We start from the raw sequence: 72,089 nt of genomic DNA, 5'->3' as shown, positions 1-72,089 counted from the left end.
GAGGACAGGCCTTAAATGAACCATATTTTTGTTAGCACACTTGACCAGCTAGTGGAATGCACTAAAGGGAATTTGCATGCTAATGAGGTTATAAGAGACAGAGAAGGCAGAAACAACAGGAACAAAGTGGTAGAGCAGATGGCATCTGAAACACTAAGAGAGGCTAGGGTGATTTTTCTAGTTGAACCAAGAAGGAAAAGACATAAAGAGAAAAAAATGAAATCAGATGATAATATTCTGAAAATATTATTAGCAAACTACTTTCCCTTCTTTCTTTCAAACCAGAGAAGAGTCAGTTTAAGTCATCATGGGGGCCAAAGGATAGTGCCCTTAGCTGCCAGGTTTTCATGTGGGAGCGTTGGAAGTGGACTTGACTCTAGAATGCTCTGTTCTGAGCATTCTACTTGTGCTGTCTTCCCCACCCCTTATTACACAGTTGAAGCTCATATATTTAAACTTATCAATGATAGAATAACACTCAGCAAATATAAACTAAAATCCCTCTCTTTTGTCATGATTATATTAATATACATTTTATGGTTCAAACAACTTAATTATACCTAGAAATGCAGCAGGCAGCCTTTCCATTTATTTACACTGAAACTTTTTCCAGTCTTTTGTGAATTAAAGCAAGTTTTCAATGGTTGCTACTAAAAGCAATAATCAAGCCAACAAACAATAAGTACATCTACAGAAATGATTACTTTTATATATTTTAAATCATATCTTTTCCAATGCATGACAGTATAATACATATAGTAACAAAGTCAAACGTGTTATAGTGTCAGTCTAAAGTCCATTTTACCTCAAACATTTCTATCTGCAAATATTATTGAAAAATATGTACCTAGTATATACAAGATATTTTTTTATGTGTTTACCATCTCTCTATCTTACTTTGCTTTCATACCACAATCACATTTTTTAACTCACTCCATTGATGTCTGGTAATTTCAATTGTTCAAGTTACCTACAGCGATCTTATAAATTTAAGATGTGAGTAATCAAAGATGTGAGTACACAAGCTATCCCAGTGCCGTTCTCTGTCTCCATCCTTCCATTGTGTTCACTACCTAGTTAAATAAGATAATGGAATCATAGAGAATTCATTCATTCACTCCTTCATTAATTCAAAAATTAAATTTCAATTGCACATAATTTGGATTTGACAGACAAAATAACTGAGAGACTCTCTATGCTTGTGGAATTCATGGGGAAATACTGTGGGGAAATACTATCAGGTCATGACAGTTCTTAGAAAATAAGGTAGTGAAGAAGGGAAGCTGAGTGAGAATTTAGCTTTTAATGTTTGCCAAGGAAGTCTTCATTATTAATGGGTGATTATTAATGCAAGGTTTGCTGAAGCATTTATCCAAATATTAGAGAAAGGAATGGAAATTATCAAAAGATTTGCCTGCCTTGTTTGTTCTTGGGATTAAGGTGATTAGTGGCCATTTGTCTTCTATGATAAATAGAACGTAGGGAATGATAAATGATCAACAGTTTGCTTTAAGACTTTTAAGTTGGAGATATCTTTTAGATAAACTGTTAGAATTACAAAGGTCCATATTGTGTGGTTGAGAATAAGCTTACTTAAAACTATATATATAATATAGAATATAGCAGGATGAGAAGCCAAGGCCTATACTGACACCCATGGGAGGCCTGCCCCTTTCTGAACTGAGACAGAAAAGTGTACGGGGGAGGTAGATGGGAGGTGGAGAAAAGGAAAAAGAGGAGAGGAGGGGGTGGGGAAATTGTGGTCAGTATGTAAAATAAATTTAAAAAAATAAAAAGAATACAGCAGGATGATTGTCTTCCTGTAAAATGGAAGAAACATGCTGTCTTTTTTTTTTTTTTTTTAAACAAGCAGAAGGTAATTCAATACAAGGATGTTGATGGAAATTTATTAAATGCAGACTTGCAATCATGGTAGAATATTAAATGTAGTCACCCTTACAGTCATGTACAATTGACCAATACAGTGTGCTGCTTGCTAGGTCATTCAATTTAAAAGGGTTATAACAGCTAATCTTTTAGCAGTCGAAAGGACCCTTCAGCAAAGTGGTCAAAGCAAGTAGGGTTATTATTGTCTCAGGTTTGAAATAAGACTGACCTTTTATACATGAATATTTTATTTTATTTTATTATTATTATTTTGGGGGGCGGGGTTGAGACAGGGTTTCTCTGTGTGGCTTTGCGTCTTTCCTGGAACTCACTTTGTAGACCAGGCTGGCCTCGAACTCATAGAGATCTGCCTGGCTCTGCCTCCTGAGTGCTGGGATTAAAGGTGTGTGCCACCACTGCCTGGCACATGAATATTTTAAAATATGGACTTTCATTGCGATGTTAAATTTATTCTTTCTGTCTATCTCTATCTGTGTCTCTGTTTCTGTCTCTGACCTCTCTCTCTCCTCTTCAATTTAGTTCAAAGAAACCATCTTATCCTTTTTTCTTATGTTAAAAATAACTTGTGTTTCTGAAAAACAGATAATCCCTGCTTTCCTCCTTGACTCGGGAAATAGTTCATCATTCACTGGCTCTTCACTTCCTGAGTTTTTCCCTTCCCCTTTTCCCCTGACATTTTCATTGTCAAACAAGGCAGGTTTCTATTCTCTGCAAAGCCGAGGCAACACAAACTGTCCAGTTAGGTAATAATCACTTTGTTTTCGTTTTCACTGTGAATTAATTTTGAAAAACCAAAATTCTAAAGGAGAGTCTTTACATCCCCAAAGATTTTTTTCAGTCACACTTTTTTTTTTCCCTGAAACTGCTTTCTAGAATATTACCACTGACATGCCAGATTAAAGTGAATGTCCTTCATTTTGGTATTGCTTGAAGCATTTTAACATTGAACCTTCTTTTACAGTCATTTTGCCTGTGCATATCCCATGGGTTTGAATATTGTGATGAGTAGATTTAAAATATTGATTCTCCTTTAACTACCGTACTCAGTTTCTTGATTTTTTTCTTATCAGTCTTCTAAAGGTTGATATTCCTCCAAAAGATTATTTGATATTCTCTCCTTACTGTCACTTCTTGGTACCACTTTACCTTCCACATTTACCTTCTGTGCCTCTCCCTCTTCCAGCTCCTCTGCCATCAGTTCTTATAAAAATGATTATCCATAGCTATAGTGATAATGCATGCTGCTCACCATCATGTCTTCTAATGCAGAAGCTCAAATTATCTTGAAGGAGCTTGAACTTCACTGTATGCTTAGATTACTATTTGTTATAGAATAAACACTGATAAGTATCTATTAATCTGTATTTGTTCTATATAATTGTCCTTTAAAATGACATATGAAAAGATATGGGGTTGGTCACTGTAACTAGATACCTTAAAATAACTCTTGTGTACAAGCAAAAGCTAATATTTCCCTTAATATCTACCATTATGTACCCAATAGTCACAATTCTCTCTTAGGCATATATATTAAATAGATACTTTTCTGTTAGAATCAAACACAATCCTAAGGTCTATCTGCATACAAATTTCAACTAACTCATGTATTTTTATAACTCTGCAGAAGATTATTTAATCATCCTCTCTCACCAAGTCTTGGGGTATAGCTGATTTGGCTTAGAATATCACCCCATCCTTCAAGCCATACTCTATATTACAGACTAATGACTATGTCAGAAATGTACACTTAACAACATTTTGTAGTGAATGAAAAACATTTGGAGATCTGTTGTGCAACACAGATATGGTAGTTAACAATGATATATTACATATGTGAAAAAATGTGAATATATTTAAGTGTTCTTACAAAACAATTATTTTTTTTAAATGGCTGTGTTATTTAGCCTAATTGAGTCACACCACATGATCTGAAAGCCTCCTCACTGAGGATGAGCTTCCATGGTGCCACGAACACTTCCAGAGGAGGGACATAACAAAGAGTTCCACTGAGCTTTGGTCTGTGAACTATGATGATAACTAGCATGGAACAATAACTGTAAATGTGCATTATTAGGGTGCATGGTGATATTGGATTTAAGATCTACTCAACAAGGGTGATATAATGCCTACCTACCATTGGAAACATAGCTAACTACCCAGGGCTAACTACTAACTACATTCTAAGTATGTACCCTTATAACCATAAATAAGTGCAGTCCTCCCTCATACCTCATCAAATAAATTTCTGCTTGCAACATATGGAGACCAATACAGAAGACCATAACCAATCAAAATGCAGAGTTGTGGACCCCAGTCCCCAGTGCTTCATCTACAATGTGACTCTGGCACCTAATGCTCAAAATCATTGGGGCAGAGGAGGGGGAAAGATCGTAAGAACCAGAGGATCAGGGGTTCTCTGTGAGATTTTACTCCTAAAGATAATTTTTTCAAAACATCAAGTTGTTCACATGATAAGGAAACCAATTACAAAATGGAAAAATATCTTTACTTTTTATGGAAAAATAGCACCAATATTAGCTCCTCATTATTTTTTAGTATTTTCAGTACTGAATTTATATAAAGATCGCACAGCACAGTTATTAATAATATATGAAAATATGAATTAAATTCTAAATAGACATATAAATTAAACAAAGTAAAAATCAACTTTAATATTTATAGTGATATTATATTTGTATTGAAATGGGATTTTATTTATATGTTAATAAAGTTGCCTTGAGGTCAGAGCAAGCCAGAGCAGAAGCTGGGTGGTAGTGGTGCACGCCTTTAATCCCAGCACTTAGGAGGCAGAGCTAGGTAGATCTCTGTGTGTTCAAGGACACAGCCAGCATGGCAGACACATGCCTTTAATCTCAATACCAACCATAGAAGACCTGGAGGTCTGTACAAACAGGCAGTGATGAGGAGGTCATGTGGCTGGGTTTGCAACCAATGAGAAAACAGAACAGAAAGCCTATAAAAAAGATATGACACACAGAGGTAGCTCCCTTGTGGGGAGGAAGAACAGCAGAAGCAGTGAAGGGTAAGGTTTTCCACTCTTGCTCTGACCTCGTGGTTTTTAACTCTGCAATTGGTTCTGTGTTTCTTATTTAACTAGACGGTTACATCTTCAAATATTCTTTTTGCATTAGTATTTATATTCACTTTGTGCATGTTGTTTATTTAACAAAACTGGACTCCAATCAAATGTATGATTACCATAATAAGCATTATCAAGTAAAACAACTGGCACAAGTGGTAGGTGAGTGTATGAATGGACATAGTGAGGAAAATGATGGCAGAAGACTGAAGCCCTGGACATTGTCCTTTTGTTAACCAAAAGCAAATACTCAGTAGTACCATGATGGGAATACTTAAAAGAAACATCAAAGGTAGAATATTTGACTGCTATCAGGTTAGTCTGCTAGGAAAGTCATTAGGAAGTTAATAGTATAGGCAGTATTTCAGCTAACCACTGTTTGTGTCAGCTGAGCATCCCCCATAAATGTAAGCAAAGGGAAATAAAAGCCATACACAGTGTGTTAATTACTGAACTAGGAAATGAAGGTTTTAAAAGTCATTATTATTTAGACTTATCTGTCTAAAATCAGGTTCCCATTGGTGTGTGTGGATTAAAGTCTGAGTCTTCAATTCAACTCCATTGATCCTCCAGTTTTTATGCCAATACCACGGCATTTTTATTATTATACCTCTGTAGTATAGTTTGAAGTCAGGGATGGTGATACCTCTGGAGCTTCTTTTACTGTACAAGATTGTTTTAGCTATCTTTTTTCCCCCATATGAAGTTGAGTGTTATTCTTTCAAAGTCTGTAAAGAATTGCGTTGCAATTACGATGGGGATTGCATTGAATCTGTAGATTGCTTTTGATAAGATCGCCATAAGATAGGATGAAAGAACAGAGGATGAAGATGAGATTGAAAGTGTAAGAGCTTAGTTACTGTTAGGCTATGAGAGGGCAGAAAAAGAAGGGACAAAGAGGAGCTGAGTGTCAGGACAGAACTGATAGAACTGACACTGTGCTGATAGAATTTTGTCTTGGAGAAATAAAGCAAATGAATAAAAGAGCATGGTGTTCGTAGACTTTTTTCTTTCAGGTAATCCCCTACTGGATGTAGTGTCTTCCCCAGGACTCTGGGAAGGATTTTCTCAGTGCAAGGCCCTGGGAAATTTCCCATAAAAAGCAAATCAAAACGAGTCTGAGATTCCACCTTATATCTGTCAGAATAGCTAATATAAAACATAAGCAACAGCACATGCTAGAGAGGAAAGGAACACTCCTGCACTGTTGGTGGGAGTGCAAACTCGTACAGCCACTTTGGAAGTCAGTGTGACCATTTTTCAGAAAACTGTAAATCAGTTTAGCACAAGACCCAGCTATACCACTCTTGGGCATGTACTCAAAGGATGTTCACTCATACCAAAAGGATAATTGCTCATCTATGTTTATAGCAACTTTATTTTCAAAATCTGCAAAGAACCTAGATGTCCTTAAACTGAGAAATGGATAAAGAAAATGTGGTACATTTATACAATGGAGTATCAATCAACTGTTAAAAACAAGGACACTGGGAAATTTGAAAGCAAATGGATGGCACTAGGAAAAAAAAAATCATCCTGAATGAGGTAACCCAGAACAAGAAAGACAAACACGGTATTTACTCACCCACAAGTGAATTATTAGGTGTAAAATAAAGGATAACTAGGTTACAATTCACAGACCCAGAGAAACTAGGTAACAAGGAGGGTTCATGGGGGCATGATAGGATCTCCCTGGGAAGGGGAAATAGAGAGATTCTGTGAGTGGACTGAGAGCTGGTGGGGATGGGAACATGAGAGATCAGGTTGTGGGGTCGGAGGGGGAGAGTACTGAAAGAGACTGCTGGAAACGGAGGGCAATCTCCCAGGTGTACTAGGCAGCTGTTCAAGCTTTGCCCTGGAAGTACTATCCCATTGAGGCTTCCTGTAACTGTCATGCCTACAAGGTGGGGCCAAGAGAGGATCACTAAAGCCCCAAGATCTGGATGTGCTAGCGCTCTTGGTTCCTGGATCCTGGATGCTGGAGGTAGACCAAGCAGAGTTCTCCAGAGAATATCACTGGTCTGTGCTACACCTTTCCTGGACCTTGTAACCTATCCCTTTGCTTGTAAGTTACCCCACAAAATAAACCTCCCTTTTAACTACGGGGAGTTGCCTTAATACTTCAACCAATACCCAGGAATCTTCAAGGATGACTCAATCTAGGATTCCTAGCAATAGTGAAATGGCCATCTCCTGTGACCAGAGTTAGGGGTATCCTGCAGAAGAGTAGGAGAAAGGATTGCAGGAGCCAGAGTGGTCAAGGACACCACAAGAAAGCTCACAGAATCAGCTAACACTGGATCATAGGGATTCACAGAGACTGAACCAACAACCAAGGAAGCCTGCATGAAATTGACATAGGCACTCTGTACAACTCTACAAACTACAGTTGTGTAGTTTGGTCCTCTTGTGGGACTCCTAACAATGGAACAGGGGCTGTTTCTGATTCTTTGACTGGCTTTTGGGACCTCAGTCCTCATACTGGGTCACCTTAATACATGGGAAGGTGCTTTGTCTTATAGCAAATTAAATGCCATCTTTTGTTGCCATTCATGAGAGACCTGCCCTTTCATAAACAGAAACAGAGAAGGAGTGGATTGCAGGGTGGGAACAAAAGTGGGTGAGAAGGAGGAATTTCAAGGAGGGGAGTGCGGTTGATATATTGTGCACCCTAATAAACTTATCTAGGGGTCAGAGAACAAAACAGCCACTATATTAAACTTAGAGTTAGGCAGTGGTAGCATACACCATTAATTCTAGCATTCTGGAGGCAGAGATCCATCCAGATCTCTGTGAGTTCAAGGCCACACTGGAAACAGAGCCAGGCATGGTAGCACATACCTTTAAGCCCAGGACTTGAGATCTCATGTCTTGCTTGGGAAAGACACATGCCTTTAATCCCAGGAAGTGATGGCAGGAAGTAGAAAGGTATATAAGGTGTGAGGACCAGGAACTAGAAGCTTTTTAGGCTTTTAAGCTTTTAGGCTTTTAGCAGCATTTCAGCTGAGATCCATTTGGATGAGGACTCAGAGGCTTCCAGTTTGAGGAAATAGGATTGGCTGAGAAGTTGGTGACCTGAGGTTAGCTATGGCTTGTTCTGCTTCTCTGATGTTTCAGAATTCAGCCCAATACCTGGCTCCTGCATTTTTTTATTAATAAGACCATTTAAGATTAGTGTTACAGGGGAGGGAGAGGAAACTGTGGTTGGGATATAAAATACATAAATACTTTTATTTAAAAATGCATTATTATGAGAATAAAAAGTCAATAAAAAGGCATGTTTTGTCATGTGCTTGTCACAAAACATCCTTTAAAATACATACCCATGTATTTAGATAGAAAATTTGCTTAATTTATAATCATACAGTAAAAATGCTGTTCTACGGCATTCTTAAGGGAAATTGAGGGCTAGAGATAAGTGGTTAGTGACATTTTATTGGAACCACTAAGGAATGACATTTAAAAGAACTTGGCAGGTTACTCAGTATATAATTCTCCTTCTAATAGTCCTCTTCATAGCTGAGCTTTAATTTCATTTATTATTCATATTCAATGTAGACACAAAGTTTTATGCAGCCCATTGGTAACCATTTGGATACTTAGACACTTGAGGAAGATGGTGGCAGTTTTTCTACATCATTGAAGTAGAAATACTTGGTCCTACCACATATCTCTTGTATTCTTGATGTCATTTTAGAAGAAAAATGTAAAACTAGATAACTACTAGAAATAAATAAATTTTAATATTCTTAATGTTATTAATAGTATATTAATTGCAGTATGAAAGATGTTAGAGTTAGGTTTCAGGGGCTTGGGAATAATTAAGTAGCTATATTTAGGAAATTAGACAGTGTTGTTTGTCCTGATCCTATGTCAATGTATGAAGGGTATATACAGATGCTGGCTTGGGAAAATGCAAACTTTGCACATAATATAAAAATTAACATTCTGCATGACTAAAACACAAATAAATTAAAAAGATGAATACAGCATTTGATGAAATCTTCTATGCAGGATATAACATTCCAAGTTCATTTTTATCATCTACAGGACTCACCAGGATCTGTCTCCTGTTAGAGCTTACTACTTAGGTGCTCTCCATTCTTTCTTCTTCTTGTTCTTTCACAGCATACATTTCAGACATTGCTAAATCTCTTCAATAAAAATCAGACCCTCTTATGACCCAAAATCAAGCTTGAAGACATCTATTCCAGTTTTCATGTTCTTCTTCCTGCTGTCAGTCTTGCCAATCCTGATGACCCATTCTTAATTTTCATGGCACATTTCCAATGTCATCTTTGAGAAGAGTGTGAGATTCTGTTCCACAGACAAATTAAACACTTCTACCTTGGCTAAGTCAGTTTTATTTGATTATAACCCCATTTTTCTCCATTATTCTCAGTGAACTCCTTCAGAGTGCTATTACACTGTGGGTAGCTGTTTCAAAAAAAAAGGAACTTGATATAGACCATGAATTTTAGCACATTTCAAATGTAGCATTGTTCTGAATGTCCATCTTAGCATTTTCAGTCTAAGAAAGAAATTGAGGAGGAAAAAAATCCCTGTGGTCCATCAACAAGGAGAAGGAGAAGGGGGAGGAAGAGAAGGGGAGGGGGAGAGAAAGGGAGAGGGAGAGGAAAAGGGAACTTATTTTAAGCACAGACTCAAGCTGGGGTTAGATGCAAGGTGACATTTTCCCTCAAGTTTATGATATGCTGTATCTTTTAGGACATTTTAAGAGATGGCTTTTATCTTGATCAAACTCCCAGCCTCTGCAATGTTTTGTGATTTGTCTTTGTTTACAGTGTGTAGCAAGCAAGATTCATATTGCAAATGAACAAGAATTAAGGGAAATGAAGAATAAGAGAGAACCATTGCATGTTGAGAATAAAGGGAAAGTTAAGAAACATGCTTAGTTTTGGGGCCTTAGCCAGGTTTGGAAGGGCTTTGTTTAAAAGAAAATTCAGGAGAGTAAAAGGATAAAACCCTTCACATGTTTGCACACACAGAAACACACAGTAAGCTCATTGAGAGTTTGAGCAAACCAAAGCAGTTTACATAGAACTTTTACAAGAATGCTCATACAAAATCAAGATAATTAGCTTATCTAATAAACTAAGAGAAAACATTATTTTCTAAGATCACTTGTATTATATATTGAAAGCTTGCATGGTATTTTAGAGCTAATTTCAGATAGTTAAACACTGGGCAATTTTTAAAAAATGCTCTTGTTAGAACAGCTTTTGAAATTATCATCTATGACTTACCTACAGTCCCAAGGCTAGAGAATGACAGCTCTTTTGCAGATTAATTCAAAACCAATAATCTACCTGCAAAAATGCAACTGCATTTATAACTTGTCACACTGTCATAGTCGTGAAGATAAATTCTTTTCTTAGTAGTATAACTCTGCATCATGAGTAGAATATATTCTTAGAGTGTTTTTATACTGATAGATACTAATGAAAGATCTTTTGAAGGGCTGGAGACACAGTAAACCAGTTATAGAATATGCAGAGGGTTTATCAACTACCAAATATAATAATGCTAATATTATAAAAATAGACCAGCTATAGGTAATCATTGGGAATATGGGGATTAAAAATGTACCTGCTGGTAAAATTAGTGTACAAATCGAATCAGAAGACAATTTATTTCAATCTATGTATAATGCACAGTTCTATGTCATTTACTATTATTTCAGTGTATTTATAATACACAGTTTTATATTCTTCTTCAGAGTGTTAATTCAACACAAAGAACAACATAACATCAAAGAAACAGCAGATTCATGGTATCCCTAATGGCATAAAGCAGAAAACTATTTTTCTTGGTTTCTCACATCACGCACTTTGTATATATATATATATATCTTTGTCATTGAGAGATTTTTAATTAGCATGTTTTTCTTAATTTCAGATGTTCTGTCACCCCTGTGATACCTACTTACTCTATTGTCAAAGGCAAAGGAAACAAATTCAGAATCCACATTGAATTCTGATTTCCATTGTTCCTTTTGTCAAGGTTCTGTGCCTCCTACCTTCCCTTTAGGCTGCTTTTGATGACTCTTTTTTCTCCTTCCTCCTGATCTTCTTCCTTTCCAGAATCCAAGCATGAATTTTCCCCACCACTGATTCTGTCTGTGAAAGACCCCAAGGGACATGTTTCTTCAGATCTGAAAATTTATGGAGCCATTTCTCTGTTGTCATATTTTCAGCTTTCAGTTACAGATCAATACCTTCTTTCTACTGGTTTTCTCATATGGACTCTAAAGTTTTTTGGTTTTTTTTAACAGATAAATCTAATTTGGCACCAGTGTGTTCTCCCATCTACTGTATTTCTTCCTGCAAGGAGGAGTTGTGAGTGTGAGCCCCGAGCACAGTGGTCCCTTTGCAGCATTAGACTGGATGCTGTCTCCTCCCTCTGAGGAAGTCGATCCCACACAACAGAAGTCATTAGTGTTTCTGTTCTTGGTTTTTCTATGGGGTCAGTGCTTCACAGCTTCACATCTGCATTCATGGTATTATTTTTGTGTCTTTTGTTTGTTTGCTTGTTTTTGTTTTCCTCATACATTGAAGTATTAAAACAACACAATACTAATGTGGGTCTCTAATATACATATGTAGGCTTGGGTTATCCAAGAAAACAGCTATGTGAAAAACACTTCTTGATTTAAAACTACAATTGATTAGCATTTGCCAGCTTTTCACTTCATTAAGAGATGAACAAGAATCACTTGAAAAATTAAGTTCATGTGAGTGATATTTATAGAATTTCAGGCTCTACAAATGGCATCTTGTAAAAATAATTTTTGATAAGATAAGCCTCTAAATGTTGCTAGTAATGCCTGTAATTTGAAGCAGAAAGAGCATCAATATGCTTTTAGCAACTGTATGAAAATGTGAAGACAAATTAATCACCAAGATTCAAAAAAAATCACAGGAGAGAGGGAGGGAATGCCTTACAGATCAGTGTCCTAGCAGTGAAAAACAAGAGCATAAAAAAGATGTAAGTTTTCTTAAGACTCTCTCACAGATACATAGAGCAGAAGCATTTGGGTTTAAGACAGAGGTCTTCTAGACACCTACGTCCTAATATTTCAGAGTGGTCATAAATTACATTTATTTATGTGTATATTGAGACAGGGTATCACTGTAACCCAAAATATGTTTTGCATTAAAATTGTTTATATTCCCATAGCTCACTGGTACATGGCTTGTCTTATACTCCCCAAAGCAATATGTAACATATTGATATCTTGTGTGCATAAAGCAATCCTAGGGCTGGAGAGATGATGGGTCAGTGGTTAAGAGTACTTGTTGTGCTTCAGGGGACCAGGGCTTGATTCCCAGCTGTGGAGAGGCAAACAGCCATCTGCAAATCCAGTTCCAGGAGATTTGACTTCCTCTGCTGGTCTCTGCTGGCAACAGATCTGCATGCAAAGCATCCATACATATGAAATAAAATAAATAATTACAAAGAAAGTAATAATAAAAGCTACCTTGTGTGTGTTCCTAGATCATGCTATTACTAGCAATTCAGCAGAACACAGTGTCATCAGATTTTAAATTGGTGTATTGGTCCCTGTGTTTCCTTACACATCTGAAACGATTGTGTAGGAACACAGACTGGTGACAGGCTTCAGAGTCTGTGGCACCACTGCCAACCTCAGCTCCTGGGTCATACTGCTTCGGGTCTAGGGCACTTGAATAAACACTTGCTATTCTTTTATAATTTTGGAAAGCGCCATTTTGGCAGTTGTGGTATAACATCTCATTTTAGATTTAATTTGCATCTGACTAGTTAGCAATAGTGAACATGTTTTCACATGTCTTCTGGCCATTTGTGTGCCATCTTTTAAGACTATTTTTTAAACTTTTTTTTTTTTTAATTTTGATTCTTTGTGGATTTCACATCAGGCATCCCAATCCCACTCATCTCCCCATCCCTTTGCTTCTGCCCTGTGCCCTGCAAGCCCCCTCAAAGTTTTTAAAAGTAAAACCAAACAACAACAACAACAACAACAAAAATCCAACCAAAGCCCAAACAAGAAAACCTGGTAAGAAAACCTCAGTATGAAAGTTGTGGTGTGGCCCAGTGAGGCACACGGTATATACTTTAGTCCATACAACTTTACTTATAAGTGTTCATTCCAATGAGTCACTGGTCTGGTTCAAGGCTTCCAGTTTCTACTACACTATCAATACTGAGCCCTCACTGGAACTCCTCTTGGATCCTGTTGTTGCCCTGTGTCATAGAGATTCTGTAGCTTTGGATTTGCAGGTCAGGCCCCTTCAGATGCTCCAGCACAACATCCATCATAGATGAGATAAATGTTAATGTTGGGGTGGGCTACTGATAGCTGGGTCGGCTTTCCCAGCTTTCCCTCTTTGTGACCACCTGGGCGAGCACTGCACCCCTGGCTGCCCCAGCTAGCTCACCCAGTGAAGCAAGCAGACAGCAAGGATCAGGGCAGGTTTTCCTTCTCACCTTTACTCCTTCCACCCGCACCAGCTCTATTGTTTTGACCAGGCAAGGTTCACCGCCCAGTCTCTGGACTGCTTCATTTGGTGAAAGGCAAGGCCAGCTCTTTTGTTCTCATGACCCCTGAGGCTGGCTCTCTGGCCTGTCTCTGGTCTGTCACAGGTTGAGGAGGTCATATTTCCCTTATCCTTGCTACCTCATGACATACATAAGAGGGAAATACGACCTAGCTGTGCTGTTCCTCTCTAAATGGCGGCAGGGAAGCCAACAATCATTTGCTCGCTGAACATTTTCTAGTTGTGATTTCCTGTAATGGCTTCTGCTGTGAAAAGAAGCATCCCTAATGAGGGCTGTGAATGACTTCTTTGCATTGTTTTATGTTTTATTTTGTATACAGTGTTTTGTCTGCAGGCCAGCAGAGGGCACCGGATCTCATCACAGATGTTTTTGTTTTGTTTTTGTTTTTGTTTTTGTTTTTGTTTTGCCACCATGTGGTTGCTGGGAATTGAACTCAGGACCTCTGGAAGAACAGTCTGTGTTCTTAACCCCTGAGCCATCTTTCCAGCCCCCATTATTTTATATTTTAGAACACAGGTATATTTAATAACTTAGTAGTATATAGACATATAGACATTAGTTCAACATTGATACTTTCTGGTGAATTCCTAAATGTTTTACTGTTTGCTCAGTTTTAATTTCTAATATAATAAACACTAATGTTTATGTCTCATGTCTAAAATTAATTTTTGAGGTATTTTTCATACATTTTAAGAGGATAAAGGTACAAAATTCTGTAAGACAAATTGCTGAACAGTCTTATTGAGAAAAACCTGAAGCCTGATATTGGGGTGAAACCTGAGAGATCAGAAGAACAGAACAAGCCACAGCCACAAATTCTTACCCTAAGAAACCCTCAGCCCAAGAGAGAGCCACTTCCTGTATACTTAAGCCTATATGACTTTTGGTCCCTGCCCTCTTACTTCCTCTTTCTGCCCAGCTACATCACTTCCATCTTTCTACCCACCTCTATCACTTCCTGTCTACAGACCTCCAGACCTCTATGGCTAACTAGTGCTAGGAATTAAAGGTATGCTGTGTTCCCAGTGTGGCCTCGAACTCACAGAGATCCAGATGAATCTCTGCCTCCCAAATGCTAGGATTAAAGACCATGTGCTACCACTGCCTTGCCTCTATGTTTAATATAGGCTTTTTTTCCTCTGTTCTCCATGCAACCTTTATTTTTTTAGAGCACAAATAAGGTATCACCACAAAATTCCCTCTTTTTGTATTCCTTCTTCTTTGTTCACCATTATGTGCAATAAAAGGAAATTGGATATAAAGGGAAAAAAAGAGTCTCAGAGAGGAGAAAAAAATGAACAAGACAGTGCTACAGAATATTTTTATTTGGAATGTAAGCTTAGAGCTAGCTGAGGTAGAAGAACAGCACATTAAGGGTTAGGGATGCTACTATTACATGCACATCACTATAATTACATGAAATATTAAAAAATCAATTTAACTTATACTAAACTTATTCCTGCATTTATTAAATATCATATACCATGTCCCTATGTATATTACAAAGGAGAACTAAATAATTTCCAAGGGGCTGAGGAGATAAAACACATGACACATAAGAGTATGGACTGGAGTTTGGAGTAGGATATCCATTTGTAATCCCCAAGTGCCTCCTGTGAGATAGAAGGAGAAAGCAGGGGAAGGTGCAGAAGCCCTTAGGCACTGTGGCACACACACATACACACACACACACATTCATATGTTCACACATACATGCACACACACATGCATACATACACACATTAAAACATAGGGATTGGGGATTTAGCTCAGTGGTAGAGCGCTTGCCTAGCAATCACAAGACCCTGGGTTCGGTCCTCAGCTCTGACAAAAAACAAAACAAAACAAAACAAAACAAAACAAAAAAACAAAGTTAATTTACATTTAAAAACCAACCAACCAAACAAACAAAAAAACTATTCTTTGCTGGGCAGTGGTGGTGCACACCTTTAATCCCAGCACTTAGGAGGCAGAGCCAGGAGGATCTCTATGAGTTTGAGGCCAGCCTGGGCTACCAAGTGAGTTCCAGAAAAGGTGCAAAGCAACACAGAGACACCCTGTCTCGAAAAACCAAAATAAATAAATAAATAAATAAATAAATAAATAAAAAATACATATACACACACATTAAATGCTTCATTAAAAGTAGAAAATTTCAGTTCTTACAGTTGCACAATAACTAGGGACCGAAAGAGATTTTCCAAATTCTGAAAATTTGACTAGAAAGGAATGTCAATCTACTTAGTAATCTGACAAATAAAGCAGCTAGCTCATGCTGAGGAAACAAGAAATGGTTGTGAATGAATTGGCTCAATTTTAAACATATCTTTATTCTTTTCTTCTTTTAGTGATTTGTCTGTGTATTCATTATGTGCAGATGTGTGTGTGCCCAAGTCTCCGTATGTACACCGCTTGAGAGAGGGTGAGAAGAGTAGAGACCTCTACATCCTACAATTGCACCGTGACTGAGAAACTGAAGATTTTAATTGGGAAACGAGCTTTAGTCTATTGATTAGTAAGACAAAGAAGCTGACTTTCAGTTGGTTGTGGGCTGCCTCCTATAGATGCTAGGAACAGAACCCAGGTCCTCTGGAAGAACCCATAAGTGCTCCTAACAATTGAGCCATTTCTCCGCCCCCGGACATTGCCCCTTTCTTTTGAAATTTATATTCTCTGAGGAAAGAAAGGAACATGAAACTTGTGTCATAAAGACGCCCTCTAGCTGAACCAAATAACAAAGAGTACTTAGGAAAAGTTAGGCAGACGTTTTGCATAGGAATTACATGGTAGAAACACATGATATGAAAAAGTGTTTTGTATACGGAATTCAGAACAGTCAGTAAATGACATGGATTTGTTTAAATGGATTTATTTATTTTTTTACTAAGAATATAATCTCTAAGAGCGATCAATATACAGCTATAGGATTTACTACTGAATCCTTAGGTGTGCTATATATTTGTTGCTGTTACAGACACCAGAGAAAACAATTTAAGAGAGGGAAAATTTATTTTGGATCGTACTGTCAGGTTTTTCTGTGCTGTTAGATGGCTGTATTGTTTCTGGACCTGTAGTGAAGAGGATCATCGTGGCAGCAGGGCATAAGAGTGTAGAACAGTTCTTACTCCATTCAAGAAAAACGAAAACAGAATAGAGCAGGCCAAGAAAAGAAACCCATAGGAGTCTACTTCCTCTAAGCAGCCCCCCTTCTGGTTTACTACCTAACAATAGTTCATTCAAATCTTTAACCCATCATTGGATATAATTCTTTAGATCAGAACACATGGAGTGTAATCATCTCTGGATGTTCCTTCTAGGAATTCCCACTCCAATCAAAATTAATTTTCTCACTAGCTCTGGGTGGGGGGTAACATTTGGCATGCAATAGCTGCTAATTACCATGGATTAACAGAAGAATGGATGGCTGCGGAAACAAATAAATTTAATGGTTTTCCAACCCTGCATTCTCAGTAGAATCATTTTTATTTCAAATGGCTCTGTGGAAAGGTAGCTTATGCAGGTATAGAATGAGGATAAAGCAATAGTACTATCTTACTCTTGTGTTACCTTCTTTCATCTTTTAAAGGTCCCATGACAGGCATCTTCTTGTAGGAAATTTCCAGTCATCCCAGCTCCTGGGGCCATATTCCATATAACAGTAGTTACCACTCAACTCCTCTTAGCAAGTCATTTCTATGTCTACCCAGAGATGCCCTATCACCCAGCACTTCCATCTGCCAAACTCCTTTGTGCATATCTCCAAATTCGATGATGTTTTCATTTTCTTACATGATCCATTCAAGAATAGAGAGATAATCTACTGAGTTTTGAATCCAAGACCTTGGAATTACACTGGAGAAATAAGTGTTGAATAGATATTTGATGAGAGAAATATTGATGGAGAATTGTTTTGGAAGCCATTTTTTTTTTTTTTTTTTTTTTTTTTTTGGTCTTTACTTGACCAAACTCAAGAGGTTTAAGGAGGGAGAAAGCCATTCTCATTCTAATTATTACAACATCTTGCTGCTGTGTTAAATTCTAACCCACTTTCCTAAATTTCCTTTTTTGATTTTAAAAAATAAATTCAATTTTTAATAATATTGTTTGTGTCTTTATGTAACCAATTTTACCACAACCAAATTAAAGAAAGTAAGTGCTGATCTTCTACCATGGTTATGTTTTCAAGTGCAGTAAGACCTTAGCAGCACCAATAACAAACATGATGACTGACCTGAGAGGGCACTATTTCATTGCATCTCATTCAATAATTTTCTCAATGAAAGGGCTTGCTCTCTTTTCTTACATCTCACTTCTTTCTTCAATGACCTTTTGTTGCATCACTACATTTATCCTTTATTGGGTCACATGTTTCTAGTTTATGAAACAACTTCTGTGTATTGGGAGGTGAAATACTATCTCCTTCAGTATTTCTCTTACACTTCATTAGTAAGAAATAATAGTTATCCAATACAAAGAGTTTGGCCCTGAAAACACCACACAAGCAACACTAAGTGTACTCAGAAGGTCATATTTATATTTTATTTTATGCACACACATATATACACATATACACAAATATGTATACGTGTGTGTGTGTGTGTGTGTGTGTGTGTGTGTGTGAGAGAGAGAGAGAGAGAGAGAGAGAGAGAGAGAGAGAGAGAGAGTGAGTGTGTGTGTGGTGTATAAAACAATAATAACCAAAGAACAAAAAGCCCTTAAATTTAAAAGGGAGCAAAGTTGGATATAGGAAGTGTCTGAGGAAAGGGACATGGGCAGGCTTTGAGAGAAGAAAGGGAAGGGAAGAAATGATGTAGTTATATTATAATTAAATTTTAAAAAGAACTAAAAAAGGTAATAATAAACTTTTGATTAAACTTCAAAGATATGTAACACTTTTTTTTCCATTCCAGAATAAAAAAATATAAAGAGAGTAGTTATTGTTATTAAATGGATCTATACATTGGTAATGATAGTGGTTATTGACAGTTGACTCAATCTCCTGCTCTCTTGATGTTAAAAATTGAAGTATAACTTTCTGAGATAATAGCTAGCATTCTATAGCAATCCAGTGAGATTTATGAGCTGTAGTCTATGATTAGCCATGTGCAATGGCAAAGCATTAAAACCACCAACTTCCATTAATGAATATTTTAATACTAAATTCTCAGTGTTGCTCAATGGCATTAAAAGTTCAGATTTACAAGTATTTGGCATTGAAAACCACAAATACAAACTTTCAGAGGCTTGCAGATGATCAGTGGGTAAAGGCACTTATTACCAGAGCTGAGAACCCCTGTTTGGCCTCCCAGGACACATATGGTGTGAAGAGAGAATTGACCTCCTCAAATTATCCTCTGACCTTCACATGTGTACCATGGCATGTGGATGGCACCCACACATACTCAAGTAAATAAATGTAAGTTAAAAATTTGGAATGACTTTTGATTTTTATATAAGTACTTTAAAATGTATTTCTCAGGGCTGCAAAAATGACTCAGCAGTTATGAGCATGATCTGTTCTTTCAGAGGACATAAGTTCAGTTTTTAGCACCCATGCTGGTAAGCTCACTACTGCCTATAATTTCTGCTGCAAGGGATCCATGCCAGTGCCAGGTCTCCTAGGCATCTGTGCTCATTGTGAAAGCCCCCACACAATACAGATAATTAAAATAAAATAAATCATATATATATATATATATATATATATATATATATATATATATTCTAGTTCAAAGTTTTAACAGACATGTTTCATTGCAAATGATATAATACATTATGGCAAAGGAAACAAAAGGGCCCAAAGATACTGCAGACCATCTATCTGGGAAGACTAAAGCATTAGGAAAGGTCTTGAAATGTGCAGCTGTACTCTACATTTATTTTAGGAAATTTCTTGAAGAGCATGCTGAGTTGCTGCTGATTGATACTTTACCATAGTAGCTAAATACTCTTCAGCTTGAACAGTCAATAGGCTATTGCTGTCATTCATATGTTAGTCGCAGGCAGCTTATTGATGGCTCTCTGTAGGGATGATTGCATATGTTGTTACACTCATTACATCTGGAGAGCCTCACTTGTAGTATATTATAGTTTTGGCAGGTATGTGTGTAGTGGATAGCCATCCCAGCATTGGCCTAGAAGTTCCAACCCCCATTGAGGCTTCGGTAATGGTCACGCCCACAAGGCAGGGAGGAGGAGGAAGCAGAAGACCAAGGATTGGGAGGAGGTCTCTCTCTTGGTTCTGGGACCCTGGATGCTGGAGGTAGACTGAGCAGAGTTCTCCAGAGAACACCGCCGGACTGCATTATACCTTTGCAAGACCCTGCAACCTACCCCTTCATTTGTAAGTTACCCCACAAAATAAACCTCCCCTTTAATTACGTGGAGTGGCCTTAATAATTTCACCATTATATATGTACGTGTGTGTGTGTGTGTGTGTGTGTGTGTGTGTGTGTGTGTATGTGTGTGTGTGTAAACATGATAGATCATGAAATTGTTTCTGTTGTCAACAAATAGAAAACACAGCATAAAAACTGATAAAAGAAAACCAGATTTTTCAGAAATGTATACTTTCATCTTCTAAGTGGAGCCACAATTTAGCTTTCTAACATTATCCATTTAAGACTCAATTGTCAAGTAATATTGAATCAAGTGTTAGTAACCACAGGGCATGCAGAAGAGGCAAAGCTTGACTACTGCTTGACTGCAGTTATCTGCTGAGCCCAGAGATTAAGTTTTGTAAGACATATTAACAAAAAAATGTATAACATATCCCTCAAAACAAGAGGGAGATCAAATAACTAGAACATTCTAAGTACTTCCATCCTAGGTTAAGAAAGCAGAGATAATTTGTGAAGCATAAACTCTAAAGGACTTCAAATGAAGATAACTATTTTATCAGGGCATCTTTTGTACAGAACTTTCCTTGCTATATTTTCTTATTAAAGTACGATTCGTTCACTCTTTTTCTGATTCAGGGATAGCACATGAATATTTTTATTTTCTACTTGTATAAAGAAAAAAAGGAATCAGAATGTTCCTCTTATATCTTCAGTTTTTCAAGCACATTTGGCTTAAAACTGTATCCGTACCAAGTGCAACACATTCTGTGAGCTTTTAGCAGTTAACTTCTAAAACGTAAGCATATTTACTGCTGCCTGTAATTAAAACATGAGGCAGTATCTAAGTAATGCTCTAACTAGGTCTAAATCTGTGTTTAGCTCACAAAAATTCCATCTTTGTATCCATAATCTACGAATTATATACAAATTCACCATCACTGCCTCACTCTACATGAAATAGAACATGGAAGGACAAAAAAAAAAAAATGAAATTTGCATGAAATACAAAATTCAAATTCTTTTGTATCAATAGAACAACCAGCATGTCTTTTGAGAATACACTCTAGTTTCCTTTTATATAACCTGTTGTAAAGCCATACATAGATTTTGTATATTCATTGACCATTCAGTGTTCCTTTTGCCCTCATCTTTTGTATTGGTTGCTCAGGGTGATGTATGTGATGTGAAGACTGAATTTTTGTTGCAAAGACATCTGAACCCTGCTGTTCTTTCCTGAATGAAATATTTAAACATAGTGAAACAAGACTCATTCATTTCCACACCTCAGATATTACAATTAAGGTCTTTTAACTAGGTAGAAGAACTTTATTAGGAACTAGCTTCTAAGTTACAATGCATATAGATGTTTTTCGTGGTCTCTCAGATTCACAAGAAGGTCATCAGCTGGTTGACCTTCAGTATATCTGAATATATTTGTAGGGATGGTTAGTCTTTCATGATGGGACATTGTAGGGGATAAGCGAATCTCATTAAAATCATTCACTAGCTTATACTTTATATGTAAATGATTTTCTTAGTCAGACACAAGAATGGTGAATATGGCAGCTTGAGTATATGGTTTGAGTATAAAATGCTCTGCCCCCAGAGGTTCTTGTGTTTGAATACTTTGTCCTCAGCTGATTGCACTGATTGAGAATGTAATAGAACATTTAGAAGATAGGATCCTGCTGAAGGAAGTCACTTGGAGGCAGGATGTGAGGTCTCGTAGCCTGACTCTTCCTTCTGGTTACTATTTCTGCTTCTTGTGTGAGAACGAGATAAAGTCTGCTGGTCTCCTGATCTTCCTGCCACGCCTTCACTGTTGTGATGGACAGTGTCCTCTGAAACTATAAGCCCAGATAAACCATTTCTCCTCAAAGATGCTATTTCACGAGGGATTCCATTATAGCAGCAGAAAAGTAACTAAAAGTGTCCCCACGTGATAGAAAACAATATCTCGCATAGTACAGATATGGTGGGATTGCAAAAGATCCAATGAATAAACTGATACCCTGGAATAGACTGAGTTGAATACTGGAGAACCTGCCAGCCCCAAGTTATGAAATCCAATAACAAAACTACCAGTTATTGGACAATTAGTTCTTACCCATTATTTATAACAGAGACAATTTCTTTTTGGTTTTCTCAGTTACAAGGCTAGAATATAAAATGCTGTGATTTACCATTGAGTTTTGCATTCTTGGACACAAAAGCTCTCCATCTTAATGCTATGAATTTTATGTGTGTCTGATGTGTAACTGACAGACATATATCTGATATACATATACATGTGTATATATATTTACCTATACACTGTATAGTAGTGTATATCACACATAGCTATAATAATTTTGTTGTATTATATTTAAACTTAGAGTTTAATATATCAACTCATATAAACCAAATCTTTTCATAGATTCAAGAGTATGAGTAATGATAATATTGATGACTTATAGAAGATAGTTTATGGAACTGTAGGTGTAAAAGTAAAGGCTTTGACTCGGCTCAGAAACTGACATTGTTGTTATTCATCTATGTGAGGTGGGCTCCTGTGCCTCACTCCCTCTCTGTTCAGTAGACCAGACAATGCTCTTCTCTCTTACAGGGTTAAGGGTTAAATGAATTTCTACAGTTACAATACATTACTAGCACTTGAAATATGTTTGTTCTGATTATGAACCACCTAATTTTTTCACTTCAGAAGATTTCAATTCTTCCATGGTACATTATTTTATTTTAAATTATAAATAATTCACAAAAAAATCAACATGTATATTTGTGGTGATATATTGTGTACCCCAATAAAGCTTACTTGCATATCAGAGGACAGAGCCAGCCACTAAATTAGACATAGAGGTCAGGCTGTGGTGGAACACACCTTTAATCATATCACTTGAGAGGCAGAAATCCATCTGGATCTCTATGAGTTCAAGGCCATACTGGGTTCCATGAGAGAAACAGAACCAGGCAGTGGTGACACATGCCCTTAATTCCAGGAAGTAATGTGGCAGGACACAGAAAGGTATATACAGTGTGAGGAAACAGGAACTCGCTCTCTTGTGGCTGAGGATTCCATAGAGGTAAGCTAGTGGCTGGCTCTGTCCTCTGATCTCCAGGCAAGCTTTATTGGGGTACACAATATATCACCACATTTCCCATTCTTTGTGGGAGGAAGATGAAGATCCACTTCAATATAGAATAGAAAAAATGAACAGTGAAGACTATAATTGAAGAAATGAAAGGTAAAAATTTGGATTGTGACTGATAAATGATGAACAATTAATGGAGGAGAGCATGAGAAATCCTCTCTGCAGCTCCATGTTATGCTGATATTCATTCTGTGAGCCTCAAGCTCTTTGCCAATGTCACCCAACCTCTAAATCATTCTATTGCTATGGTTTTAGTCACACAGGATCTCTTGTGGACTTACGAGTTTATGACAGCTTATCTCTGCCCTGTACAGCACAGTTAATGGGGTCAATTCCTTGTGCCAGGGAACACTTTTAGATCTTTTTAAAAGGATGTCAGTCTGTCCATGTTTTATACTCATGGAGGTTTACAAAAATTTATAACTCTTTCTTCTCATCTCCACAGCTTCATGCCAACTATGTAGAAATTAAACAGAGAAACAGACAGCTGGATTGCTGGATTATAGGAAAACTAAGATGTTAAGGTTTAACCTTTGTGAAAAATTACTGTCAATGTGTAGATTAAGTTATAACATTTTAATATAAAATGATACCAGATCATTGTTTTATCACTGAAAATTTCAAATACATTTTCAGCTAAACTTATTCTAAAGAACAAGTACATACTATAAAATGCAAGATGACACAGAGAATATGTTCATCTACTTTGAAGATCACCATTGACTTCTCTGTGGTTTTAGTCTTTATTTGCTAAGTGGCAAAAAGTTAAGTACATAAACTGTTCATTATTCATATCTCTTTCATTAATACTGATTTCAATGTAATGTTTTCATAAAAGGCTCTCTAGGTGAAGAAATACATATTGAAAAAAGTTAAGGAACTTTACAGTAAAACTCTTGGAGAAAGAAAATGACTATAATTATGCCAATAAAATGGTTATCTTTTAATAACTCATCTATAATGATAATGAATTGCTAACTTTTATATACTACTCACTATCTAACAATATTGTTTTCCTTGGTTTAGTTTGAAATATCACCCTTCTTTGGACATTCTTATGTTTTTCAAGCTGGCTTTGAACTTGCTATGTAGCCAAGGATGACTTTAATCTCCAAATTCTACTGTCCCTGCTTCTTGAGTGTTTGGGTTGCAGGTGTGTGATATAATATCTCAGTTGTGCAGGGATAGAAATAAAACCTAGAGCTTCATTCAGACTAGGAAAGCACTCCAACAACTGAACTCTAATCTCAACCCACCAATGTAGTTTGAAGGATTATGTCTGAAACTTATTTAATCATTGTAATAGTTAAGGAGTTAGTATTGTTATGATTTTCATTCCTCACATGACAAAACCACATAGAGGTAAAATAATTCTCCTGGGGAGTAGTAGCTATTTAGTAGTACAGTTAAGGTTCAAACCTAATGTATCCAGTCCTTAAACCTTTGTTTTAAGCCAACTGAGTCTAGGAAAGCTGAGACTTAAAAAAAATCACAAGGTCTGTCTCAAATGTCACAGAAACTGAAACAGTTGTTGAGTAGAGAATCTCCAATCCACTGAGCTTCCAGCAAATCACAGAGAGCGATTATGAATTGTCATCCATGAGAGGATGGAGTTTCAGTAACGTACCTATCTTTGAGTCACCCTATGCTTCTTTAAGTAACCACTCAGCATCACATTGTACATAACTCCAATAAAGTCATTAGTTTGCCAAGGTGAGATTTTATGAATATAAACTTTTATCTGTTTGCAGTGCCTTCTGTGGGTTGGGTAGATGTTTGTTCACATCATCCCAGAAAAAGTCATACAATACTATTGATGTCTGAATAAAGACCCACAGAAACAAAGGTTAACTATAAAGGAGTGATTACACGGTCCTGGGTGTCAGTGTCAACCATACAACTGAGGCTGAATACTCTGATTGTAGATTATCTACTGGGAAAATTCCAACTTGGCTGTCTTCCATATGACGTATTGTTGTATGAGAGCACTATGTGAAATTGAATTAAGTAAGTGGCTGTGATAACTACACATCTAGTAAAAACATGGACAAAGAATAATGATTAATTTTAGGAAGGAAATATGGATAGATTTAAGGCATTAACTATATTTATTTTTAAAATTTTTCATATTGTCAGGAGTTACTAAATGTGAATATGGGCATTAATTATTTCAAGTGGAATTAAAACTATTAAAATGTATCTATGGTTTAAATTCAAGCTTTTGTGGCATTTATGTAGCACAACTCTATAGGTGTATAGTACCATCTATTCATAACACAGTCACTTACATGCTTTCTAATCTTACATCAAAAATTCTACTCACAATCAGGTACATAGGTTCAACAATCACGATTCATGCACATTTATTGAATAAGATTTACAATAGAGATTGTCAGGCATGGCATACTACTAGACTGGCAAAAGGAATTGCCTCCATTTGCCTCTTTTAAATTATAATCAGAAAACATTTTTAAATGTTGAGCTATGAAATGGAAACAACCTAAATACCCTTCCTCTGAGGAATGGATAATGAAGATGTGTTACATCTGCACCATTGAATACCATTCACCAGTAAAGAAAAATGAAATATGAAATTTGTAGATAAATAGATGATTGTATTAACTGGGTTAACCCAGACCCAAAAAGACATTGTATATTCCTTCTTAGTGTAGTTCTTAGCTCCAAATTTCCTTATGTAAGTCTGTAATGTGGGGTAATTACACAAAATAGGAAATAAAAACGTACCCTAGAACAGGAGGTGAGGGTGCTAGAGAAGGGAATGGCAGGATACAAGTGAAATGAAAGCGAAATGGAGGAAATGAGGGGGGTTTAAATGAGTAAGAAGAAGAGAAATCAACACAAACGAGAGGGGGATAAATAACAACGTGATGTCCAAAAAATCCAGAGGAATCACTGTTTTTATTTACCCCAAGTTATATATAATACTTAGAAGTACTGGATAAATACACACACACACACACACACACACACACACACACACACACACACATACACACACACACATGTATAAATACATATATAACTACTACCCTAGTACCAGGCATGTGTGAGAAAACACTTTTGAGTTGTTGGTCAGGAGATTCTAAGAGACTCCCAAAACAATACAGGAAATTTGTATTGCCCCTATTTCCTCCCAAAAGTTGAGGAGGGTAAGTCCTTTTAGTTAAAGCACCACATACTTCAGACACAGGACTCTGAGTATCCCAGCTGAATCAGACCTGAGGTTTAACTTTCCCAGAAGTTACTAGGCAAGCTTCCAAGGGAGGGAAACAACCAATAGTCCTACCTAATTGTGTAGTCAATGAACCACAAACACAATCACTATGGTAATATTTTTCTAAATGTGAAATAATGGCACTCATATATTAGTGGCAACCAACAGCTTTCTAATTGAATGTAAGGCCTGAAAATCGTTCCTTATACTGAAATGCCAACCAACTACCAAGGGCCAATGAGGCCATTGATCTTAGAGGAAAATGGGCTACCTCCAATTTACTGATCCAACATAATTGCTAACTGGATTCTAAATTATTATCCTTATACCTACAGGTAAGAGTAGTTCCTAAGCCCTCACCAAAGAAATTTTTCTGTGAAGCAGACAGGGATCATTACATAAAACCACAACTGATCAACATGCAGATAACAAAAATCATGGGGTGCCCAGCTCCTGATGATGCATCTAAAACACAACACTTGCACCTAAAACTGAGAACACATTGCAGAAGTGGGAAAGGGTGAAGGCCAGAATGCCTTGTGAGCTTGTGTCTCCAAGAAATGATAGGATAGTTTCACCCAGGTACCTCAGCAGTATGGCTACCCAAATAAGAACAGAACAAGGACAACAATCATAGATATGGTAACGTTGAAGGGGCATTTTCATGGGGCCCAACTCATAGATAAAGCACTACAGATAATTAAGGTGTATTTAGAGCTGGAGAAATAGTCTTAATCCAGAGATGAGCCCCCTAATTGGTTACCCAGTACCAGGTAGTCAGGCCTGAAATCATGAATATCAGCAATATTAAACATTTTTACATATGTATATAAAAGAAAAAGAGCAGGAATGTTAGAGAGTGAGGAACTGGAGACATGAGAGGAAAGAGTCGTAGGAAGGAAAGGGAGTTGGGGAGAGTGAGTAAATGGCCTACTTATATTTTATAATAAAAATAATATAAATGTAATGCTAGTATCAGAAGAAGAGAAAATAAGAAGAGAATGGCAACAATAATTTAAGCTATAATTACCAAGTATTTTCCCCAAATTAATACCAGAGACCAAACTAGAGATCCAGTTGGCTCAGAGGCCCTAGACCAAAACACAGACAAACAAAAACACCTGCACCCACTCATATCACAATGCAATTTCTGAAGTCAAAGATGAAGAATTCTTGAAAACAAAATCCATCAGAGTGGGGAAAATCTCAACAACAGAGGGTCAAAGGGGAGGATTGTGTCCAACTTTTGAGAGATGCTGTAAGTATGAAGAGAATGGAGTGAAATGTGTAAAAAAAAAAATCAAAGAATTCTTTATGCTGTAGAATTAGCCTCAAGCCAGACAGAGAAAGGAAGGCATTTTTCACTTAAGCAGAAATAAAATAATTGTGTTAGCAGTAGATAAGATGTAACTAGAAATGTTAAAACTGGTTATTCATAGAGACTGGAGGTGATTTACAGAGAGAAAGGGATAGTATACAAAACACTCCCATACCTAAGGCTAGGGAATATTGCAGAATAGGGGGTGGAAAACTGCAAGAGTCATAGGATTGGAGATTTTGCTGTGAGATTGTATCTCCTAGTACACCAGAAGCTATACCTGTAAAGTCTCACCAACATGACTGCTCAAATTTGAGCTGAACAAGGAGGAAATGCTGAACTGGATGGAGAAAAGCCCATGAAGCTCAGCCTTACACAAAGAACTATAGGTAACAAGGAATGGAAGAGATGGCCCTTCCCAGTGCAGAATTCATTAGTTTGCTGTCCAAGCCAAATGGTGGGCATTGAAAACCTACATACAATAGCATTGCATGGACTCAGAAGTATATCATTTGATGAAAAAAGCGGCCATGAATTTGAATGAGAGTTGGGAGGGGTATATGGGAGGATTTGAAGTGAGAAACAGGAACAGAGAAATGTTGTAATTAAAATTAAAATAGAATATCCAAAATAAACAAAAGAATGGAAAAATTTAAAAAAAGAAGCAAAAAGTAGGGTTAAGTTAAAGTTTTTATTTCTCTGATTTTAAATAAACAAATAAGAAAAACAGTTGTATGAATATCACTACCAAAAATATTTTAAGACAATGATATAATAATATCAATGTAAGAAAAAATATTTTTCAATAAAAATACATCCTGCTATTTTAATTGAACAAAACTAATGAAACATTAACATATTTTTAGTGTGTTGTTACCTAATGTTATCATTGATGTGTATGTTAATTAAAAACTAAGTTTGCTCATGTTAGCACATTATTCCCTTTATTTTCATAAAAATGTGAATAAAGGCAATTTTCTAATTTTATTTTTAATATTTATTAAATAAAACAGAGAATATAAAACACAATACAAAAGATATTGACAAGAGTGTGCCCTTTCTGTAAAGCTGTTGGGATGCAAATATGTTACTCAAAAGAAAGTAGGAGTAGACTAATTTTCCAAATAACGTGTTAATTATATTTTACTATTTATTGAATATAATGTTAAAGTGATATGAATGTTGAAAAAACTTTAATGACATGTCATATTACAATCATAGATCTTTTATTAAATGTATTTTGCTACAATAACGTAAAACACAGGCATAAAACACAAAGCACAGAATTTGTACACATTATGTATTCTATAACACTCTAAGCTCTGGGCTGTTATTTTAATTACAACAGCCAACAAAACTTCCCCATACCCTTAAGAAGTCAAAATCTATTCCTATGCTTTAATTTTCTCCACTGATTGTTTCCTTACTTCTGTGACAAATCATTTTTTCAGATGCCTCAGGCTGCAATATTCACTCAATTTTTCCTTTCACATAAAAAAACAAGGCATTATATGTGCACATGAATTTAATAATATTAATGTATCTATTCTAAAAAGCTGTCCTTGCATAAGCAGACTTTCACTGTCTTGGCTTGAATGCATTCTTCATTAATCCATCCTTCCATTTATCCAGTCAAGTATTCTGTCCTGTTTTCTTATCTTTCTTTATGCATTTATCTTCTCTTTCAGCATCTACTTAAAGAGAGTTTTTTGAAAACCCTGGCACATTAGTACAACCATGGGAAGTTCCCTGTGTTTTAGGCAGGAGGCACACTAGCTACACAGGTATTCAGTAAGAAGTTGAGAGAGATGTTCAAGGGAGAAGATGACTAGATAACTGGAGTGATGTGTCTGGTGGAGAATGGCAGGGAGGATGATAATCCCAAAGACAACAGGCTCATCTGAGGAATGAGAATGTAGTACTGAATTACACATGAGATGATTAAAATTCTTGACCAGAGAATTATGGTCTGCCCTACAGTTTTTAAAGGCTATACTTCTGCAATACGCAGAATTGCCCTTTGCAAGAATAAAAGTGAGAAAAGTCTGAGAATTAAACTGTTACTTTAAGAGTAACTAAACTTAGGGAACGAGGAAAACACAGCAAATAAGAGCAATCAATGTTCTCTTAACACAGGAGTAAATTTACTTCTCAGTCTTTTTGGTTGGGTAGACAAAAGACTATATGGATCTTAAAAGGTTAATATAAACAACAGCACAAAGAATAGCATCAGCTAAAAGTTAGGTTTATATAGAAAAAAAAGTTAGGTTTATATATTACATAAAAGAAAATTGGCACATATTGGCTGACAATTTTTATTTTCAAAGTTTCGTTCAGATTCAAAAGTATGGCCTCATAAACTGACAAGTATTCCTGTGTTTGAGTCTCCCTCCAGTTGAGCCACATGCTGGATCATTCAGGACTGCCTTTACTTCTAATTAGTGTACAAACTAGGGGCCCCTAACTACCACCACCTGTTCCACAGTTACTAGAACAACGGGCAGAATCCAAGAAAATACTAGAAACCTGGTCATTTACATTCAATTAATCAGGGTATAAAAATTTTAAGAAACAACAACAGAGATACATTGGGAGGAATACAATTTCAACTTTAAAATACAATGCTTTCATGTCCTCAGGGACTTGGTGTTGTCCCATTATTGGGGTGGTTATGTATAAAAAGGGTATGGCTAAGTAAAGAAACCCGCTCAAATTTCAACATCTAAAGATATATGAAGTCCTCATCATACAGGCATGGTTGATTAACTGAATCATAATCCATACTCATGAACTCAATCTTCAGGACTCTTCTCTTCTTTGTGCTCAGGCTAATATGTTGTGGTTCAGCATTCACGCTTTGTAATAACATGGTTGGCCTTTTTTCAAGGCTCTTCTCCACTCAGGACTGTCAAAGGTGGCTGGCAGTGCTTTGAGTTGTTTTTATCAGACTGAACTTTGAATAACAAACACACTCCTCACTTGAGAAATTTCACGAGTTTTGAAACCACTTGCAAAAGATAGATTTCTTTTTTTCCTTGACTAAGAGGAATTCTTCGAAGCACAGACTATTTATTCTACTATTATGAAAGGCTGCACAGATTACTTTATAAAAAGGAACACACTTCCTGTATATGTTAATTACTTTTATATTGCCGAGATAAAACAGTATGACCAACACAATTTAAGAAAGAATGAATTTAGTTGGGATTACAGTTCCAGAGGGCTAGGGTTTATGTTATGGAACTAAGGCCTAGTAATAGGCAGCTGAGCTCTCATGTTTTGATGTATAATCATGAGGTAAAGAGGGTGACACACCCTGGGATTGGCAAGAGTTTTTTGAAGCCTCAAGGCCCACCCCCAGTGACACATCTCCTCCAACAAAGTCACATATCCAAGTTCTTCCCAGGAACTGAGGATCATGTATTCAAACATATAACTCCTGGTGGCCATTCTTGTTCAAATCACCACCCAGTGTACTTAGAAAATTTGTGTATATTAACTTATTTCTAACAAACACACTGTGAGACATTATCTTCATATTACTGATAAGGACATTAAACTCTAGATTAACTAAAGACATAGAGAAAAGATAAGAGCTTTGGATAGGGTCTTCAACCTGCATAATTGATAGCAATATGTAACTTTGTAGAGCAATCTCAAATTTACCTGGGGATAGGAAATCATCATTAAAAGGAAAAAATAAAGAGGAGAGTGAGGACCAGATGTGTTTGATTTTTGAGATTATGTACTTCTGAATTTACAGAGGATGGTACAAACTTAAAATCTACAAAATTCTGAATGGATAATATTGATTTTTTTGGGGCCCTTAATAATATTTTGAAATTCTGTTTTACTCTTCCAGTTTCCTTGCTCGTGTGTGGCAGGAGTCCACAGGGTCTAGTTAGAACTCCATGTATGAACAGGAATAGGGAGCCATCTGCTTGGGACATGTTCATTCAAACAAACACCTCACCCCTGAAAAATGTGATTCTCCTTCCGTCAGCAGCCATCCATACCCAACAGATCTTAGATGTTGGAGGAATTTCATCAGCCCCTTCCCCAGCTACGCTGAAATTTTAACTGTCTGGGTCTTATGCAGGCAGTCCTGCAGTCTCACAGATGTCATGAGTTCATGAATGGCATGGCTCTGTCATGTGTAGAGGACACTTCCACAGCAGTCGTTCTTAACTTTTGGCTTAGTTTTAGGAAAGGAGAGAAAATTAGATAACATCGATCTGTCCTGTTTTTAAAAGTCACAGTGTTTTCTACTTAACATAAAAATTTCCATAACATTGCAGTTTCAAACAAGTTTATTCTGTGATTGATAGAGTGACCCAAAAAATTGTCATGTTTGAATATAAACAAAAGCTAGACTACTGACTAACTTCAAAAGAACCAAATACACTTTGGGAAGCAAATAAGAGTATCTGTTTCACATTTGTAACCCCACTATATTCCTACAATTTAACATATACAAATTACTATGATACTGTACAAATCTGTCTGTGCTATAGTAAACAGTATTTTGGGGTCATTGTGTTAAAGGAGGGTGCTTAAACAGCAAGAGAATGACCAAGTTTACACTTTGGATTCTAATATTGCTGCTTCAATGAACAGTGTATCCAGAAGATAGTTTTCCTACAGTGAAAAGTAGATGGGCAATGAAACAAAGGGGGTCAATCTTGTCATTACACAATGGCATCAATCCCACACATAACAGTAGAACTCCCGTAACCTGCTCAGTTCCGAAAGTCCCAATACTAGTACTTTTAAAATGACAAATAATTTCGACTTGGATTTTGGAGGCAGCAAATTGTGTCAGGAAATAAGTCATAGAAATAACTTGTTTTCTGGAAATATCCAACCTAACTGCATTTCTTTGAATCACGTCCACGATTCCACAATTTCTTTATGCAACCCTGTAGTTTCCTATGGTGCATGTTTCTTCCTACTTTTCTTCCTTTTTTGTCACTGTAAGAAGCCATTGAACATAGAAATATGAATCTTCTTTGCCATTCTTGGCAAGTGGACATAAACAGCCTGGTAATTTCCTAGCACTTATCTGTAATGTGCTATTACTATGTGAAAGCCAGTGCCATATATCAACTTTCTACTGCTCAACACCAAGGTCTATTTCACACACCTCTCGAAATTTGTGTATTGAAATTGAAATACTTGTTTTCTATTTCATATACATTACTCTCATTTTCATTTTATTTAATGATACTTGTTAACAGTGAAACTTGAAAAATAAAAATGTATGAGTAATTTGATAGTCCTTAAACTGACATGGGATCTCCCTTGCCAGGAAGTTCCTCAGTTCTAGGCAAATTAGATTAATTAATTACATTTGCACTATAATTTATACTTTTTAAATATCCTTAAAGTTTACACACTTCTCTACTTGATAATAACATCAATTTAGGCGAGGTTTCTCATTATATGTTATCTATCTACTGGAAACGTTTTATATTTCATGAAAGGTCAAATTAGGGTTCAATTATTTATACTTTAGAACCAACATTTTTTTCATATTGCTTTATCTTTTTTTGCTTATACATGTATGTATATATTTCCTTTGAGAATTTTTTACAAAATGTGTTGATGAATTTCATTCTTCTCTCCCAAGTCATCCCAGAGCCGATCCATCTTTCCTACTATATTGGTTATTTTTCTGTTGAGGGGATGAAATACTGATCGAGGCAATGTACAGCAGAACGAGTTCATTTTGGCTTACAGTTCCAGAGGGCTAGAGACTATAATGGTTGGGACAGCCTAGTAGCAAGTTTCATTCGTGGTGAGAGGAGTGGTAAGAGGAACCGCCAGCATGAGGCAGAAGAAGAGAACTGGAAGTAGGTTATGCCTTCACTCTTTACTGTTCCCCTTTCATTTCCTCTAGCAAGGCCATACCTCCTAAACTTTTCTAAATAGTACCACCAATTTGGGATCAAGTCATCAAATACCTGAGATTATGGGTGGCATTTCCCATTTAAACTGCACAGTAGTCAACCCATCTTTGTGTCCCCTTACTTGTTTTTTAAACACATCAATTCATCAATTTGTTGTCAACTAGAGTGTTTTTTTTTTTTTTTTTTTTTTCTTTAAGTAGGATTTACCCGGTCCTATACTTTGTGGAGAAATCTGACTCTCCTTTTACCAGAAGCTATCAATTATCAAGAATTTGTTGGGTGGAGGTGCTATTACATGTCCAACTGTTATATCCATGATGAAATTTTATTTTGTTGTGCTTGCACAGATTTTGTGCATGCTGTCACAACTGCTGCTAATTCTTATGTACAGCTATCCTTCTGTATCCAGAAAATACAATGCTCTGTAGTCATCTATTACCTCTGACTTTTTTGTCCCTTCATCTGCCATTATTCCTAGTCTTGTGGAAAGGGTACAGTATACATAAATGTTCCGTTTCAGGCTTAGCATTCCAAAGTCCCTAATTTTCTGCACCTTAACCAGTTGTGGGTCTCTATATTAATCAACACCTCCAGTGTGTTGTGAGTTGGGGAGGATGACCAAACAATCTCTGGGTATCATTCTCTAAATTGTATTCATTTTCAGTGGACTCTTTTGGACTTACATTATGAAAACAATCAACAACTCTCATGGGTGTCTCCTCCATTGGCATGCCTTTCAGTTTTGCTTAACTGATTAACCTATAGTAGTAGAAATTATATAACAAAAAATGGATATAGAGGAATAGAGATCTGTTACTATATTTACATGGTCAAAATTTGTCTGAGTGTATCATGGGTATCATGGTAGTAACCTACAGCACTAAAGAGAACTAGATGATGTATGTTTAGAAAACTTAATGGGCAGTAATTAAGCAAGTATTTTCTTGGTTTGTTCATTATTGCCTTTCCAAGGCCTAGAAAAAAAAATTCAAGGAGCCCGTAGGGCTTAATTAGTTTAATTGAATGAAATGATCAGGTAACTATAATTAATTCATGTTCTCATATTGTATCTGATGTGTTTGGTAACTATATTTGTACTTATTATATGTTCTATGAACTCAGGTAAGATAATTGGTGACAGAAACTACAACAGTTTTCTACATGAAAATACTTAATGATGTCCCCCATAAGTCTTTGTTTTCTTTACTTAGAACCAAGCCCCCATTCCCACCTTATTGCCTTAAACATCAGATGTTGCATTTGTCTTCATTGGTTTCATTAACTATGCAGAGGAATTTATTGCATCAAATAAAATGGCTTGACACCAAGCAGGACTTCGGCAAATATTTGACTAATAATGCCATTTTATTCCACATGGAAATGCTATCTAAATGTCCAAAAATTATCACACATTCCTCTCATTGCTAAAACATTTAGTTGGTGCAAAAAGAAAGAATTACAAACTTCACCTATCTTGGAATTGGGTTCTTAAATTAAATATAGTAAAACACCTGGTTTCATGAATAGAAACTTCCTTTTGAACTGAAGGAGATAAAATAACCTTGGCAGTGCTAGATTGCATTCATTACTTGCTTTATATTCAATAAAGAATGATGCTACAGCTCTTAGGTGATGTCATTCAACAGTATGGCTTCACATTTGTAAGCCTAACGTTAAGACTTCTCAGAGCTATAGCTCAGCAACCTACTGTGCCTGAGAACTACACAGTAAGAACTTATAATCTGCATGTAATGATTTCTCTGAACACAAAAAACCTTAATTCCCTGTTATTTTCCAGTTCAATTTCATTAAGTTCAAAATTGATTTTTAATACTCTCTTCAAATGTGCTAAAGATTCCCAAGCACTTTGACAATTTACGATACAATTTTTTGAAACTAAATGTTACTGAATTGAAAGTATCTTTTTTTTTCCATTATTTCTTTTCTTATATTAATTCCAACTTAGTAACTCACCATGAAAGATTCCAGAGGCATTCCTTCTACACTCATTTAATTTCTAGCCATAAAATGTAATGTGTCATCTATAATTGAAACAAAATGATAACTTAAACATTTCAAGATTGTTATTGTCTTGACGGCCAAGTGAGGGGTAACCAGTGGCTTGCAGAAATAAAGAAAATGGTGCCTCAAATCTAACGGTCCAACCAGTAAGGAAATAGACCAAGAATGGAGTCCTGTGAGGAGATTTGGGAGTACTTGTGAGAAAACTCCAGAAGACAAGAGTCTTGTGACCTCAGTTTTTGAATTATGCTTTCATGCCCCTTCTACCTGTACTGGATAGGAATGAGTTTACTTCATATTATTCATTACAACTGGATACGCCTCTATGAAAAAAGAAAACATGTTTCTGCCATATCCCTCACATGGACTTGTTTGCTATGTGTGGCCTGCACTTTTCTGATTGTACACTTTACTCACATGACTCCTCTGAACCCAGATTATAAATTGTCTGATGCTCTGAATAAAACTGGCATTGGATGAGGCTTTCGTCCACCTCACTTATAGGATCCCCTCCTGCAGGTCCCATCATCTCCAGTGCAGTGAACACCTGCCAGAGGCAAACAAATGACTCAGAAAGTGCAAGCCCACACAATTGTGAACTATATGCAAGGTGGCTGTAGGTTTTAGTGTTTATTCCCTGGACATATTTCTTGCAAAGCACAAAGATACTTTTAAAAAGCCTTGATAAATAGCAAAAAGAGGAAGAACAATTGTAGTTGTGGTTATTCCCTCTGCATTTTCTTTCCCCTTTGTTCTGTAACTCAGTCGATAGGAGTACACATTCAACATTCCTAAACAGCAGCAAACATCTGCTTTCCAACTCTGCCTCACATTACACTTATATATTTAATCAATCCTCTACAAGATAGTGTGCCATCTGCATCTTCCTGTACCAAGAATTCTTCCTATATAATTTTGGCAAATCAGTCATGGCTCAGCATCAGTTCCATTGTACATTTTTGCTTCTTTGTCAAAAATTATATGTTCATAGGTGTGTGGGTTAATGTCAGGGTCTTCAATTCAATTCCATTGGTCCACATGTCGGTTTTTATGCTAGTACCAAGCTGTTTTTATTATGGTAGCTCTATAGTAGAGCTTGAGCTTGGGGATTGTAATGACTCCAGAGGTTGTTTTATTGTATAGGACTCTTGGCTATCCTGGGTTTTTGTTTTTCCATATGAAGTTGAGTATTATTCTTTCCATATGAAGTTGAGATCTGTGAAGAATTGTGTTGGTAATTTGATGGGGATTGTGTTGAATCTGTAGATTGCTTTTGGTAAGATTCCCATTTTTACTATATTAATCCTGCCTATCCATGAGCATGGGAGATCTTTCCATTTTCTGACATCTTCTTCAATTTCTTTTTTCAGGGACTTAAATTTCTTGTCATATAGGTCCTTCACATGCTTATTTAGAGTAACCCCAAGGTATTTTATACCATTTGTGGCTATTGTAAAGGGGGATGTATCTCAGATTTCCTTCTCAGTCTGTTTGTCTACTGTATATAGGAGGGCTACTGATTTTTTTTTTTTTGAGTTGATCTTGTATCCTGCTATGTTGCTGAAGGTGTTTATAAGCTGTATCAGTTCCTTGGTTGAATTTTTGGGGTCACTCATGTATACTATCATGTCATCTGCAAATTGGGAAAGCTTGACTTCTTCCTTTCCAATTTGTATCCCATTAATCTCCTTATGTTGTCTTATTGCTCTGGCTAGAACTTCAAGTACTATATTGAATAAGTATGGAGAGAGGGGACAGCCTTGCCTTGTTCCTGATTTTAGTGGAATTGCTTTGAATTTTTCTCCATTTAATTTGATGTTGGCTGTTGGCTTGCTGTAGATTGCCTTTATTATGTATAGGTATGTTCCCTGTATTCCTGATCGCTCCAAGTCCTTTACCATGAAGGGGTGTTGGATTTTGTCAAATGCCTTTTCTGTGTCCAATGAGATGATCATGTGTTTTTTTTTTTTTTCTTTGAGTTTGTTTATATGGTGTATTACATTGACGGACTTTCATATGTAGAACCACCCTTGCATCCCTGGGATGAAGCCTACTTGATCATGGTGGATAATTGTTTTAATGTGTTCTTGGAGTCTGTTTGCCAGTATTTCATTGAGTATTTTTGCATCAGTGTTCATGAGGGAGATCAGTCTGTAGTTCTCTTTCTTTGTTGCTTCTGTGTTTGGTTTAGGAATCAGGGTAATTGTAGCCTCATAGAAGGAGTTTGGTAATATTCCTTCTGCTTCTATTGTGTGGAACAATTTAAAGAATATTGGTATTAAGTCTTCTTTGAAGATCTGGTAGAATTCTGCAGTGAAACCATCTGGTCCAGGGCTTTTTTTGGTTGGGAGATTTTAATGACTGATTCGATTTCCTTAGGGGCTATTGGACTATTTAAATGGTTTATCTGGGCTGAAGAGATGGCTCAGCCATTAAAGGCTAAGCTCACAACCAAAAAATGGTTTATCTGGTCTTGATTTAACTTAGGTATGTGGTATCTATCCAGAAAATTATCCATTTCTTTTAGATTTTCCAGTTTTGTGGTGTAGAGGTTTTTGAAGTATGACATGATGATTCTCTGGATTTCCTCATTGTCTGTTGTTATGTCCCCCTTTTCATTTCTGATTTTGTTAAATGTGGATGCTCTCTCTGTGTCTTTTGGTTAGTTTGGATAAGGGCTTGTCTATCTTGTTGATTTTCTCAAAGAACCAACTCTTTGTTTCATTAATTTTTTGTATTATTCTCTTTATTTCTATTTTATTTATTTTAGCTCTCAATTTGCTAATTTCCTGGCATCTGTTCCTCCTGGGAGACTTTGCTTCTTCTTGTTCTAGAGCTTTCAGTTGTGCTGTTAAGTCACTAGCATGAGATTTCTCCAACTTCTTTATGTGGGCATTTAGTGCTATGAATTTCCCTCTTAGCACCGCTTTCATGGTGTCCCATAAGTTTGGGTATGTCATGTATTCATTTTCACTGATCTCTAGGAAGTCTTTAATTTCTTTCTTTATTTCTTCCTTAATCCATTGGTGATTCAGTTGAGCATTATTCAGTTTCCATGAGATTCTAGGTTTTCTGTAGTTTTTGTTGTTGTTGAAATCTATCTTTAAACCATGGTGGTCTGATAGAACACAGGAGGCTATTCCAATTGTTTTGTATCTGTTGAGATTTGCTTTGTGGCCAAGTATGTGGTAGATTTTAGAGAAGGTTCCATGGGGTGCTGAGAAGAAGGTATATTCTTTTTTACTTGGGTGGAATGTTCTGTAGATATCGATTAATCCATTTGAGTCATAACATCTGTTAAGTCCATTATTTCTCTGTTAAGTTTCAATTTGGCAGATCTGTCCAGAGGTGAAAGTGGGGTGTTGAAATATCCCATTATTAATGTCTGGGGTTTTGTATGTGATTTAAGATTTAGTAATATTTCTTTTACATATGTGGGTACCCTTGAGTTTGGGCCATAAATGTTCAGAATATAAACTTCATCTTGGTGGATCTTTCCTGTGATCAGTATGGAATGTCCTTCATGATTTCTTTTGATTGATTTTAGTTTGAAGTCTATTTTGCTGGGTATTAGGATGGCTACACCAGCTTGCTTCTTACAACCATTTGATTGGAAATTCTTTTCCCAGCCTTTTATTCTTAGGAGGTGTCTGTCTTTGAATTTGAGGTATGTTTCTTGTATGCAGCAGAAAGATGGGTCCTGTTTTCGTATCCATTCTGTTAGTTTGTGTCTTTTTATCAATATTAAGGATATTAATGACCAGTGATTATTCATTCCTGTTATTATTTTTAATTTTTGGTGGTGGTGTGTGTGTACTTCTCTTCTTTGGGGTTTACTGCTGTGGTGTTATTAATTGCCTGTTGGAATTTTCCTTCTAGTGCTTTCTGTAGGGCTTTTTGTGGATAAGTATTATTTAAATCTGGCTTTGTCTTGGAATGTATTGTTCACTCCATCTATGATGATTGAAAGTTTTGCTGGGTATATTAGTCTAGGCTGGCATCCATGGTCTCTTAGTGTCTGCATTATATCTGTCCAGGCCCTTCTGGCTTTCAAAATCTCCATTGAGAAATTGGGTGTTATTCTGATGGGTTTGCCTTCATAAGTCCCTTGGCCTTCTTCCTTTGCTGCTATTAATATTCTTTCTTTATTCTTTACATTTAGTTGTTTTATTATTATGTGGCAAGGGGACTTTTTGGAGGGGTCTAGTTTGTTTGGTGTTCTATGGGCTTCTTGTATCTTCATAAGCATTTCCTTCTTTAAGTTGGGTAAGTTTTCTTCTATGATCTTGTTAAATATATTTTCTGTGCCTTTGAGTTGGTATTCTTCTCCTTCGTCTATCCCTATTATTTGTAGGTTTGGTCTTTTCATGGTGTCCCAAATTTCTTGGACATTTTGTTGTTAGGGACCAAGATTTCAGGAACCAAACATGAACCATGGAAAGTACTAGCTAAGCCAGAGAACAACTCATAAGCCCACTGCCCTTCCCCAGAGCAGTAACACCTGTTTACTAACTGGAGGCTCCCAAAGATGAGAACATTCCACAGTCAGGTGCCATGGCAACTGAATGTAAAGAGCATTCCATGATCAGGTAGCCTAGCAACAGAACAAATGGCACTGACCAGTGACCGTAGCCAATATCTTGCATTTGCATGACCTCACTTCTTCCACGCCTTCCATGTCCCTTCCCCTTTTATGCTATATAAGACATGCAGAGAAAAATAAAGATTGGTGGCTTAATCAGATTTCTGTCTTGTTGTCCATCTCTTGTGTCCCCTGTCTCTCATTCGCTGCCACAGGTGGGTTGTCCCCCATTGAAACCCCGCTGGCTGGGGCATTTTGGGTCATGACTTTGTTGTTTTCTTTGACTGATGAATCTATTTCTTCTACCCTATCTTCAACACCAGAGATCCTCTCTTCCATCTCTTGCATTCTGTTGGTTATACTTGCATCTGAAGTTCCTGTTTGTTTACTCAGATTTACTATTTCCAGCATTCCCTCTGCTTGTGTCTTCTTCATTTTTTCTATTTCCCTCTTCAGGTCTTGGACTATTTCCCTCATCTGTTTCATTGCATTTTCATGATTTTCTTTCAGGGACTTATTGTTTTCTTCTGCTTTATTTGTCCTTTCCTCTAGTTTTTTTTTATAGCATTATTCCCATTTTTTGTTTGTCTGTTCCTCCACTTTATTTTTGATTTCTTCTTTATAAGGCTCTAGCCTCTTTATGATGTTATTTATAAGGTTATATTCTTCTGCTTCTTCCAACCTGTGTTGTTCAGGTCTAGCTGTTGGAGAAGGGCTAGGTTCTGGTGATGCTATATTGCTCTTTATTTTGTTGTATGTACTTCTGCCTTGACGTCTGCCCATCTCCTTGTGGATTCATTCTTGGTCTTATCAGTGTACTTGGTGCAGACAGAGCTGACAGATTTAGGGAGGCTCTCTCTGGTTCAGATGGAAGCTCTAGGCCAGATGGGTGCTCTGGTCCAGATGAGAGTGCTGGCTGGATGGGAGCTGGGGGCTGGTGTCTGAGTCTCAGGAAGTCGCTGGGGTCTGTCTTGTCCAGATGGGAGCTCCTCTTGTCCAGATTGGAATTCTGGGGAAGGATGGAAAAAGCTCTGGTCCAGATGTGAGTTCCAGGGTGGATGGGAGCTGAGGGATGGCCTCTGAGTCTCAGGAAGTGGCTGGGGTCTCAGGCAGATGGGTGTCGGGGCAGGGTGTGGAGATTGGAGGTTCTGCCTACAGTCTTAGAAAAGGGGTACCTTCCCACAGGGCCTGCTGAATAGCCAGAAGCTGGGGCCAATTTAGGCAGGTCTTCCCGGGATGGCTGGTGGCCAGGGGTGGGACTTAGAGGTGAGGGCCTCTCTGACTATAACCCCAGGCACTTACCTCTGGTCCAGATGGGAGTTCTGCGACAGGATGGGAGCTGGAGGCTGGTTTCTGAGGCTCAGGAAGTGGCTAGGGTCTCCGGCAGATGGGTGTGGGTGCAGGGTGTGGAGGTTGAAGGGTCCACTGGAGGGTCTTGGAGAGGGGGAACTTTCCTGGTGGGGTTGGAGCGTCCTGCCCTATGGCCAGAACCTGGGGCCAAGTTGGGCAGGTCTTCCCCAAAATGACTGGTGCCCAGGGCTGGGACTTAGGTGTGGGCCTCTCTGGTTGTGACCCCAGGCACTCACCTCTGGTCCAGATGAGAGTTCGGGGGTGGGGGGTGGAGGGGGATGGGAGCTGGGGGCTGGTCTCTGGGTCTCAGGAAGTGGCTGGTTCTGGGGCAGATGGGTGTGGGGGCAGGGTGTGGAGATTGCAGGGTCTGCCTACAGTCTTGGAAAAGGGTACCTTCCCACAGAAACTGGGGCCAAGTTGGGCAGGTCTTTCTGGGATAGCTGGTGCCCACGGGTGGGCATGACTACTATTTTAACTTAGGTTATCATACTTGCAAACCAAACACTCTTAATCATTGAATCATTGTCTCAGCCCTGAGTAAACTCCTTACCACTGATGACCTGATATATTAACTTCCATATTTATGGTTGTATGGGGGATGTTTTCTTCTAAATATATACTATACATGGTATATTCTATGTGAAGTTTTACTAGAGACTAATTATATATAGGATTTAAAACTTGACTCAAGGTGTCACAAAGAAAGCCAGAGCATCACATTTTATGTTATCTGTCTATCATTATCAGGAAGATGATCATTAGAACCAACTCTTCCTGACCCTTTGCTAACTTAGCTAAAATTCCTTCAGAAAGTACACAGTCTGATTGGTTGCTAATATCTGAATAATTTTACTATGAGATCATTTGAGGACTTTCCCTAATTATCAGAAAACTATCAGTTGTTATATATGTTTAAAGTTCTCTTATCTCAGAAGGAAATGGCTTTGGTTTGCCATAATAATCACACATTTTATCTTCCATGCTGTTGAACTACTCACTCAAGGCCTACCTATCCTTATCTGTCTGTGGTATACTGTATGTAACTTTCTTGAAATCTATCATCTGTTTTGATGAATTTGCCTTTGAATTTTATCACTCACGCATTACCTATTTTTATTTGAGATTAATATCATATTTACCATCAGTTATATCTATGCTGATAAGAGTCCACGTGTTTTGTTTACCCCTGATATTTTTCTCAAATATATTGAACATAGTTGTGTGGAATTGGCTTTTCACCATATTATCTTCATTCATCATTTGTCTCATTCTGCTTACTCCTGCATATATGAGATTATTATGATATTTGGATTTTAAAACCTATGAACTCATTATTTGAAACATCTTCCTGTGGATATTGTTTTCAGATTTATTTTAGAATGGTTACCACTGGACAAAAACTTTTATAATTTTTCTAAGACTTATAAGATGAAACTAGTTTTCAAGTATATTTCAGCCACGCTGATCTTATGATTCCTAGTCTCAAATTTTTGTACATAGAGGTTTGTCATTGGAAATTCTACAGAGACATCTTTTACATCTTCTTACTTTGTCAAGGTCCAAGGTCATTTGACCACATCTTGCTTGTCTCCTCTCCACAGAGGAATGGCTTTATGATGCAAGCCCAGCATATGATGGTCTAGGCTTTCAACTCAGTCTTACCAAGACTTTCAAGACTCAAATTTCAATCTTTGTTTACTCTTTATTATGCATTTGAAATTTAAGGGATACACAATGCGCTTCAGATTGATACTTTGCCATTTTACTTCAAAGACATTAAGTGCTCTAGAAGTATGATGGTGCTCTTCAAATAGGGGTATATTGTCTTATAGAGATCAATAAATACATAGTTAAGTGTTAGCCTTTGGATTTCTGGCTGGTAAAGGGAGTAATAATCAAGCTGACTGTTTTCTTGCTGATTGTTTCTTATTTTACACTATCACTTAGAGATCTTCCCCAAAATAATCTTTTTTACTTAATATCTCATCAATTATTGTAATACAGTCTACACATACTAAATTTAATTCATTTGAGTCTCATGTTTTCACTTGTTTGTAAGCTGTATGTTGACTAAAGTTACTTATCAATTCTATTAATTTTGGTTTTGAAATACCATTATATTATGCATCACACGCACACAAAAGTGAATAAAATAGGACTTATGGTGGTTTTATGAACAATGTTCTATAGTACTGTTCATTAATCCTACAGGTAGATTGGCTAAGGATTAACATCTTCCTAAAGAAGAGTGCATGCCAATTCTTTTCTATTTAAGATCACCCTGTGAACCAGATTTAGACTTAGGAACCCAGCTTTGATTTCTGATTTCTATTTAACCGTGTAGTCACTATGGGAGTTTTAAAATGGTGATTTTAGATTCATCTTAAAGTACATAACATAAATTTCACATTATTTTTCAATACTGCCATTCTTTGAAATTTTGTTTCATAGCATTGTGACGGAGTTTGGCTCCCCAGACAATGAGCACAATATCCAATTTTGAGCACTGCTTTGTCTTTGGCAAGAATTGTTTTACTCCATGCCTGCAGCAACTACTTTATACTGAAAGATGCTTTTTGGATGGTGCTTTTGTTACCTTAAAAAAGAGAGAGATCCTGAGAGTCAGCTTCCTGGTACACCAAATGTCACAATTTGGGGATTTTGAAACGTTTATGGCAGTGAATGGGACATGCTCCTCAACTGACTAAGTCAATGCAGCTGTTGCTAGTTTTAAATCAACTTTTTTTTTTATGACAGATATATTGAAAAGCTCAAGAAATTTAGCACATAGACATTTGAATGAGTAGATTCAATGGGAAAGAAAAACATGAGTGCTGTGAGAATTAATTTTGATTGTATATTATCTAGCACGAAATAAGTCTTTTAAAATATGTAGACAAAGAATAAAAACTTAGAGCTAATGTAAGCTCACAAATAAAATTGTGTGTGTGTGTGTGTGTGTGTGTGTGTGTGTGTGTGTGTGTGTATGTGTATGTTTAGAGAAATATAGGTACCAGTCACTGGCTGACCAATTATTTATTGAAGAATTTTATGTTTACTTTACCCTAATTTTCTAGATTTCTTAAATTTTTGTCACACTGAATTTGTACTAAAACTATCATACCTAGAATTTATACATAACTTCATCATGTTTTTAAATGACATATTTTTTTCATCCTTCAGGTTCAATTTCTTCACATCCTTAGTATTTTCAGCATAATAATTAATTCAAGGGAAGACCCTCTGATTTCCTTAAACATGCAATTCAAAGTCTATAAAAAGAAGGACAAAATATTGCTATAAAGCTTGTAACTTGAATTAAAGGTATGAACTATATAGCAATTGAAACACTTCACTGGGAGTAGATGTGAGAATAGGAAAGCTGATTACATTCAAGAGTGCAGCTCTTGGTTCTCACTTTTGGCTCCTTATCAAAACTCAGAAAGCAGAGGCATAAGTTAAATATCCTGAAAGCTATTTAGAAGGAATAGGACAAGGAACAATTAGGTTTCTTAAGATAATCCTTTGGAATCCTTATCAACAGAGTTTGCAACCTTAGCAAACCAAGGACAGCATTATGGAGTAATAATGTACTGACCACTTGAATTTCTTTCTCTTCTTGTACATTTCTCTTTACCTTCCTTTATGCTAGGGATGAACATAGACTTTCACACATCCTGAGCATACACTGTACCACTGAGCTATAACCTAGCTGCCTCTTATAACTGAGCCCAGTTTCTGATACCTTTCCATCTTGCTGTCACCATTGTGAGGCACTGCCATGTAAGAGCTAAAATGGCTAGCTTGGTGGCAGGCTCTACTTTTTTCTACTCTGAACTCAGCTAGGCATTAAGCAGGTCACTCTACTTGATTTTGCCTTGATTCCCCATCATCAAAATCATTTAATAAATGCCTACCTCATGGGGTTTATGAGATTCATGAGAAGCATATTTGGTATTTATCAATGCTGTTCAGTGAATATTTCTGATTTTTTTTATCAGTCTAGGAGTATGAACTGATTGATTATCATTGTTACTCATGTTTCCATAGGTCTGTGTACCTTGTTAAATTGCATGTGTGGAAACATTTGCATCTGAGAAGCATTTAATTGTTCAATCTCTGAACCTCTATCTTTGCCTCTATCATACAACCAACCAATTTAACATGGTCTCTGTCCTGTGTGTGATCTGCTGCTTTTGATCTATGTTGAGATCCCCAAAATCTAATAATGAAAATGGATAATGGATGACTTATAAGACTTTGTAAAATTAAGCTCCTTGATTTTCTTTTCATAGCATGTGTTATTTCCTATTATAACTCATTCAATTATAATATCTGGAAGAGTGTGATTTCACTTAAAAATTCCCAGATAGAGGCTGGACAGATGACTCAATTGTTAAGAGCATGTATTCCTCTTGCAGAGGACTGAGATGGGTTCAGGTCATAATCATCATATCAGAAAGCTTGTACTTGATATATTGTGCACTCCAATAAATTTATCTGGGGGTCAGAGAACGGAACAGTCACTCTATTAAACATAGATGTTAGGCAGTGGTAGCACAAACCGTTAATCCTAGCATTCTGAAGGCAGAGATCTGCCTGGATCTCTGTAAGTTTAAGGCCACACTGTAAATATAGCCAGGCATGGTGGCATACACCTTTAATTCTATAACTTGAGATCTCATGTCTTGCTTGGGAAAGACACATGCCTTTAATCCCAAAAAGTGATTGCAGGAAGCAGAAAGGTGTATAAGGCATGAGGACCAGGAACTAGAGGCTTTTTAGGCTTTTTAACAGCAGTTCAGCTGAGATCCATCCCAGATGAGGACTCAGAGGATTCCAGTTTGAGGAAACAAGATCAGGTGAGGTTGACTGTGGCTTGTTCTGTTTCTCTGATTTTTTTTTAGCGTTCACCACAAGATCTGGCTCCCAGGTTTGTTTTTATTAATATGGTCTTCTAATAATTTGTGTTACAGAAGCTCACAACCACCTATAGCTTTTGCTTCAGTGTACTGACACCCACTTCTGGTTTCAGCAGGCATCTATACACATGTGTGCATATACATGTGCACACACACCGAGACACATGTACATAAAAGCAAATGAATAAGTAAATAAGTAAGCCTGAAATGCATACCTTTGTCTTAGAGACCGGATTGTGTGGGTAGTTAAGAGATTATTATCAGCTGCTAAAATGATTAGACAAACTCTTACACTGTGCAATAGCTTTTGAAAATGCTTCCTGTAATATATTGAAAAGTGGTATTGTCCCTAATGAAAGTAGGGCTTTAAGAGAAGAACTGGAAAAGTAGAAAGTAGCATATCTTAGTAGATGATGGATACATTTGCTATGGGATTACTGTGTATAATATTTTATTACACACATATAAATACATATACACATATGTGTGTGTGCATGTGTGTGTGTATGTATGTGTATATGTATGTATCCAAATTTGCCATAGAGATGAAAGGAATAGTGAACGCATAGGAAAAACAGAGACTTGCACTCTTTGAAGAGTCAAGACAGGGAACTCAGACTTACCTTTCACTTGCAACAGTAAATTTTTAACAACAGTTCCCAATTCATGCCCTCCATTTCATAGATGTGACAAGTTTGCTTGCTATTAAAACTTCTAAGCAGATTTAAACATCACTCCAAAATATCTTCAATGTTAGAAAAAAGTGGCTGATGGAAATAATGTGCTTGAGCCCAGGGTATCTGTAGCCCAGGGTGTGTGTAATCATATTAAAAATATCTGCAAGTGTGGCTTTTGACAAAAGGGGTGGAAAGAAATGTATGCCTTAGTGATTTTATTGCTGTGATAAGGCACAATAACTGAGAGTAACTTTGGGAGGGCTTATTTCATTTTATACTTCCAGTAACGTTCTACCACTGAGGGGAGACAGGACAGGAACTCAAAGCAAGAACCTACAGGCAGGAACTTGAGCAAAGGTCAAGGAGTGGTGCTGCTTCTTCATCTGTTCTCTATGGCTTGCTCAGCCTGCTTTCTAATAACATCCAGAGACACCTAGCTAGGGGTGGTACTGACTCTGTTATGCTGGGCCCTTCTATATCAATAATCAATCAAAAATGTCCTAAGGTCTTGTCTTTAGGCCTGTCTTGTGCAGGCCTTTTCTAAATGGCCATTTCCTCTGCCTAGATATGTCTAGGTTTGTGTCAGGTTGACAACAAAACAAAACAAAAAAAACAAAAACAACCACAAACAAACAAACAAACAAAAAACACATCCAACACAATGCACGATCCCTATTCATGGTTGTTTTAGAACATTTTTACTGCGAAAGAAATCTGAAGTATGGTGCTATGAAAAGAAAATTCATTTTACAAAGTCTTATTAGTCTATTTTCATCATTTTGGGAGTCTCATCATGGCTCAGAAACGACAGATCACAGGGCAAGGATGACGGTAAATTTGGTCAGTTGCTGTGATAGTGTTATTTCCCCTGAAGAATACCATAGTTGAACACTTTTTCCTGGGTTGGTGACACTGTGTTGGACGTTTGTGGAACCTGAGGACTTTGAAGGAGCACTGCTGCAGGAATGGCAGCATTCGGCTGTCTTTGAGAGTAATTAACATTGTCACAGTCTAGTCATCTCTCTTTCCACATATTGATCTCAATAAATGAAGCATTCTTGGGATGTGTCACTGAGTTTGGGGAGATTGCAGAGACTTTTCTTGGCATATGCAAACTAGCCTACCTTGATATACTCAGCACATGAAGGCCTAAAATTTTCTTTATATCAACCTTGGAATTCTGAATAAATGTTTTCATTACTTTCTACATTGCTACTCTGAAAAAAAACCTCAAATCATCAAGATAATATACAAGCCTAATTAATGTAGAAATAGAGCAGGAAATAAACCTTTTTTTACTCCTGATCTATTTTCCCTTAGAATAATTTTAAACTTCCACATGTATATAAGTATTTGAAATAGGTATACTGATAAAATATTTCCTGGTAATAAGTCAAAAATATATTCCAAAATGATTCTTTGCCAAATGTGTAATTTTACCATTAATTGAATATAAAAGCAAATCAGGACACTGGAACAGTGGAGGTTCTTTGGTGGACTGCAGTGAATGTTGGGGAAGTAGGAGACTTCTTCATGGTTTGAAGCATGATTTATTGCGACTGCCACAGGTACAGGTTCCTCCAGTTAATAGGAAGAATATTATTAGTGGCCCCAGGAATGTTTCCCTTGTGGGAGTCTTGCTCCATTTTTCACACCACAATTTTTTCAAGAAACGTACTTTCTTTTCATAATCAGATTGCTCCCTTCGTTTATTCTAGCTTACATGCCTCAAGTTGAAATAGACTGCTTAACATATAGTTGTGTAAATTCAGGTTCAAATGCTCTGCTGGAAATAGAATGTATGGCCACATTCCAGAAATATAAAGTATAAGCTTCGTAGACCCTTTTCATCTCAGAGTTCTTGAATACTCCCCATCTCCCTGACTCTGTTTTTTCACTGTTAACCTCTCCTCCCCTTCCCTCCCCCTTTCCCTCTCTCCTGTCCTCACCTATCCCCTTCTTTCTTCTCCTGTCTCCTCACTTCTCTTCTTCCCTTTTTTTCTCCTCCTCTCCTCTCCTCCCCTCTCCCCTCCCCTCTTATCTTTACCTCCTTTACCCCTTATTCTCCCTCATATCTCAGATATCTAGCAGAACATTTATCAAATGAATAACAAAAGATTAGAACTTATCTTTGTAGTTGAGGAAAATAATATCTCTGGTGACTGGAGAGAAAATTCAGGAACAGGATCTTTATGGGTTAAATTATGATCTACAGAACTAGAATTATTACACAAATGGACTTTAATTTATGATGTTTATATATGGCTATCTTATAAGCTATAAGACTCATATTAATACATCAGGCTATTTATTATTCCAAGGATCCATTTTCATTTATAAAATTGGAATTGTGTTTGCAGAAAGTATTTAAAGATTCTGTAAAGGTGAAGCAGAGTCATGGTTAGTGTCATTTATGGAACACGCAAAATATAAGGGAAAACATTTGGGAGTCAGTAATGGACAAGGCATTTTTGTCTGGTAATGTAGATTGGTTTATTTCCAGCTCATTTCCACATAATGTGATTTCAAATATTTCAACTGTGCTCTTCTTATGGCTCTGAAAGATGAATTTCATTACCTTTTCCCCTGTGTAAGAAGTGCAATTGTTCCCAAATCATGGTTCAGAGACTCATATAGAACATAGTCACTCAAATCTCACACCAAAGGTGCACATTTTTTAATTTTGTTTATGACCTGATGCCAAAGCTATTTGCCAGGCAACAGTGACAGTCACTTTTGTTTAATTTTATATTTTTTCTTTATTATTATGTGTTTTAAATTTTATACATCAGCCATGGGTGCCCCTGTCCTCCCCCCTCCCGCCCCCAATCCCACCTTCCCCCCAGCCCCTCCCCTCCATTCCCATGTCCTCCAGGATCAAGGCACCCCTGGGGATTCATTTAAACCTGGTGGATTCAGTACAGGCAGGTCCTGTCACCTCCTTTCAGACTGAGCAATGTGTCCCTGTGTAAGCCCAAGGTTTCAAAGAGCCAGCTCATGCACTAAGGACAGATCCTGGTCCCACAGCCAGCGTGCCTCCCAAACAGATCAAGCTATTCAATTGTCTCACTTATCCAGAGGGCCTGATCCAGCTGGGGGCTCCACAGCTTTTGGCTCATAATTCATGTGCTTCCATTCATTTGGCTATTTGTCCCTGTGCTTTTTGCAATCTTGAATTCAACAATTCATGCTCTTACAGACCCTCCTCTTTCTCCACAGTTGGACACCTGGAGCTCCACCTGGGGCCTGGCTGAGGATCTCTGCATCCACTTCCATCAGTTATTGTATGAGAGTTCCAACACGACTGTTAGGGTGTTTAGTCATCTGATCACCAGACTAGGTCAGATCAGGCTTTCTCTCAACCATTGCCAGCAGACTACAGAGGATATATCATTGTGGATTTCTGGGGACCTCTCGAGCACTCTGCCTATTCCTGGTCTCATGTGGTCTACATTTATCATGGTCTGTTATTCCTCATTCTCCCTTTCTGTTCTTGATCCAGCTGGGATCTCCTGCTCCCCTAAGCTTTCTTTCCCTCAAACCTTGCCCTTCATTACTCCAACTGTCATCCAGGTTGTTCATGTAGATCTCATCCATTTCTCTGTCACTGCATGATCCTTGGGTCTTTCCTAGGGTCCCATTTTCTAGGTAGCCTCCCTGGAGTTGTGTAGCAGTCTAGTCATCTTTGTTTTACATCTAGTATCCTCCTATGAGTGAGTACATACCATGTTTGTCCTTCTGAGTCGGGGTTACCTCACTCAGGATGATTTTTTCTAGATCCATCCATTTGCCTGCAAACCTCATGATGTCATTGTTTTTCTCTGCTGAGAAGTACTCCATTATGTATATGTACCATATTTTCTTTATCCATTCTTCAGTTGAAGAGCATCTAGGTTGTTTCTAGGTTCTGGCTATTACAAACAAAGCTGATACGAACATAGCTGAGCAAATGCCCTTGTGGTATGATTGAGCATTCCTTGGGTATATGCCCAAGAGTGCTATAGCTGGGTCTTGTGGGAGATGGATTCCCAATTTTCTAAGGAAGTGCCATATTGATTTCCAAAGTGGCTGTACAAGCTTGCATTCCCACCAACAGTGGAGGACAGTTCCCCTTGCTCCACATCCTCTCCAGCATATGCTGTCTTCTGCGCTTTTGATCTTAGCCATTCTGACAGGTATAAGGTGGTATCTCAGAGTCATTTTGATTTGCATTTCCCTACTGATTAGGGATGTTGAGCAATTCCTTAAATGTCTTTCAGCCATTTGAACTTCATCTAATTTTATAATTTCAATCAATGCCATTTAACAGAGTCAGAAGCCAAGACAATTACTTATGAGCAGTGATAGCTAATAGTCATTTTAATATGTGGAGGAGAGTAACAGCCTCCTTAGATACTTACAATATTAGCACAGGGCTATTTTAAAGTTCATTAATATGAAACGAAGAGTGCTTGGAATTGTGGACACTTAAATGTTGATGATATCTAAGAATACCTAGCTGACAGTTAGTGTATCTCCATATATTATTTTCTGGAATGAGAAACTTTTAAAATTCAAAGAGAGATCTTGTAGTGAAATATATATAAATGGAGCTTGCCCTAGCTAAAAATAAGATTTATGTTCATGCTAATGAAGATGTATTTAGTTCATGTAATTGTCTACTTCTTTTCATATATCAGGCAGTTGTGCATCATAGTCCTTAAGTAAATAATAATGAATATTCATTTTGAAACCAAGAGCTACTTGAACAACTCGCAAAGTCACATGCAAGATTATAGGTTTTCAAAGGCTGATTTACATTTGCTCCTCCTCACTGACATGATGACATTGTAACTGGAGTATCTCTGAAAATTTGTAGTTATGATTTAATATAATTATGAAAACTTTATATGAGCAATACATACTCAGGGACTGAGTTAAAAAGCATAGGGCAAAATCCTCAAAAGTTTGATTGCCCATGATTACTTAAACCAATTTAAAAATAGGATTCTGGGGGATTTATCATCAAACTGTTCTGAGAAACAACTGTTCAAGATGAAAAGATTATTTAATTTTCAACTACAGATGTTTCTGAGGTCTTTATCTGTTGATAAATTTTGTTTCAAGAAACTCCTGTATGCTGCTCACTGCTCATTCTTGCTTTCTTTGAAGCTTGCTTTCTTTTGTTATACAACTTACATTGGTCAGTCATGTTTGCAATGAAACTTGAGGATTTGATTGGCTTGAGATTGAATGACTGTAGAAGTGGACAGCTACTTCATGGCTGTTTTAGTAAATTCCAATCCAGGTATGGCCTCCTTAAAGTACAACCCATAACTTAGCATCCTGGAGGGATAATACTGCATGCTTGCCCTTTAAACCTCGAAGATTTCAAACTGAAGTGTGATTAGTGCCATTTATTTGGTAGTTTGCAATTTCACCACCTGCCACTCTGTGGTTACAGTTTCAAGTGGCTGGCATGTTCTTCTTCTGAAGGGGAAGCTGAAGTAGAATTATCAGCAACATTAAAGGCGTATTTTGTGTAATCAGCTATGATCACTGGGAGATGATACTTCTTTCCAAGAATTATGATTTTCAGTCTTGATTCTATTTCAACTCAACTGATACTATGTCCCCCACTGTTACAGATTTTAGTCTTTCTCTTTAAAGCTGTTCTTCAGATACAATTGTACAGTTCAAATATTTAGGAAACATATGCTAGTCGCCTGATTGTGGTCATTCATCTCTCCTATTTTGTAGCATTTAACTGTTATTGAAGTTGATTTATCTTTGGGGTAGTGTCTTTTTGGTGTGGCCTTTTGTGACACAGATAAATAAAAAAAGTCACATGTATGGTTTTGTAGTATTTTCCTAAGTGTATTATGATGAGATTTGAATGACTAATTTTGAAGATATATTGACTATTGCAAAATGTTCTATTCATTTTAAACTTCAATTAACCATATGTGACTCAGTATAACCAGTGATTCTTAACTGTGACCGAGCATTTATTCTGAGCTAAATACTAGTTTAAGTGATTGTCCTTTGGCATTGGGAAACTATAACTTATAGGTCCAAGACAGATCACTGATATTTTTTTCAAATGAAGTTTTATTGTAACACAATTGTTCTCATTACCTTTTATGATCTGTAACTACTTTCCTACTATGACCATAGCTGACTAGTTATTGGTAGAAAGTGTAGCCTAAGAATGATAAAATATTTATGAGTTGACATAAAAATTCTTTTTGAACAAATACATTAAAATTTTGATCTCAAAAATTTGGCAGAATGTTATTATCAGAATAAGCATTAATTTAAAGAAAAGAGACTATGGGGCTTATGAAACTGTAATGTCCAAGTACATACTTTTATTATTGGTAGAGCAAGTAAAGCTCCTATCACTATTCATGGTCACAGCTACACAAACTGTGCCTCAAATGGATAAATCCATCTAAACATGGTAATTTGTGTTAAAGGAAATTGGCTCAGTGCTAACAGATTTTCTCTGAAGCATAAAATTCCTTGCCGTCCGTCATGGACTTGTATAGTGTTTAAGAATAAATAGTTTTGATTGGGTGTAGTTTCCTATAGTGGTTTTTGTCTGTTGCAAAGAGTTTTCTTTTTTGTTTGTTTGTTTGTTTATTTTCTTTTGTTTTTACTTCTTTCCTTTTTTTGGTTATCCCTTTTCATTCCTCCAGGTCCTCCCTAATCTTCTCCAAATTCATGACCTAATTTTTGTCAATTGTTATTGCATGCATATATTTATGTATATCCATAAATATAACCTATTGAGTCCATACAGTGTTATTTGTATGTATGTATCCGGAGATTCCCCTTTGTTTATGGTCAAACATTGGCTCTTCCCTGGGGAGGATTGCCTCTTCTGGTCCCATTTGCCTATAGTTATTTCTGTAGGATTGAGGCCTCCTAGACTTTTCCCTGTCCAGTTGGACAGTTTGCTGGTGTCTTCTGTGTTCAGCTCATGTTTAGGTAGTTATACTGGTGAGACTTCATGAGTATAGCTTTTGGTGTTATTGGGAAGTATAATCTCACAGCAAAGTCCTTGATCCTTTGACTCTCACAATCTTTCTGCTCTCTTCTACAGTCTTAGGTAAGGGAGTGTATTATAGATACATCAGTTAGTACTGGGCTCCACACCTCTGAATTTTAATGGAATGAGTTTTTCTGTAGCGGTCTTCATTGCAAAGAGAAGTTGATATCCTTGATAATGGGTAGAGACTGCACTTGCCTGTGGGTGTAAGGACAAGTTTTTATAGTTTGTGGTTAGAGATTGTAAATTAGTGGCTGTAGATTCTTTGACAATAATCATGATTTCAATAGTCCTAGGTAGTTAAAGGGAAGTTTTATTGATGGGAGGTAAAGACTACACTTATCTGTGAGTGTAAAGACAATGTTTATATATTGTTTTTATGGATCTTTCTGGTTCAGTAAAGCAGTGTTTCTCTTTCAATATCCATGAGTTCACACAACTGAGTGGTTAACTCATTTTCCAGTACCAGGCATGGAAATCAGGAGAAATAGTCTTCACCAGAATTGAGCATATCATTTGGCTATCTAATACCAAATATAGTGAGACCTGAAAACATTCATATAAGAAACATTATCCAGACTGAAGTTATACTTATGAATCTATTTGTCTATCTACATATATATACATATATAGCTATTTCTCTCTCTCTCTCCATATGTGTGTGTGTGTGTGTGTGTGTGTGTGTGTGTGTGTGTGTGTGCCTGCATCATAACAATTTAAAAAGCTCCAATGGCATTGAGAGATAGCAAGGTGGGGCATATGAATGGCTTTGGAGGAAGGAAACAGAAGAGAAAGATACTGTAATTATATTATCTTAATCTGAGAAGATTAAGATAAGATAAGGAAAAACATTTTAAAGGAATAATAAGTCTTTGGCCACCTTCCAATAACAAAAGATTTCAAAAAGAACAATTCACCTTCTTTCCTGAAAAACTTCTGCAATGTTATTTTCTGTAAATACCAGTTGAGAAAAGAATGGGATATGCATGATATATATGATGTATCCCTTGTGATAGCAAAAGTTGGGTTAATTTAAGATAAACAAACATAAATCCAGGCATTGTACAGGAGCTCTACATCCTCAAATATGTTCCTCTCTGCACAACTGTCATGGGTTATGCTCAGTAAGTGACAATAACTATGAAAGGGAATATGCAGTCTTGATACCTGGATCAAAACTGTAGAATGATATTTCTGGCTTGTTTTACTTGATTGACATCTCAGTCACTCCCACATACCTAAACCTTTGGCAGATCACAGCCTGCTTATTACAGCTGCCAGTACCAATGGACCTCCCGACCACAGGCTGGAAGAATGTTCTCTTTCACACTTGGATCTGAGTTCCCATGGCAACGCTTGCTGTGTGCATTCTAATGAAACTATTCTTTCTCTTCAGGATTTTTTTCTCCTTTTTAGGTTAACTTTTTTTCCCATTAAAATAAGTACCTTGATCTTTAAGATGCTAAACCTACCAGTACAATCCATTTCTTTATTTTTTCCTGCCAAATACAAATGAAAACACACATTCACACAAAAGCACACACACATACACACACATGCACACACACACACAGACCACTGAACATTAACTTTTTTTCTTTATGCCTCATGCAGTGTACTCATAACAATCTGTGGGCAAGAAAAATATCTAAGGTTACCATTGAACTTGAAGAAATGTTTTTCAAACACACAACAGTATACAAAAGATGTTTGTCCAAGTGCATGGGCATAAAATGTAAGCTCAGACTGGGATGAGCACTGTACATAATGCTGCTCTTTTAGAACATCACTAGGTGATTTACATACCACATAATTGAATATTGACTGGGGCACATATGCTGTTAGTAATAGCAGGGATTTATTTGTAATCTTGTAAATACATTCCAGTAGATAACTCATAGGGAGAGCCTGGGTTAGGTAAATTTTTATATTATCATAAAATAAACAAGTGCAAGGAAAGAAAGGAGATGGAGATAGGAAAAGAGAGAGAATGAGACAGTGAGAGAGAAGGTAGGGAAGAAGAGAGTGGTGAAGTGTGTATAAGAGGAAGGGAAGGCTGGAGGGAACAAAGAAAAGATAACAGTGAGGGAGACAAGTGATGCAAACAAAAATGGCTCATTACAGATATTCTCAACTAGAGCAAAGGGCCAGCAGAATGTGGATCATCTGGTTTGTGGACAATGGAGTAATGAGAAGTTCCAGCTGCTTCTGTGCTGTCCACAGCAGGATGTGTCAGTCTACTTTACCTGAAAGTACGTACACTTCCAGTGAAAGACTTTAGTTACATTTAAATTGTTTTCTCTTCTACCATGCTTAAAATCATTATATTTATTACAATGCAATTATATGTATTGAATATAGTAAAGCATGTGTGTTAACAGTTTTGTTGAATGTACAGTATATTCAGAGAATAAAACATTATATTATACTCCATACTTATAGGCAAATGATCATTTACCAGGGATAAGAATGTAGTCTAGAGTAGACTGCTAGCCTAATTTATGTGAGATTTTGGGATCCATCACTAGAACTGAACAATAGTACACAGAGTATCCTATACTGGAAAATTCTAAATATTTCCAAGATATTATCAAAAGTTGTGATGTTAAAAGAAACTTTTCCATCGGTTATAACATAATAAGGAAAAATATTATCAGCTATGCAAGAATAGAAACAAAATAATCTTTCTACTCTCTACAGATGTTATTATGAATAATCATTGTCACAAGAGATGCATTCTGAAAACATGGTTAGAGAAAAGCACTGGAGAGGCAGTTAAAAAATAAAATATTTTCTGAATTTTAACCTATAAATGCTGTCTCTTTAACATTTCTTTCATAAATTTGCCATATATAGTCTCTAAAATATAGTGCATTTGCTATGATTTCTTTTCCCAGTATAAATAAATATTTTCAACCCTTATTTTTTTTTATTATTTTTCTAAGAGGAGTTAGTTAATTTCAGGCTCCTGTGTCTGGCTAGCCTCTGATGTTACCTGGCATTGGCTGAACCAATAAGAAGTCATTCTTCTGTGGGAGTTTATTTAAAGACGTCAAGGAAGAGGGCAATGGAGATTAAAGGGGTTGATGGTGTATAATGATTATCTACCTGGCAGTATGTAGAACACCCTTGGAAACAAATGTCTGGACACTTTTGAGAGGGATTTTCTATGTTTGGTTGATTGAGATGTAAAGAACCACTCTAACTGCAGGATTGAATATAACAGTGAATGTGCACTGAACGCAAATGTTCAGTGTTCATACTTTCTATAGATGGAGAGTGGCCAGCCACCTCAAGCTCCTGCCACTGTGACTTTAATCTGGATCCATGAGCCAAAATAAACAGTTCCCCCATTTATCTTCTCACAGATATTTTATGACAACAAGGTAATATAACTAGTATGAAGGGTCAAAAGGAACAGAATACTGAGATCATCATCCAATTAACCTCCCAACAGAGCAGAATCACAAATGATAATTACATGTTTTACTCTAGAGCAAACTACCTTTATCTACACATTTCCATTCCTCAGATGCAGTGTTTAAAATGCTGGCAGAAAAAGGAAGGAGATGGGTTAATTAATTCTCTACAATCACATTACCTAAAGATCCCATGTGGGGAATATAACATTATGATTTTTAGGAAGCATGAAGGATATTAAGATTTGAAAATTTGTTAATGACAGTAGTAGCAAATTTTAATTTCACATATGTTTATTTATTTAATAATTTAATTTAATTTTACATATCAGCCACAGATTCCCCTGTCCTCCCTCCTCCTGCTCTCCCCTCCGCCCAGCCCACTCCCCATTCCCATCACCTCCAGGGCAAGCACTCCCCTGGGGAATTCAGCACAACCTGGTATATTCAGTCAAGGCAGGTCCAGTCCCCTCCTCCCCACACCAAGGCTGATCCAAGTGTCCCTGTGTAAGGCCCAGGTTCCAAACAGCCAGCTCATGCACTAAGGACAGGTCCCAGTCCCACTGCCTGGGTGCCTCCCAAACAGTTCAAGCTAATCAACTGTTTCACTCATGTAGAGGGCCTGATCCAGTTGGGGGCTCCTCAGCTATTGGTTCATAGTTCATGTGTTTCCACTAGTTTGGCTATTTGTCCCTGTGCTTTTTCCAATCATGGTCTCAACAATTCGCAATCATACAATCCCTCCTCTTTCTTGCTGATTGGACTCCTGGAGCTCCACCTGGGACCTGGCTGTGGATCTCTGCATCTGCTTCCATCAGTCATTGGATGAGAGTTTTAGCATGACAGTTAGGGTGTCATCCAATCACCAGAGTAGGTCAGTTCCGACTTTCTCTTGACCATGGCCAGTAGTCTACAGTGGAGTTATCTTTGTGAATTTCTGGGGACCTCGATAGCATTTTACTTTTTCCTGTTCCCATGGAGTATTCATTGATCATGGTCTCTTTTTCCTTGTTCTCCCTCTCTATTCTTGATCCAGCTGGTATCTCCTGCTCCCCTAAGCTTTCTTTCCCTCGATCCTTGCCCTTCATTACCCCTCCTCACGTCCTGTTTGCTCATCCATTTCTCTGTCGTTTGGCAACCCCTGAGTCTTTTTTAGGGTCCTCTTTTTTAGGTAGCCTCCTTGGAGTTGTGAGTAGCAGTTTAGTCATCATTTGTTTACATCTAGTATCCACCTATGAGTGAGCACATACCATGTGTGTCTTTCTGAGTCTGGGTTTCCTCACTCAGGATGATTTTTTTCTAGATCCATCCATTTGCCTGCAGACCTCATGATGTCATTGTTTTTCTCTGCTGAATAGTACTCCATTGTGTATATGTACCACATTTTATTTATCCATTCTTCAGTTGAAGGGCATCAGGGTTGTTTCCAGGTTCTGGCTATTACAAATAATGCTGCTATGAACATATCTGAGCATGTGCCCTTGTTAAAGTTTGATTGAGCATTCCTTGGGAATATTCCCAAGAGTGGTATAGCTGGGTCTTGGGTAGCCTTGAATGCACTGACACAGGAGATCACTTCCTAAATATAACATCAGTAGCATAGACATTGAAACAATGGGACCTCTTAAAACTGAGAAGCTTTTGTAGAGCAAAGGACATGGTCTAACAAGACAAAGCAACAGCCTATAGAATGGGAAAAGATCTTCACCAGTCCCACATCTGACAGAGGGCTGATATCCAGAATATATAAAGAACTCAAGAAATTAGACATCAAAATGCCCAAAAGTCCAATTAAGAAATGGCTATAGAACTAAACAGAGAATTCTCAACTGAGGAAGCTCAAATGGCTGAGAGACATTTAAGGAATTGCTCAACATCCCTAATCAGTAGGGAAATGCAAATCAAAATGACTCTGAGATACCACCTTACACCTGTCAGAATGGCTAAGATCAAAAACACTGAAGAAAGCTTATGCTGGAGAGGATGTGGAGCAAGGGGAACTCTCCTCCACTGTTGGTGGGAATGCAAACTTGTACAGACACTTTGAAAATCAATATGGCCTTTCTTAGAAAATTTGGAATCAATCTCTCCCAAGATCCAGCTATACTACATCTGTTTTTAAGGTCACCATATAACCAGCATGTGTAACAATTCACTTCTGAAATTGTTTATGAACATGTTCTTGAATTTTCGAATGGAGTGTTAGTTCCTGTAATTCTTTGAAATGTCCTAGTCAGAAAAGTAAAAATAAATAAAAATATTCAAATTAGAAAATATAAATAAACTGTCAGTTACAATGATGATTCTTTACTCTCTTTTTATTTATTTATTTATTTGTTTGTTTGTTTGTTTGTTTATTTATTTTTAAGATTTATTTACTTATTATGTATAGAGTGTTTTGTCAGAAGAGGGTGCCAGATCTCATTACAGATGGTTTTGAGCTACCATGTAGTTGCTGGGAATTGAACCCATGACCTCTGGAAGAACAGCCAGTGCTCTTAACCGCTGAGCCATCTCTCCAGCCCTGATTCTTTACTCTCAAACTGTATAAAATTAAAGAAACAATTTTATGGCAGTATTCTATACTTTACAAACTCCAAAACCATTTCCTTAAAGTGATAATGAAATTTAGCAATCCTAATACACACTGAACTATCATCTATCTACTCATCTATCTATCTTTCTATCTATATATCACCTATCTATCTATCTATCTATCTATCTATCTATCTATCATCATCATCATCATCATCATCTGTCTGTCTTTATACCTATCTATAATATAATATTTAGGTATTTCTGAGACTATCCTCTCCTTTTGATGGTATCTTCTTGAGTATAATAATCTTTATTAATGACTTATAAAATCAGTCAAGAATAATCATTGATCTTGATCTTTAAGTAAAAGAAATGTTTGCTGACAGCTAACACAGTCAACTCTAACACTTTGTGCACAATTAACTTAATTTCTTTCATAGGAGTAACTGCTTCTATTTCCCCTAAATAGATTCACCCACCCTATCAACTCAAAATATATAAATTGCATTTAAACTTGTAAGAACAATCAAGGAAAAATAATTACATAATTGGAAACAATACAATCAGGAATTATCATTGTTCTGAATGTCATTTTGAAAGAAAATGAGGGGAATTAGTTTATCACTGTGTGGTGGGAGCCTTTCCTAGGTAGTCATATTCTTTTTTCCTTTTACAAATCCTTTCAAAACCCATTTTTTTTCCAGGACAGAAGGAAGACATCACTGATATTACCACTTTTGGCAAAGGTAGCCCACTTCTACCCATGCATCCACTCATCTTTTTCCCCTTATTTATAGAATGCTTGCTTTTTAACTGAAAAAATAATCATACACAAGCAAAGTGTATTTGCCTCTGATAATGTGGAGCCATACATGTGTCTACATAAATAGGTTTCACTAATGAGATGTAAATACTGGAGCTTCTCAATCTGTCTTTTCCTTTCTTGATTTCCTGGTGTTTTTCTATTCCTGATTTGGCTGTGATCCCTCAAAGTTCAAGTTCGGAAAGGCGGTATCAAAAGAACATCGCAAAACAGAGTTCATTTGGAAAACTTTTCTATCTGTCTGGGGCTGCACAGACTCAGACTATTTGAATAACCAACATACCTTGATACTGATAACATTTATGATATTTGATATCTATATATATATGTAGCAGGAAAATCTATATTCTACTTAATTTTTCCCATGATTAGAATTAAACCACTTCTTTTTTGAGACAGAGCCACGTGTAGACTAGTTAATAATACCAAAGCTCACAAAGTAGCCTAGGACTAAATTGAACTTTGGATGCTCTTACGTCCAATTTTTCAGCTCTGAGATTGAAAACCAGTATTGCCTACACACATGGATCAAACACAAGGCCTCCTACGTCCTAGGCAAGAACTTTACCAATTGAGTCTTTTCTTCAGTCTCATTTAAACACTTTCTAAAAATACTTCCATGGCATTCTTTCCAAAGGATTCTTCCCTTAACAGTCTTACCCATTCCATTCCAACCAATTATATATACTTTTTTTTTTTGTAATTCACACATTGTTTATAACTCCTAAACTTTCCCCCAGTTATGAGGAAATCATATCCTTTGGCCTCACTCCACCCCCTTATCACTGTGTCCCAACCCTCAACTCTGGCAGACACTCCTATTCAATCACAGGCAACACCTGCCAGAGGACCAGGTAGGCTGCCTGAGGACCTTCTCCATCCTCTCTGTTCCCCTAGACCCAATCCTCAGAGTTATCCCTAGCACTCTAACAGAACATCAGTCTCCTTGTCCATGCGTCCTGTGAATTCCATACACCACCCCCGTTGGCTTCCCCTTCCCCTACTCTCCAACATCAACAAGTACTCCTCTTTAACACAGCAGTCAAGCAGGCTGGTAAACCAGGCAACAAACATCAAACACACTCTGAAATTCTAGAGAGAAAACAGAAATCAAGATACCCACCTAACAAAAGTAATCCCAGAAATCAGCACCTAGACCCTTGATCATGTCAAAGCCAGATGCCTAGATCCCAGCATAAGAACCCAGTCAAAGCAGCCAGGCCAACATGTTTCCACTAGAGCCTAGCTATCCTACCACAGCAAGTCCTGAGTATTATGACATAGCTGAAACACAGTGAAAGATCTTATAACCAACTTTACGAAGATGATAGAGGTCCTTGAAGAGGAAGTGAATAAATCCCTTAAAGCAATCCAGAAAACCAGAAAGAATTGGAGAAATGAATAAATTCCTTAAAGAAAGCCAAGAAAAAACAAACAGGTGAAGGAAGCAAATAAAACAGTTCAAAACTTGAAAATGGAAATAGATACTATAAAGAAAACACAAACTAAGGGAATTCTTAAAATGAAAAATTTAGGAATGTGAACAGGAACTACAGAGGTAAGTTTAAATAACAGAATACAGGAGAAGGAAGAGACAATCTCGGGCACTGAAGATACTGTAGAAGAAATGGATACATTGGACAAAGAAAATGTTAAATAAAAAAAATACTGACATAAACTATCCAGGAAATCTAGGACACAATGAAAATACTGAACTTAACAATAATAGGAAGAGAGGAAAGTGAAGAATCCCAGATCAAAGGCCCAGAAAATATTCTCAACAAAATCATAGAAGAAAATTTTCTTAGCCTAAAGAAGCAGATACCTATAAAGTTGCAAGAAGCATATAGAACAGCAAAAAGAATAACAGGAAAAAATACCCTAAGTACATAGTAATAATAAAAAAAAACTGAACATACAGAAAAAAGGAAGAATATTAGAAGCTGCAAGGGAAAAAGACCAAGTAACATATAAAAGCAAATCTGCTAGAATCACACGTGACTTCTCAATGGAGACATTAAAAGCTACAAGGGCCTGTACAAATGTACTACAGACTCTAAGAGAACACAGATTTGCACCCAAATTACTATACCAAGCAAAACTTTCAACCAACATAGATGGAGAAAATAAGATATTCCACAATAAAATTGAACTTAAACAATATCTATCTACAAATCCAGCCCTAAATAAGGTGCTAGAAGATGAACTCTAATCCAAGGTGGCTAGCTGTGTCCATAAAACCACAGAAAATAAATAATCCATGCCAAAAAAAAAATCAAAAGAAGGGACACACACACACACACACACACACACACACACACACAGACAGACATACATACCACCACCACCATCAACAACAACAAAATAAGAGGAATTAACAATCATCAATCATCGATACCTATCAATGTCAATGGTTTTGATCCCCCAATGAAAAGACAAATGCTGGCAGAATTGATGCAAAAACAGGAACTACTCTTCTGCTGCACACAAGAAACAAACTACAACATCAAGGATAGATGTTACCTCAGAGTAAAGGTTGGAGAATGGTTTTTCAAGCAAATGAACCTAAGAAGAAAGTTGATGTAGCCATTCTAATATCTAACAAAGTAGACTTCAAACCAAAATTAATCAATAGAGATGGGGAATGGCATTTCATACTCACCCACTTAGAAAAATCCACCAAGAAGATCTTTAATGCTCAGCAACTTTGCTTTGACTGCAAGGGCACCCATGTTTGTAAAAGAAATATTACTAAAACTTAAAGCACACATCAATGCTCACTCATTGGCAAGGAGATCCTTAAATACCCAACCCTAACCAAAGGTCAGGTCATCCAGACAAAAACAAAACAAAGAAATACTGGAGCTAACAGAGATTATGATCCAAATGGACTAAACAGATATCTGCAGAACATTTCACCCAAACACAATAAATGAATATAACTTCTGAATTTCTCATAGAACTTTGTCCAAAACTGACCACAAACTCAGTCACAAAGCAAGTATCATTGAATATAAGAAAAATGAAATGACTTTCTGCATCCTGTTAGACAATCATGGATTAAATTTAGATATCAACAACAACTGAAAGCTTGTAAACACAAGGAAAGTGTCGAACTCTCTACTAAATGGAAAATGAGTCAATATAGAAATAAAGAAGTGAAGACTTTTGAGAATTCGATGAAAAGAAATAAATGACATATCCAAACTTTAAGAGCAAAATGTAGATGGTGCTAAGAGTATAAGTCATAACACTAAATGTCAACCAAAAAAAAAAAAAAAGGAAGAAATCTCACACTAGTGATTTAACAGCACACCTGAAAGCTCTAGAAAAAGAAATAAATACAGCCAAGAGGAGTAAACAACAGGAAACAATCAAACTGAGGGCTAAAATCAACAAAATAGAAACAAAGAGAACAATACAAAGAATCAATGAAACAAAGAGTAGGTTCTTTAAAAAAAAAATCAACAAATACTTATCAAAAGTAACTAAAAGACACAGAGAGAATTAGCAAATAAATAAAATTAGGAAAGAAAGGAGGCATAACAGGAAATCAAGATTATCATATGGACATAGTTTAAAAACTTATATTCCACCAGATTCGAAAAGCCTAAAATAAATGGATAGTTTTTTCAATAGTTATGACTTACCAAGTTATATCAAGATGACACAGTAATTTAAATAGACTTAGAACCTCCAGTGAAATAGAAGCAGTTGTTAAATGTCTCCTAACCCAAAAAAGAAAGAAAGAAAAAAAAAAAAAAGCCCAGGACCAGACAGTTTTATCAAAGAATTCCAGCAGACCTTCAAAGAAGAGTTAACACAAATAATAATCAAATTATTCTGTAAAATAGAAACAGAAGAAATATTTCCAAATTCCTTTTATGAGGCCACGTTTAACCTGATACACAAATCACATAAATACTCATCAAATAAAGAGAATTACAGACCTATTTCCCCTGTGAACATCCTTATAAAAGTGCTCAATAAAATATTTGCAAACCAAACCAAAAAACACATCAAAAGATCATTTCCCATGATCAAGCAGGCTCATTCCAGAGATGCAAGAATTGTTCACCATATGAAAATGTGTATAAATAAACTAAAGAAAAGACTATGATCATCTCATTAGATACTATAATTTGAAAAACTCCAGCACCACTTTATGATAAAAGTTCTGGAGAAATTATATATATAAGAGACATATTTAAACATGATAAAGGCAATTTCAGAAAGCCTTTAGCCAACATCAAATGAAATGGAGAGAAGCTAAAAGGATATTTTATTATATTTAGAGATAAGATTGTCCACTATCTCCAAATGTGTTCAGTATAGTACTTGAGTTTCTAGCTAGAGAAATAGGACAACTGAGACAAATCAAGGGGCTAAAAATTGGAAAGGAAGAAGTCAAAGTTACTAATATACATTAGTAACTAAAACTTCCAACAGAGAACTCCTACAGCTGATAGAACTTTTCAGCAAAGTGGCTGAATATAAGATAACTAAAGAAAAAAAGATAAATCAGTAGCTATCCCATACAAATGAAAACCAGAATGAGAAAGAAATAATGGAGACAGCCTTCAATAATATAAAATATTTTGGGCAACTATAACCAAGTAAGTGAAAGACCTGTATGTAAAGGATCTCAAGTCTTTGAAAAAGAAATTGAAGATATCAGAAGATAGGTCTCTCATGCTCATGGATATATAAGATTAACATAGCAAAAATGGCCAAACTATAAAAAGCAATGTACAGATTCAACACTATGCCCATGAAAACTCTAGCACAATTCTTACAGGTAAAAGGATCATTCTCAACTCCATGTGGAAAACAAAAATAAAACAAAACAAAGCAGGATAGCTAAAATAATCATGAACAATAAAATAACTGATGGAGGTATCACCATCCCTGATTTCAAGTTGTACTACAGAGCTGCAGTAATAAAACACACCTTGTATTGTCATAAAAAGATACATGCTGATCAATGGAATTCAAGTGAAGACCCAGTCAATAATTCACACATCTACAGACACTTGGTTTTTAATTAAAGAAAAGCCAGAAAAAAAAAATGGGAAAAAAATCTTCAAACAAAAGTGGTGTTGGTCATATGGATGCCTGAATGTAGAAGAATGTGAATAGATACATATTTATCACCCTGTAGAAAATATAAGTCAGAGTTAATGAAAGACCTCAACCTGAAACCTGACACACTAAACCAGATAAAAAGAAAAATTGGGGATAGACTTGAACACACTGGCACAGGAGATAATTTTCTAAAAAGAATACCAATAGTGAAGGCACTAAGATCAACAATTAAAAACTGGGACCCCAGAAAACTGAGAAGCTTCTGCAAGTCAAAGGACACCATCATTCAGATAAAGCCGCAACCCATGAAATGGGAAAAGATTTTTTTCCAACTCCACATTTGACAGAAGACTAATATCCAAAATATGTAAAAATAAAAAGACCTCAAGAACCTAGATACCCAAACATCAAATAATTCAATTAAAAATAGAGTACAGATCTAATCAGAGAATTCTCAATAGAAGAATATTAAATGGCTGATAAACATAAACAAATGTTCAATATTCTTAGCTATCAGGGAAATCCAAATCAAACCTCATTTGAGATTCCATCTTACACCTTTCAGAATAGTAAAGAATAATAACAGAAGTGACAGCTTAGGCTGTCAAAGATGTGAAGCAAGGGGAACACTCCTCTACTGTGAATGGGAGTGCAAACTTGTACAACCACTGTGAAAATCAATATGGCAGTTCCTCAGAAAATTGGGAAATGACCTACCTAAAGACCTAGCTATGTATACCCAAAGGACATTCCTTTCTACCACAAGCACACTTGTTCAATTTTGCTCATTGTAGCTTTATCCATAATAGCCAGAAATGTAAACAACCTAGATGTCCCTCAACAAAATGGATAAAGAAAATGTACATTTATATGATGGGGTATTTCTCAGCTGTTAAAAAAAAAAAAACATGACATCATGATATTTGTAGGCAATGGATGAAACCAGAAAAAAATCATCCTGAGTGAGGTAACCTAAACCCAGAAAGACAAAAATGGCAGGTATCCACTTATAAGTGGATATTAGCTGTTAAGTAAATGATAACCAAAGTATAATCCACAGAACCAGGGAGATTAAGTAAAAAGGAAGGCTCTAGAGGGGACACATGGATCTCCTAAGGAGGGGAAATAGAATAGATATTGCAGGTGGTGTGGGGGTACATGGGGACAGGAGCAGGAGGGATCAGGTGTGGGTGGGTGGGAGGAGAGAGTGCAAAGAGAGACTAGAGAACATTTGTGTGTGGCGATGTAGAAATCTAGTGCAGTGGAATCTATGAGAGTGACCCTAGTGAGGACTCCTAGTAAAAGAAGATAAGGAGTCTGAACTGGCCACCTTTTGTAGTCACACACGGTTTCCTGTTTGGGGATTGCATTAAGTAGAATTTTTGACTGAGGGGGTTGTTGGAAACCCCCACACAACCAAAGCTGATGCTAGTACAGCGGGTGATTCTTTGGAAACTGTAGCATGATCTCATTGCCTAGAATCACCTCTACATGGCTTATTGAATGTAGACAGTTTAAGCTAGTTTCTACATGTAGCCTACACAACTATGCTCCAGTCTCTTTAATGCAGGAAAATACAGTGCAGGCTATTGGCACAAACCCAGCCACAAAACCTTTGACTGACAATGCTTCCTGCCTGCAAAGTTGCTCTGGGGCAATAGCATGGAACTTGTAGTAGTAGCCAACCAATATCTGGTTTAACTTGAGGCCTTTTGCACAAGAGAGAGCATATGCCTCACACAGCTTTCATGGCCAGGAACTGGAGACTAGATAGCCCATAGACCAAGGGTAGAACTAAGCATGACTTGTATAGAATAGTATAAATAAATTAAAAATAAATAAATAGTAAATAAAAACAAAAAGTCAATGAAATGATTCCTACTCTTAGACTCATGCCTTATCTAGTCATCATCAGAGTGGCTTCCTCCAGCAACAGATAGGAGCTGGTGCAGAGACATATAGCCAGACATTATATGAAGAGTAAGTATGAATTGGAGATCTCCATTGGGTCCCTCCCTACAGGGCTTGAGGAATCCTATGGAAAGTGGGGCATGAAGAATGTAGGAGTCAGAGGGGATGGAGGTCACCAGAAGAACATGGGCCATTGAATCAACTAAGCAGGCAAAAGTGGACTCACAAAGTCTGACACAGCAAGCATAAGACTTGCATAGGTCTGCACCGGGTCCTGGGCACAGATTAGCAGTTAGCTTGATGTTTTTCTGGGACTCCCAACAATGGAAGCCGATGTGTCTCTGACTCTTCTGCCTGACCATGGGGCTCCTTTCGTTCTGTCATGTTGCCTTGTCCAGCCTTGATATGAGGGTCAGGGGCAAGCAGAGAAGAGTGGGAGGATGGGGAAATCACGTTGGGATGTATTGTAGAAAAAAAGAATCTATTTTTAATTTTTTATAAAATAGCAAAAGTAAGATCCATACACACTAGGTGTAGTGGTACATGCTTGTAATTCTAGCACTCTGTAGGCTAGAATAAGCATATTCATTACACCCAACCATCTTGTGGCAGGGAAGCTATAAGCACTGTCATCACAAATACTATGGGTAAATTTGCAAAGAGACTAAAGTTCTATGACATAATGATTAGATCTGGAGATCTTGTCCATAGTCATTCTGCTTCAGTATCCCTGGTTCTTTGCATATTCTGCTACTTGTATTTTTTTTTTTTTGAAGAGCATTTTCCAGGGAACTTAAATTCATTAGTAGACTAATAAGGGCTAAAAATACTCATCTTATACACAGCTTGAATAATTAGTGAATGTAAAGTTCAGAATGCTTAACATATAATGAGCCCTCGGCAGAAATTATTTTAATGACTAGAACTGTGCCTGGGCCTGAGTGTGTGTCAGCTATGTGACTTGTTTTTTTTCAAAATCCACCTCTGATTGTATGAAGGAAGATTGATATTTTGAAATATGCCACACTGGGGATATTTATTTCTCAGAAATAACAATAACCAAAAATCAGAAGTGGTTCCTTATAAGAACCAAATGAATATCATGTCTCTTATAAGTTAAGGAAGCAAGAAAATAAGTGTGTAAACATTTTACATGCAGAAAGACACTGCAAGGGTAAGACCATGAAAATATAAGTACAATTCAAGTTTCTATATATGTATACATGTATAAAATGTAAAAAAAAAACCACAGAAATTATTGGAGCAATTTCATCTAGGTACTGCAGAAGTCAATAACAATAACAGCCACAAATACTAAGAACAGCTTGCAAATTAAATGTAGATTTAAAGTGTCATGAAACTCTTACAATACATTTCCTCTGTATTTTTGATATAATGAACTGATTGTATGAAAATGTTTTAATCATTTAGTATTTTTATTTTTCCCTATTTTGAGAATTTTATAGTTGTATACAATAATGATATATGACTATATCTACACCCATTTTCCACATATAACTCTTTTTATATCTCCCAGGCATGACAGCTATTAATTTCATATCTCTTATTTTTTGACAGCCCAAAAAGTTCAGTTAGTGCTATCAATATGTACATTGGTCTGGTGCTATCCACTAAAGCATGGGAAACCATTACATACATAAAATAGAATGATTCTTCCTTTCCAGAAAATATGAATTGCCAATATCCACTCAGAAAGAGTGAAACTAAGTGATCATCTAGCCTCTCCACTGTGGGAATTTGGCTGGATTACCCTTGTATAATTCTTCTGCTTATAACCATTTTATGCCCATGGTATTCTGCCTCTCTACTCTTATTTTTATGTATAATCTATTATCAGTCCTTAGCATGCAAATCTGTCTCCATGAAACTAAAGATACAGCAAAGGAAAATACGAGGTAAATTCATAGTTAACCCACTGAAGAAGAGAAACTCTCTGTCAACTCTTCATCCAACAAATTATCGTCTAGAACATACAAAAAACTAAAAATTCTAAACATTAAGAAAAGAAAAAATACATTTTAAAAATGAGCTGAGCATAGGAAATTCTCAAAAAAATAAGTGCAAGTGGTTGGAAATATTTTCCGAAGTTCTCAATATCTTTAACTACTAAAAACTGCAAATTTCAACCACAATCACATATTCTTATTTATTCAATGAGATGAGCCATAAATCCAACTTGATAGTTAGTAGCATAATTTGACAATATTTACAACATGATGAAAGAAACCAAGACATAAAGAAGGGAAATATATAGATCTTTCATGAAGACTGCTTATCAAAATCTTCACCATTTTCTGACTCTTGTTATTCTAGGATCCTTGAGATGTCTTAACATGTAAAGAATTCTAAGAGTAATTTTCTTGTAGCATCTTATCTACTGTCAGTTTCAAGCTCTAATTAGTAGTCCCTTTAACTAGTGTTTTTGACCCTGAATTATAAATTTCAAGTGATCAGCACTTTAGAAACAGCATATCTACGTTTCAGTACATGATGTAAATTCCAACCAATACTTCAAGTAGCTCTCTATATGGTTACTTCTTACAATATTTCTACTTTTAACTCATTCCTAGTCAAGTTCTTCTTAAATGCCAATAGAATTTTCCCTTGCTTAGCTTAATGCAGAGGGATATATATGTGTATATGTATGTATGTATGTATGTATGTATGTATGTATGTATATCTATGTATACATACATATATAAACACAGTAAAACAAGCTACAGTGTTCTGTATTCTAGACTTTACAGATGCTATGATTATGAAAGTTAAAGTTGCATCTTGACAATATGCTGTTCTCATGTCTCTAAAACTCATGTCAAATGGATGACCATCCTGTCCTGCTTTGACTAAAGCGCCTCTGAGGTAATCCATTTTCCTTAATCCATCATCCCCTCTGAGCTACAATTCTCCAGCATTTTTGAGTGCTTTGTCCCAGGCTTTCTGTCTGATAACCTGGATTTTATCCATAGCTGACTCTTAGACCTGACTGTGGTCCTTTAATTCAAAGCACACACTTGTCCATTGCAGGCTTTTATAGAGTTTAAATATTTTTTTCATTCACTATGTTTCAACAACATCACATTCTCTGAAAATTAGACTCTTCCCTACCATGTGTTAATTTTTCCCATAATCTGTCTAGGTGTGTTCGTTGGGACCTCTGTGTAAGTAGGAATATTACTTTGATAGTTTAAGAGTTTCCCACATAAGTTTTACTCACTCTCATAACTCTACATTTGAAAAAAAAATGTCCATAAGAGAGACTAGTCAAGAAAGCCAAGTCAAAAAACCATCAAGGAAAGTAAATGAAGGTGGTATTACAAGTATTAGAAAGGGAGACAAAAGGATTAATCTTTTGAGAAGATACTTTCTTATATATCTTCTCAATCATATGACATACTAGAGTTATCTTGGAGTAACCTATGCCAGCTATTCTCTATAGGTTGAACACTTTCCTCTGATTAGTAATACAGAAGGATGAAATGCTGGACAAATGTAGATAAATGCTTCTTTACAACAGAGCTATGCAAGTGTGAAATTGGCCGCTGTGTATACATAAATTTCACAGCTATATACAGCCTCTTGATGATTGCACATCCATGGTTCATAGAGTGCCTGACTAGGGATTTTTGGTCCAGTGGGTAACATAAATGCATTTGAGAAAAGCCACTTACATATTTTATATTTAAGATAAATGATTGCAGTATTTGCATGTAGCTTTATTAATTGTCATAAAACAAATGAATTTCTTCTGCATCTAAATTTGACTATTGATTCAACAGTTTAACCATTACAATGGATTAGCGGCCTGTCAAATAATTATTAGTTGCAACCAAAGAGTACATTACATAGGCATGAGATGGATTATACGTTTGCAAACTTTTCATTCCATAAATCTAAATATTTAATGTTAAAAATACTCGAGGACAGCTTTACAATTGAAAGAAAATTAATCTTATACAATATAAAACAACATTTCTTTGGAAAAATAGTAAACAAAAGGAATTATTTCATCAGTGTTATCCCACAATTGATATTTATATAGGTTTTCGTGCACTCAGAACTCACCATAATAGATTCACATGTTTACCGAGGCACTTGCATATTGACAGGTACTTAAATGAATAAATCTCCAGGGCTAAATTGTTGTGCTGATGGAAAACTTCATACCACCTCTTCATAGATGA

The sequence above is a fragment of the Onychomys torridus genome, chromosome 10, assembly GCF_903995425.1.
Source record: "Onychomys torridus chromosome 10, mOncTor1.1, whole genome shotgun sequence".
NCBI classification, from domain to species: Eukaryota; Metazoa; Chordata; class Mammalia; order Rodentia; family Cricetidae; genus Onychomys; species Onychomys torridus.
This window is presented reverse-complemented; position numbering follows the sequence as displayed.